General features: G+C 38.4%; 1 long non-coding RNA gene across 1 annotated transcript; it reads left to right on the forward strand.

Annotated features, from left to right (window-relative positions):
• Window positions 1-13,374: 13,374 nt before the first annotated feature.
• On the forward strand, window positions 13,375-20,008 carry LOC131578056 (uncharacterized). The gene is made up of 3 exons (XR_009277366.1): window positions 13,375-13,459; window positions 19,381-19,467; window positions 19,587-20,008. It is a non-coding gene; the product is annotated as an uncharacterized LOC131578056 (long non-coding RNA).
• Window positions 20,009-72,089: the final 52,081 nt, after the last annotated feature.

Consider the following 72,089-nt stretch of genomic DNA (forward strand, 5'->3'; position numbering starts at 1 on the left):
TAAAGAAATGTGATTTCATTTTAAGGGTCTTAGCCAGTTCATAGCAATTAGAAATACTTTGCCTTAGAGTCCACAAAGGAGAGACTTGGATTTCGTAAACTTTCATGTCTTTGTCATGTGCGAACCACAAATATATTAACTTCCAATGATTCACAAATTAAACTGATGAAAATAAAGGCAGGGAGGCTGGTAGCGTCATACTTTATAAGAGTCTGTGAAGGTTTGGGGGGTGGATTTATTATTTAAAATAATGGAAAACAGCCAAAATCAAGAAAAAATGAGGGACATGTGATATAAAAAACTACAGTTTTCTTTTAAAGGACTCTGCATAACTATTCCATCATAAAGGTTCTTTTTAATGGCTGGTGCTCCTTCTAATTGGTCAAACTACTTAAGAAAGTATTTCAGTGCAATCATTAGCATAGAAAGCCTGATTGTTTATGCCTTTTGATCACTGATGGCTATCAGGGAAGAAGCTGGATTTTAATAATCTTGAGATGGATGTGTGGAGTTCTGCCTGCCATCCACGCTTCTTGCTTGTAACACTATATTCTAAGATTCTTAAGTTCTGTAGAGATATCATCTTATTTCCGCTCATCAAATGTTTTCATAATCAATGCCCTTTTTGTACTATCTGTTACATGCTATCCAGTGAGCTCCTTGGGAATCAAATAACTTAGAAGGAAGGGAGAGAGAATATGTTCCTTTTGTAGGTTGTGGGGACTATATATGTTGCACCTTGGAGATAAATACTGGCTTTTGGATTTTTAATGATGTATCAGGCTTCCTCTGATTCAATGTGAATTGTTGTAGGGGCTAAATCATCTGCATCTGCCATCTGGATTTCATCTCTTCATATTTTACCCAGGTCAACAAGATCTACCAGAGTGGTGATAAAGGTATTTAAGCAAAGAAATATATGCTCTGGTTTTGGTTTGGCAAGTTTATTGGCATGTTCATTCGCTTTGAAAATTGAGAAGGAATCCTTTCAGGTGGCGCTTTCCTACAACATATTTACTGTTTCTAGCCTTGAGACATTGTTGCCTTACTGGGTTTTGCTTTTCTCACTTTCAAATCAGCCCAGAGGCAAGATGCACACTGTGAAGAATGACAAATTGTAAGTTTGCTGGTCTGATTACATACTTTCAGTACCCAAAATAGTCCATGGCATTTGTCATGGGCTAAACTCATTCTTAGCATCAGTGGGTGCTCTGATAGTGCATGGTCCTTAGTTACACCTGGTAATAGAAATCCAATGATAAGGAGCTGTTTACTCCCTCAAAAGCAGGGAGGCCCTACAGGAAGACATCAACAAATCAGAGGACTAACCATGTGAAGTTCAACAAGGGAAAGTTGATTCTGCACCTGGGATGGGACAACCCTGAATGTGCAGACGGGGGAATGTGATGCTGGAAAGCAGTGCCATGGAAAGGACCTTGGGATCCTGGTCGACGGCAAGTTGAACATAATCCAGCAGTGCCCTGGCAACCAGGAGGGCCATTAATGTCCTGAGGGACATCAGGCACAGCATGGCCAGCTGGGCAAGGGAGGGGATTATCCTGCTCTGCTCTACAGTGGGGTGGCCTCACCTCAAGTGCTGGGGGCAGTTCTGGGTGCCACAATATCAGAAAGATATGAAACTATTAGAGTGTGTCCAAGGGAGGGCAACCAAGAGGATGAAGGGCCTTGAGGGGAAGCCATATAAGTCTGTTCAGCCTGGAGAGGAGGAGACTGAGGGAAGATCTCATTGCAGTTACACCTTCCTTGCAAGGGGAAAAGGAGGGGCAGGCATTGATCTATTCTCTGTGGTGACCAGTGACAGGACCCCAGTGAACGGCCTGAAGTTGTGTCAGGGGAGGTTTGGATTGGATATCAGGAAAAGGTTCTTTCCTGAGAGGTGGTTGGGTGCTGGAGCAGGCTCCCCAGGGAAGTGGTCACAGCACCAGCCTGACAGAGTTCAAGTGTTCAGACAATGCACATGGTGTGACTCTTGGGCATGGTGCAGTGCATGGCCAGGAGTCAAACTCCGTGATCTTTGAGTGCACCTTTCAACTCAGCTTATGCTATGGTTCTGTGAAATTCCTTGGAAAGTGTAATTTTACTATCAGGGATCTGTAACTGTGTCTTTTCTGGACTGAAACCAGCAAGATCTTCATACTTAAGAGATCCATTATGTGTGCACACATAAAGCAGAAATTTTGATCTAGAGGGGAACTGTACTGGTTGTAGAGACTTGCTGTTGTCATGGGCAGTAGCCAACAGTAAAGCTGATTTTTAAAGTCTGTCAAATCTAGTGACAAAAATCTCTTTGTTGGGTAGGTAGATGGGGTATTTTATGCTAATCTGTTTCAGAGTAAGGCTAGAAAGCAGTTTTTAAAACCACAGTTGTTTCTGAATTCAAAGTTGTGTTTCATGAATCATAGGCTCACACTCTGCATAGGTAAGCTCCATTATTTTGAGCTGTCTTTCAAAATGTTGATGGGAGCACCCCCACAAAAGTTGAGGTGAGTGGATAATGACACAGTGAATTGTTATGATATATTTTGCTTAGGTTCGGGATCTTTTCAAGAAAATTTATTTGCAAGGGGGATTGTTTTACACTGATGAGCAGCTTCCAAGTCCTGGAAATATGAGCTGTGCTCTCTAGCTGCTCTCCTCCTATGTGTTATCACATGCTGCTCTGGCACACAGGCCAGAGGACGCAAATGAAACCTTTGGTTCTGGAAAATCACATCTGCCTCTCTCCCCCATGTCCTGCTTCCTGCTAGCATGTTTGCCAGTAAAACTCAGCCCTGTGAACATCTGCAGACACCAGTCATAAAAACAGGCCAGGCACAGGAACAGTTAAAACTTAACAAAAAATAGTAAGAGTCACAGAAAAGAGGTGGGTTTTGTTCCCCCCACACCTTCCTCTCAGCTGTCCTCTTAGGAGCATCTTGCTGGGAAGGAAAATAGTTATCATGAGTACTGTTAGACGTTGCTGAATGTTTGATTTAGGCAAAGCTTGCAGATTCCATTCCTGATTTTGGCTTATGCAGACTCAACAATGTGTTTTGGAAAACCCTTTCCAAAAGGTCTTTGAATCACTGTATCTTGCATCAAAAAGTTCAGCTGCAGTCACTCATTTCCAGTCATGGCCATTGCAACTTAGACTGTAAAGGAAAAGAAAGCTGAGGAGGGTGGTTGTTTCAGAATGAAAGGTGTGATGGCTGCCCACACAGCTATTTAGTCAGAGGTCTTGTTTAACACCATCCTGAGTTACGGGAATTCTGCATTTAGCACTCTGTTATGCTGTGTACCCCCCTTCCCCCAACATGTATTTGGAGAGCTTCTGTCAGCAATCACAGGGAGAAGAGACAATTTTATGAGGTGAGTGGGAAGTTATCCCTAATTACAGCTGTGTTATACCAGCACTTTATTTCAAACTCTTCTGCTCATCTGCATGATTCACTCAATATGGTATGTGATTATCTACCTGACTTGTGAACTTCTGTGCTGAGGAGGAAATGCCTAGCTTGGGGAAGTAGCTATGGTAACAATTCATATAATGTTCTGATGTTTATCAGAACAAAAGATAATGCTTAACTTGCTGACTGCTCAGGCCTCCAATTCTGTAATGTGAAGAAAAGTAGATATGCACACTGCTCACTTATCAGAGAGGTATTAAAGTTGAGTATCTAAAGCATTTGACAATTCTCTCTGGACTCAGATGCATCAGTTACCATTATTATAGGAAGTAAGAGGTTTTTACATATAGGTGAGAAAAAGCTACAAATCTCTGCTACACATTAAAAGCACATTTGTGGGCCTGAAAGTTTTCTTTTGAATATACCACCTGGCCTAAAAGGTTTCTTTCTCACAGTACAAACCTTGCCTCAGAAATGTCATGGGTTATCACTTATTTCCAAATTCTTCCTTCTGAGCAGATTGTATGTCTCTGTTTCAGCAGCGGAAAGCCTCAGTTTTGAGTGGGATCCATAATTAACAGCTCTGCAGCTAAGTCTCAAACAGTTTTCTGTGCTAGGGGAGACAAAGTGTTCACTCTTGATCCCTGTGTAAATTAAAGGTTGCTATTAATTTAGATCTAGACTGAACATGGTTATCTTACCTTCAGCAATAAGGTTCAAACAGTTACAGCTCTCCATTACTTTACTGGGTAACCTCATACATAAACTTCCTGCTTATCATTGCTCTGAAAATTCTATGAGGAAGAAGTGAAACAGAGTTCTCCAGAGTAAACTCTGGCCTTCTACACAGCCTGAAGCACCACAGCTCCAAATGATCAAAATGACTTGCCTTTTCTGTGGCCTTAGCTTAAAGAGCATATACCTGTCCAGTTTACTTCTAAAATTGCAGGATAGACTGCAAACAAATTATTTGAAAGAAACATGAATGTTCTGAAAATACAGAGAGTGTCCTTCCTAAGAGGAAGCAGCAGACTTGGGATCTTAAAAGGCAACATGGGAATTTGATAGGTGTATTTATTTAATTAAAGGAAATTATTTACCTAAATTGCAACTTTCTGGTGGATAGAATTGCAGGTATCACACAGGATTTTCTGCCTAACGGCTGTTTTCAGTAGGTGTTGAACTATATTGTGTTCTCATTTCAGTGTAGGAGTTTTCTATTTTTAAAAAAACTGTTAGAGAGAGGTTATATTCTATAGCTATATTTATTTCCATTATAAAACTTTGGCTTACTTTCTAGAGATTTTCTATCACTGGATTTAACAGCATCAGTGTAGCACCTGGCACTGCCCTGACTAGCGAGGATCCCTTCCAAAGCTTGGAATACCTAGCTATTTTGCTCTCACTTCTTACTGGACCATTTTTGTAACACTGGTCTTAGAAACTTTTCTGTAACCATTAGCTCCTTTTCAGATGCTTTTGGGTATTCCCGGTGATGAGCTGGCACAAACAGTCATGCTGTGTGATAGAAAATCAGTCCAGAAGGTGCATTTTACAAGCTGGTATTTAAAAAAAATTCTCCTTTCCCCCTGTCCAACTGCCTGCTCACATCTGTTTGACTGTATGCTTGTAATCTGATGAAACTGATAGAGTAGATGTTTGCAATGGATTATTCAAACCCCTCTGAATTCCCAGCTCTTTATTTGCCCCACCCATAATTTAAAGAAATGGATTTACCCCATGGTATTGTTAGCAATCCAGATACACCAATCCTGAGCAGAAAAGGTTATGTTTTAGGAGGAATGTAATTGTTGAAAATACGTAATTAATATTTTTAGTGAGCATCATTATTTCCCTTGGGATGAAGACATTAAATTTGGGTATTTTGGGTTATGTAGGAGGCTTAAAAATTAACAGGGAAAGTTTTGAGTCAGTCAGTATCAGGATCTTTTCAAACAAGTCCCAGGTAAAATTTTTATCATGTTCATTGCTCTTGTGCTATAGGTTTTCTAATGAATGTAATAAGAATACTTTCTTTGAATGCTATTCTAAGAATAGGTTGATAGTGACATTTCATTTTACACTGCATTTCCATATCTCAAAATCTGCCATTAGCTGCTTCCCCTAAAAGACATGAAGAAGAATTCCCTGCCTCCTTTTCAGTCTGTTTCCATACTCCTAGACATGCTTTATCATCAAAACCTTTCTGTTTACAGATTCAAGACATACAACATAGTGCACAAATTGCTACTCACAGAATAAATTCAGGTATGAACGTTGTATAATTAACTCCAAGACTTCCAAATTACATATTGTACTAATTACATATAACAAGGCAAATTACATGGCCAGAGTTGCCTGCTGCTGCTTGTGCAAGTTTGCACAGACCCTCCTTTATCTATACCATGATTCTGCAGCTATCAGCCTAGTGAGGTTTGATGATTCAGAAGCAACTTTTCCAAAGGTCAGTATAAGTCACTGAAGTATCCTTGGAGATTTAAGTTGCAGCTTTCTTGCATCCTGACTCAGCCAGGTTTCTGATTCTTGGTTCAGACTCATGACCTTCCCTTGTTTTTCTGAGTAGACCATGGAAGTTGCAAAATACTGCTGGGAAGTCAGAGAAGCATGTTTTCCATACAATTTTTATTCCAGACAGTGAGATTCTCAGTGCTAGGACACTTCTTTAGAAGATGGATAACAGCTTTTAAACATTCATTCATGACACTATTACAAAAGTAATGTAGTGATCTTAGGGGGAAAAGATGGAAGTATTTTCAAGAGGGTATCTTGATGAAGCTGAAAAAATAATTTATCCAACATTTCAGGTGATAGTTGTCCCTTTCATTTTCTAACTAGGGCTTAGGCAGGTTACTGTCTGGAATCTGAGAATTGCAACATTGGGAGTGATACAACAAACAACTGCAGGAATGTCTAGATCAAAGTGCAAAAGCAAAATTACATCTTTTTGCATATATCCTTGATCTTCACACCACTGAATCTAAATGTCTTGATTTTATCTAAAACTACCATTAATTCCAAAATTCTTCAAATTAATTTGGAAAATTAATTTTTCCAAAATTACCCCAAAGCTGGAAAGATTGTGGAAATGAATTGCTGAAAGCTCTTGCTTTGTGCTTTCATTCCAATCTTGTATTTTGCAGATTTTGAGCATCTCATCTCTGTTGTAGCTCATGGAGATATTGTGGTAGAGAGGGAAGATTTAAAGCAAGGAAAATGACAGGGAGTATTGTATATTTTATTCAAAAGAATTGTAGCTCTTTTGGAAGAAATAAAACACATGGAAAGAGGTAATAATTTGGAGAGCCACACATAAAGGACCAGGAGTATTGAGTTCAGCTTTGTGTTTGAGTTAACCTCCCTAGGCAATGAAAGGCATGTGTGTGATTCCTGGGGCTGTCCTATGCAGGGCTAAGAGCTGGACTGTGATGATCTTTTTGGGTCCATTCCAGCCCTTCCAGGATATTCTATGATCCTATCAATGTTTCTGTGATCCTATCAATGTTTCTGTGAGTATGGACTCACAATATAGCCCATCAAGCTATACTTGTGTATAGCACTTTTAGTGGTGACTCCCTTTTTTTGGCCACAATTTATCAGGGACCCCTTTGGAAATGAAGGACCTGGGACCTCAACCCTATGACCACTCAGGAGAAGACAGGATTACCTAAACTGAGTAAATAGAATGTGTGTGAGACCAGGGGCCTTCAATGATCCCACTCCTTTCTTGTAAGAAAAGCCAGCCTCATTGTGTTAGCAGTATAACATCCTTCTGTGATTGAAAACACTTGTAGGACGATGCCAGCATGTTCTTGTTTGCATCCAAACAATAATCAAGATCTCACACAGTGATGATTTGTTGTCAGCTGTTTTTCCTGCACTAAACAAGTCTGACACTAGCAGCCCACAAGCCAATTAACTCAAGTATCTGGCATGGGAATCTACATTATAGCTATCAGCAGAATATCCGCCGAACTGAATTAACCAGCCAGGTGGACTGATGTTCAGGGGAGATGAAGAGTGTCTCCTTGAGGTAGAAAAAAGAAAGATGAATGCTGATATACAGGATTTCCACTCTCTCACCCCATGAATTTATCTCTAAGGGTTTTTTTAAAACAAAACTTTGAAAGAAAACACTGTGCTGAATACTTTAGGCTGAATATTGGCAACTTGAACTTTATTTCCTTATTAATTTCCATCTCCCTTTTCAAACTTTCTGGTTTATCTTTGCCCTCTTCTTAACATGCAAAAATGGGTTCTGGCATCAGTTTGCTTTTAATACTTGCCCAGGTTCCTTGATGAGACAAGATTGTGGGATGCCTTGCTGTTCAACACCTTTTATTTCTTCCTTGGGGGACTGTTGGCATCAGACACTCCTGAGACAATCAGAATAGACAAACAGCAAAACCTTTAGGAATTCAACACTGTGGGTAAAGTGTTCCAGCCTAGGCTGGAAGAGCTGTGCTGTCCAAGATGAAAAGGTAACAGGAAAAAACTGAATAAACAGGACATTAGTATTTTGACACCTTGTCAAGTGGCTCATATTTCAGGATTTTTATTTTTATTTTTTTTATGTATGTCTTACAGAGCTAAAAAAACACTCATTGTTTTGCTATCACTCCCACAGTATTCAAGTAGAGCCGTGGATTCTCTGTCCTTTTAAGAGTGGGGCCTGAGTTGTTTTCTAATCAGGGAAAAAATATTCCATTAATATCCTCTTATCACTGTAACACTGAAAGTAAACTTCCTTTTTTTAAAAAATAAAAAGAGACATGATTTATGCCTCATGAGCAAGGAATATATATATATATATATATATATATATATAACTAGGTCTATACAGAAAATGTAGTTTAGTAGCTAAAGGCAGGTTGCAGGAGAGCTAATAGAGACATAGATTTATTTTTTTTTTAAATTTAAAGCAAATGAGATCCCTTTTGAGGAGACAGACAAGAGATGTAGGGTCCATATCCTTTAAGGAATTTAAGTATTTGGCTCACAGGGTTATATTTACACACTAAAATAAAGTACTTGTGAGCACTATTTAGTAGTGAGTCACCTTTCTCAGTAAGAGACTCTTGGGTACCACAGGCCGATCAAAAATATGCAGAAACAAGCATATCCCCAATTATAATTGTCTAGATCAAGAAGTCTGATTTGGGGCTGGGACCACTCCTCAGTTTTTAAGGAGAAAGTTTACACTGTCATTCAAAAGCCCCATTACATCAAACATGTGCACTTGCTTTCAGCTGATCTAACTCCAGTAACAATAATGTCACTGCAGCAGCGTTGATCTCAAGATCTGAGCAACTGTGCTGAAGTCAGTGCTGTGCTGAGCCAGGAGGGACGGGAGTTAGCAACCCTTTTGCTTACTCTTGAACTCTTAGACTGCCCTGAGTTTGCTGGTGTTGGTAGCCCACAGAAATCTGGTTCTAAACCATAGGGTTTGGGTCTGATTCATTATGGTCAGCCCAGCTAACCTTCAGTGTAAGCGCTATGTAAATGGCTATGTGAAGTTGCACCTCTTGAAAGTAGACATGAAGCTGGCTTTACCACTTACCCTCTCCAGTTTTGAAATTATTTCAGCTTCTTGGCCAATTTCAAACAATGACTAAACAAAGAAGGGAGGAAAAAAAAACAAACCCAAAACAAACCATCATAAACTTGAACTCTCTGTCTTGCCTCTGTTTAATTGGGGGTTGACATGACAACTTAGTTGTACATCTATGACAATGTTAAATTACATTTATTGAGAAACAATTTTTTGCAGCAATGCATACAGTTTCTCTTGCTCACTTTTGTATTGGCCTACAAGATTTCACTACAGCATTCCTTTCTGGGTTGCTGCTGTGTAATCTGAGTGTTAATCATCAAATAAATTTCTGCTTCTTATGGGCCTTCCACAGTACTTTCTTTTCTTTTTGTTTTTATTTCCCACATGTTGCTTTCATCCTGCCTTGGGTCATTTGCTATTATTCAGTTAATCCACTCTAGCAGAGTGGCAAATGAGAGTGGCACTGCAGGTATGCCTGCTGCTGGTTCCCAGGAGCTTTTAGTGTCATAGCTGCAGCAGAGGACATTGCTAAAATGAAGTTAATCCTTGTAACATAGTATGTCTGTTAGCTGTATGAAAAGTGACCATGAGTAAGCCTGTATCAGGTATAGGTCATAAATTTAAACTCACTTCCTTTAATTTAATCTTTTATAGGGAGTCTGCCAGCTTCATGAATCAAACCTGAATTTATTATGCTCAATAAAACCAGGCACAGTGTTATATTTTATAAATAGTTTTCTTTAGAGGAAAACTTCTGAAAACAACAACAAAAATAACTATTGTATGCAACAGTGATTTCAGAAGGTTACATTATGCCCTTGCTTGCTCTTCCTCTTGTAGGTGTTGTATCTACACATTAAAAAACTTCCTAGCTATGTTTGGCAAGTCCCTACATAGGAGAGACAAAGGCCTTTCCTATAGGTCCAAGTTTCCTAAAGCTCAGGGGCACAAACTCGTCTGAAAGAGATACCACACATTTTCAGAGTAGGTTAAGTCTACTGAAGTCTCAAAAGAGATGTTGTTAGGAGTTGCACATCCTAATTGCTGCGTGGACATACTGTGAGTCAGTCATGAGACATCCTGTGTGTGTTGCGAAACTGCACGAGGACTCAGATCAGTGTGCACAGCAGGTTGGTGAGTGCAGTCATGCCTTGGTGCATGTCTGTGCCTGGAGACATGTTGGGAAGTGTCTTCAACAAGAAGACATCACCAATATTTTTGCAGCTTCTCTAACAGGCTGCTGAATGATTTAACAAAGTTTTTTTTAAGATGATATTCTGCAAAGAGCCACGTACTTAATAGTTTAATACTAAGGAAGGCAAGATAAGGACACATCAGCAAAGATCTCACTTTGTCATGATTTTAAGTTGATTCCTGTCACAAAATGTATTTTGATCGTTTGATGAAAGCATAATTTTGTCAGATTCCACCCAGTTTCCAGGAAAATATACCCTAAGATATGCTGTTAAGTTAACCCAGAGAGGGAGAAATAAAACAAGTTAGAGCAAGGATGAAGCAGCATAACTCTCCTCTGAACTAAGGTTATCACTGTATTTATTGTGTGTCATTGAACATATATGAACACTGCATGATGGTAATACCCAAAGTTAAGAGGTCACGATATGACAAGAGCTGACATCTTTTATATCTCTGCAGTTTATCTATCTCAGTTTTCTGCAAATGCAGAACTCCAGAGAGATGATCTGAAGCAATTAATTCTTTCATAGAAAAAAACCCAGTGGAAATGCTAATTCAGGAGTTCCTATGCTCTGTGCTTACAGCACATGGGCAAATGGAAATGCCCTGTCTTGATAATGTGATTGTGTGTAATGCTTCTAAGTGTTTTAATGGCTCCTCAAAAGGAGAACACATAGTCCTCCATGCTGCCTGCTCCTTGGAGAAAATGACCATGCTGAGCAGAAGTAGCATTGGTATGACCCAAAGAGCGAGAGGTGTTGCAGTCTCAGCACCAGTTTTGCACACAGGAAAGTCAGTGGGAATGTAAGATGATTAAATATAAGAAAATCTAATTGCCGGAAATCACATAATTACTTACAGTTACTTAGAAAAGCTCTGAAATTAAAAAATAAAAATCTATCATATTAAGGCACTGATATATAACCTTGACACAAGGATGTGCTTTTGGCAGAAGTATACTGTAAACAAGAAGTAAATGGAAAGCCACTGCCTTAATGAGCTATCAGTCTTGGGCTTATGACAAGATGCAATCAGAAAAGGAAACAAACAAATGGATAGGAGCTGAAACAGAGAAGGATGTGGAAAGCACAGTGCAAGCATGCCTTTTCATGGACGTGCTGTGTGCATAATATCACAGTGAGCAAGGGGGGTCCTGGGAGTCTCCTGCTTCGTGTTGTGGCTTATTAAGGCACGACTCCCACAGACTTGGGGAAGGGTTTTGTCTTAAACAGAACCATGGAGGGGAAATTGGGGCTCGTCGCAAAATGACGCCCAGGTATGTAGAAATGAATCAATGTGCTTCCCACTATGCTGGCTTAGTGTTGCAAAAAAAAAAAAAAAAAAAAGAAAAAGAAAAAGAAAAAGAAAAAGAAAAAGAAAAAGAAAGGCAAGCAAGCTTGGAAGAAACAAAAGCACAGCTTTTTGTAATTATAGATCTTTTTGACTTAGCCTGAGCCCTCCCCTTTCCTTCCTTTACCTTCCGCTTCTCCTCCCAAAATAATAACACATTTTGCCAATAATTTTGAGGAAGTCTCAGTGGGCCAGATGGAATTCAAAGAGAGGGATCTAATAGAGTTTTGTTTCATTCTTTTTTTTTCTTGTGATTTTTTTCCCCCATGCCCTGGTTTCCTACTTGCAATTTCTTTCTTTGGCTTATTGCACGACATGGAGGTGGTGATGCAAAAATAGAAGTTAATGGTACTACCACTGTTTGTTTCTATTAACGTTTACATGCAAAATGAAGGCATTTTGGAAGAGAACCAGACTGGCCAGTAAAACCTTTCACCCTCGTAAACTGTACATTTGGTTTGATTTTTGGCTTAGATCCCAGAACTTGTCACAAGCTTTATTATAAAGCTGTAGTTCAGCTAGAGTTTTGTTAGCTTTATTGCAATAGCTCCCCTCCTCAAAAAGTAAAAGGAAAGGGAAAAAAAAAAAAAAAGGCTTTAGTCCATTCTGAATCCTTTTCAAATTCTGGAGAAAATATACTCGAAAATGTAATTAGCCAGATAACTGTTCAGCATCAATCATCAGAATATAAATGAAGTTTATCTAAAATTTATAAAAAATATACATCACCTCCTTAAAATAGTCCAAGAGTGACTAATCACATAAACAATAAGGCAGTCACCAACACTCAAGCATGTTACAACTTCTGAGAAAGCACAGGCCTAGAAATGCCAAAGAGGAGTCTACAGATTGACTGGAAATGATTTGGACATCTGGAGAGAAGATTTTTTACGTATGTACTTTCCCAAAGGGGTAATCTAGCTCTGCATGAGTTCACCCAGGGAATATATGAAAAGAAAACAAAAAACCAAAAACAAACAAACAAAAAAAACCCTCCAAAAAAAAAAAAAGGAATACAAAGAAATGCAGATTGAATGGTTATAGAGAGGATATATAGCTCTACTCTGAAAGATCAATTTGTTTGTAGCCCTTGGTTGGAATTTGAAACATGGTCTTGTAGCTGTGGGTCTAATTTGAGATGCTGAAGATCAAAGTTTCACTGTTGCTCCTGTCAGTCAATTCCCATGTGATCCTTGAGTAAGTAACTTATACTGCCTATATTTCAATTCCCTGTTGAAGAAATGGTAGCCAGAAGATTTTATTTGAGGCTTGTTTAGACTAGTCTAAAAGGCTTAGATTGGTTCTTACAGTGTAGAAATTTTTAATCTTTTAAAACCTCTTCAGTCAGGAAATGTTCATTGGCCGTGAGGCCTTAATTTTGATTGGAATTTATAGAAACCAAGTTCTTAAAGTATTTGATTCCCTTAAAATGCAAATAGGAACAACAACTCAATTTATTTCACAATATTTTGGTGCCTAATTTCAACAGGAATAAGTATAACCCACTGCATCACAATGATGGTGATTCCTTGTTTTCCCATTGGAAAATACAAAGTCACAAAATTCTGAAGTTCCTGGAGAACCTATTGAACTGAGTTCCATGCCTTCTTCCATAGTTGTAGCAGGCCCGTCTGGAAACAAAGTATCTAGGGAGCAGGATTACTTGAAAATCTTTCTTCTTATGCAAAATGTTTAGTGTTTGGATGCGAGCAGCGTTTTTTGAGGGTGGAAGTACATATGTTTTCTCATTGCCACTCTTGAAAAGCAAGCAGTTTGGCTCAGCATCATTGAGATCTGGTTCCCATGCCCAGGTTGTGGCTGGTGACAGCTGTGGGCTGCCCCTGCAATGTCTGAATCCTCCCTGCAGAGCTGTGCTGGAAGCTTCACCTGGTTGGGACCAAGTATGGGCCTGGTAGAACCACTGTCCTTACTGGTGAGTAAATCACCTCCAGAACTTGTCCTCCACTCCTTCCCAGAGAACAGCATTGTCTTGTGGTGCTTTGCTGTGAGTGATGCAATGGAAAGTTAGTAGCGCATCAGGGATGTCCATCAGCAACCTATTGAATTGATAATTTGTGTGGCAGGTGAAGATTGTGCACACATGACCATAATAATTTTGCAAGGAGGAAACCCAGTTATGTATGAAGCACAACATAGTATGTTGCCACTGAATTTAAGTTCGCAAGCAGAGAGTGTAACTCTCAAGGAGTCCTTAGTAAACATCGATTTGCAAACTTTAATTTGATAATCGCAAACTTGCAAGCTGTACTTGAAAGTTTGCTTGGATTACAAGTAAAGAAAGCAAAAGTAAAATTTTGAAGGACTTTCATCCATCAGTAAGAGGAAATCAAAGTGCATGAGGAAACTGAGAGCCCGCTGCTGCATGGCATAGCACATACTCTGTGCTGTGTTGAGAATGTTTTAACAGTCAGCAGGAGCCAGAGCCCCAGTACCTCTAAAACTCTGTCTCTCTGCTTTACATTTTTATTGCTTTCTTTGAGGGGAAGGAAGGTTTGAAGGTCACAGAATTGGGCCATTTGTGTAACCAGAACCAGATGATTAATTACTTTTTTAAGGATTTTGTTTCTCTGGAAATTTTATCCCAGAAAAGCATGAGGACACACAAAGTCTGTGGCTGAAATTAAATTATATTAAGATTACAGAAATATTGCACATCACAGTTCTATGGGAAGTGGCTTTTCATTGTTTAGCATAAGAAAAAGAAAAACTAACAAGTTAGGCTACACAGCTGGGGTTTGTGCTGTATAACTTGTTTTGTAACAAATCTTTAAATATTGTACACAAGCTGAAAGAACACATATTAGAAAGACTCAGACTGAAAAGAAATCAGCACAATTAACATTCAAACTAGATTAACTGTCATTTTAGTTTAAAAAACCCTCATGCTCAATTCTTTCATGCTACCCCCTACAAAAAATTTGGAACTCATCACTGGAAATATCACCTCAAAAATCTTTTTCTGCTTTCTGTTATTATAACCAGAGATGTATGTACTCATTGGAGCAAAATAAAAATGAATTTAATTTTTTAAATTAGAAACAGTTCCAGATGAGGATTTCAAAATTATGAGAACACTTTTTTTATTTAAATTTCTGGTATGTTCTAGGAAAACTGCTGATTATTATCAAATGTGGAAGACTAGGTTGCAAAGCCCATTAAAACCTCTGGGAAAACTGGAAACAATTTTGATGTGCTTTGAATTAGGCTTTTTCTGGAACAGTCTCTGGACATAATATACAGAATAGACTGAAAAGTATCTAGTTATGCTGCTCCAAAGGCTCTGTTTATCATGGCAAACTGGCCATTTTGAGCACTGTCAAACAATCTGTTTCCTTTGTACTTTTTTGGCCCAGTTTTGGCTTGTGTTATACAGTTTCTGCCAGTTAGCAACCAAACATTTTTTGGGTGACTGTTGTGGAACCATGGCTCTTCCCAAGAGGTAGCACTGACACTGGCAGCTGGAGCTAAGTACGAAGAGGAGGCTTAGTTATGAGTGTCCAGACCATTCTAACGCCATTCATGCTCAGAGCTGGGGAATGGCTCTGGACATATTAAAAGGCCAAAGGTCTAGCAGAAGACTCTTATCCAAAGATCACTTTTTTTTTTTTTTTTTTCAATGAAGTCCGTGTTTTCAGTTGGGTTTACTCTGGAGCTCTATTGTAGTTTCTCATTTCCCCTTTCAATTTTCCCTACCCTCATTCAGATGCGAGTTGATCCCAAATGATTGCAAATGGCAATGGACAGAGCTAAACAATACTGCAGTGGACAGAATTACATAGAGTTTATGCTGTCTTCTGCAGGTCCTCTGCTCTGTGTCTAAAATCCCACACCATGACTATGTTTCCAGGAGCTGGCCACACTAATCCAGGATGAGGAAACACAAAGGGGCTGGTGCCATACCAGGCATTTGCTTTTCAAGATCTTGGTTGGACACTGCTGGGCAGTGCACCATCCTGGCTGGGACAGGAGGGGAGCAGCAGTGCTATGTCCTCCAGGCTGAGCTGCTCCACAGCTCCTTTAGAAGAAAGCAAATCCTCAGCTACTTTTCTTCTGGACTGCTTTCTGGTGGTTTTCTCTTCCCCTCCCTCTGCACCAGCAGCAGATTGAGTCCAGTACTTTTAAAAGCCCTACTCTTCATGGATGCCACTGAATGAGCTTTTTATATATTAGAGTTTGACCTAAGACTTTTGATATTCTGAAAGGAATCCCTTTTGCAATGAGTAGCATTGCATGAAAAGGACAATTTTGTTCTCTCACTGGAGTGAGAGCAGAATTGGGGTTTCTGCAATTTTTCTACCCGCTGTAACTTTGCAACACAACTTTGTAACACAATCCCCCTGATGCTTCTGGTGGTGATAAATAAATGTATTTATATGTTGTGCGCTTACATTCTCGGTACTGAGGAAACAGAACAATAACATACTCTTGTCGATACAAGCACTGCCCTGGGAATTGACTAATTAACATAAAGCTCAGCCCTGCAGGGACATTTCCAGGTTCATTTCTTGCTGCCTCAGCAAACTACAGGGTTTGGGCTGTTAACTACTTTCAGATGCTCTTTGTCTTTCAAGAAAGAAATAAAGAACATCCACATTGCTTTAGGCAAGTTAATGATTCTAAAGAACACTTACCTTTTTTACCATATGTTTCATGGCAGATTAAAATCCTGAAGGAGCTAAGGATTACATACCATGTACAGTCCTTTGGCAGAAAAACATGCATTCTGAACTAAAAAGTGAGTGGCTGAATGTGACATTTAAATTCATTGTTTTTCCAGACCTGCATATAAAGAATGTTTGATTTTACTCAAAATAACACCAAAGAAGTGGTTTTGTAGGTGCTTTGATTTCTCAGAATCTTTTAAGGTTATGGCAAGCAGTTTAGAGTGGCTACCCAGAAAACTGGAGAAACTTGTTTAACCACTTCTGTAAAATTCAAAGGAAATCTGGCCTAATTTTCCAAGAGGAGATATACCTAAAATTTTGAGAAACTCATACTACTTGTGTCTTGTGTGCGATCATATTTGTTTATGTGAAGTATGTACTTTTCATTCACATTCTTTTATTTGGACCACAAAGCAAAGGTTTCCTGTATACAGGAAAATTATTGAGAAAAGGAAAAAATTCAAATTAAATGAAATTTGAATTTTACTGTTAAAGAAAACCTCATTGTTCTTACCAGTTTTCCCTAGATTGCTAGATTTTCTCTGCTCTGTTTACTGTTTGTTCTTCTTATTATTAATCTATTATAAATGGATGCCTTGCCTATTGCTGCTATTCATGAATGAACAAAATCCCATTCTGCAGCTCATACAAATCAACTGTGGAAAGTAACAGTAGAAAAATTTTCTGACAGAAGGTTGAAAACTACTTGATGGGTCCTCAAGGGCTGCAGCTAAAAGGACTCAGAATTTACACGTGAGTGAACACAGATACTTTCAAAGTGTTTTGCAAGAGCAGAAAAATAAGTGTATGTGCAAAGTGCGCATTGGAGAAAGCCAGCACCGGAGTGCATGCAGATACATGCAACACCCAGAGTTCTGTTTTGTACACATGTTTGCTTGTTGGTGCATGAATAGGCTGGTTTTGTGCAGGTACTTCAGGCATGACTATCAGAAGACTGGGTGTGTATATTACTGTGTGTGCCTATCAGAACAAGTCATTAAGGTTACCCAAGCACATCTGATTCTGGTGTATAGGTTTCACAAACTTTATCCGTTTGGTATGTGTGCCAGCCCTTTCATTTCTGCCACAATTTCAAACAAAATAGTGAAGTGTTTGCTGAAGATAGACAAAACCTTGAGAAAACATGCAGTGTTCCACTCTTAATTATCCTGGAAAGGTTTAATTTGGGTCACTGTGGCTTTTAAGTTTCAAAATAACAAAGTGGATTGAAGGGAACTTTAAATCAAACTAGGAGAACGTACAGGAACCAGGAAGGTAGGGGAAAGTGAAATCTGATGAGGAGCCAGTGGATATCTGGAGCTATCTGGGCAGGATGACACTTGAGAAAAGAGACCAGTGACCACAGGATGAGGAGTTAGAGGCAGAGAAAAGGAAAGATTGCTACAGCAGTATTTTGAAGACAATTGAGGCACCAAGAGAGTCATGGAGTGATCACGAAAATGGCAGCCTTGAGCCCCTCTAGCACTTGGAACTTCATAATGTGTCTGTGAAAGTCAGTGAGGACCTTTATTTCCTCTTATGCCCATTCACACAAGCACTGGCAATTGACAAACTGGTAATTTACTACTGCCACCATCTACTATTACAATTGCTGTGCTCATTGCAGCGATCTGTGCCATGGATTTCAGTATTTCCAGCACTGCTGATTTCTGGGAGCCAGCAAATGCAAAGATGCCAAAAACATGCTAATGAAACCTTAGTAGTATCCTTTAGTTTGTAATTAGATACCAGCCTCTTTATCAGTATAACTTTTGATTAGTTTAGTGTTCCTTTAGTTTGCTGAAAAGCATAAGGAAACCTAGGCAAAGCCACTTAAGTTTTATTTAACTTTTCCCTGGAGATTCTTCCCTACACACAGTGACCGTGGCTGTCACACAACAGCAGCATGCTAAAACAGAGGGAACAGTGCATTTTGCCTTTATTGTCAGGAAGTGTCAGAAGTATTAATAGCCTAAATTTTGCTAGCTAGCTACAATTCTCACACTGCAATCTTGTGCATCAGCATTTTTTTACCACAGATGGTCATTTATGTAACATGGCTGGAAACTGCGTCTGTGTTCCACAGCAACAGGAAAATGGGATACATCTGCACTGTGTGGGGAAAAATACAAACGAAGTAGAAGTATCCAAGCATTTAAATTACAGGGAAACAGGACTGTGATAAGCCCTGGACTACATGAGCAGGAAGAGAGTGTCAGCCTCACCCATGCCCTGAAAAAATGGTCACATTTGTGGGATACTCTATTGTACTGAGTGGAAGTTTGTTTATGCGGGGCCTTCCTTCCCTCAGGACTTCCTCTGAGAGGAACTGTCGTCACTGTTCAGTAGGGTTCAATTGTTATGCATTCAAAACTCAGACACAAAATAGTATAGCTGAATTCAACAAAGTGGAAAGGAATAAATAAGATTTATCCATTTACATATTTAGAAACATGTCATAGTTATTCTTGCTCACTAATGCTTTCAGAGAGCTAAGAAAATCATTCACGTCGAGTAGCTGGGATAATATCATTTTACATTTATCCCAAACACACTACTCAGTATTTGATGAATCTCACTTTTTTCAGCTCTTCTATTTGTCTGTGGCTGATGTGGGAATATGACTTAAATGGAAGAAGGTTAAAAAGACTGCAACTCAACCAAGCTGGTTCCATGTCTTGGACGAAACTGCTCTGCATCTTAGTTGCTCTGAATGAGCACTTTTCTGAGGACATATTTGCAGCTGAGGCATCCCTAGAGTTTTACTTTTTATATTGTGATAAATTAGGACTATTGTTTGAGATAAAAGGAGCTAATATTGGTCTTGTTTTGCCTTTGTCATTGTGTCATCGGTCAAACAAAATAACTCTTTGAGAGACTTATGGATGGGGAATAGGCTGAGCTCTTGGAATGACAGAACACCAGAGACTGGAAGAGTTCTCTGCAGATTACCTCATCCAACCTGGTTAAGGTAGGGTCAACTAAAGCAACTTGTCCAAGACATTGTCCACTGAGGTTTTGTCTCCAAATAGGGGAGACTCTACAACCTCTCTGGAGGACTCTACAACCTGCTCCAGTTACCTTGGTCACCTTCATGGTAAAAAAAAGTTTTTCTCTTTAGTTTAAATGGAATTTTATGTATTTTGGTTTGTGCTTTTTCATTGTTCAGGTACTTTTGTCAAGCTCATGGTAACTGTGATGTTTTGACACCAGCCATAGCAGAAGGCAGACAAAGGCACACTCACAGGTGTGGCTGGTAAGCCCTGGTCTGTTCCCTGCTCACAAGACATTGTTAGCAATCTTTCCCTCTTAGGTGAGTAGACTTTTTTCTTCAGACATATGTTGGTTTACACTCTTGTATCCATTTTGCATTAGGGATACCTGTGGGATACCTGAAAACAAAGGAACGTCGGGAACCGATGAGGATCCAGAGCAGTCTGCAGGGCACATATCTATTTGTCCAGAGAGGCACCCCAACCATGGCCAGTGCTGAAGTCTCTGGACAGCTCGTCTCTTGATGTGTCAGTGTCCATGAAGTCCCTTCCCTATTGCACAGTCCAGACTAAAAGTAAATTGCTAATCCTCTTTCACACAGACTTTCCTGAGGGTGCAGTAAAACAATCGAGGGACAAGAAAATGTCATTTAGTCTTTCCAGTGGAAAACTTAAGAATTTTCCTCTAAAGGAAATCTATAAAATAGAACATATCACATTACAAACTGGTGTCAACCTCTCTTTTAGATAAAGCACCATAATCTAGGAGCTAATTTGACCCCAGCTAGGGACCTGATGCGACATGTTTAAACCAATTCCTCCCGCCTTCCCACCTTTCTCTGCCTTTTCCTCTCCCTACCCAAGACGCGTGATGGAAACACCCAGGTTTTCAGCGCAGGAATAAGCGGAGGGCTTTCCTTTCACACATGTCCGCGTAACCTTTCCTCCCAGCCGTGCCGCCTTGCTCCGGCCGTCCCAGGCCACCAGCCCCTGCATCCCATCTGAAAGAATGTCGCCTGTGAGGCAGAAATTCCCACCATGGGAATCGCGCCGCTGTGTCGCACAACAAAGGCCACCGCATTGTGTCCCTGTTAAGCGGGTGTTAAAATGCGCATATGTTGCCAGGGCTATTGCAGGCGAGGCCCATTTAGGAAGCGGAGGTTTTTCCCGACCGCTGGCTGCTCTGAATCCCTCATATTAGCACATTAGCGCACATGCGGCCGCCTTATCAGATTAGCTACACTTGTCACAGATTAGTTCACCCTGTGAAGGAGCCGCAAAGGTACCTTTGACCATTCATTCAAAAGGGCCAGAAAAGTTTTTTTTTCTTGTCTTCAACCATCAGAGTGCAAAGCGAATTAAAAGGAAAGTCTCTCTCTCTCTCACCCCCTCATTTTGGTAACAGGATAACTAAAGGATAGGTACTACGGTGGACTGCATAGAGAGACATATTAATGGACACCTAATATTCATCTAGAAAATGTTTATTTAAGCCATTAAAAACATTGATGTGTTTTCCTTCCTCAGCAGTGTCAATAGTCCTTTGAGAAATGACCTTTCTGAAGCTCAGAGTAGATTTTTTAATGTTTTGCTTTTCTGTCTCCCCCTTCCCCTCCTTTTTCATTACGGTTAATTTGCAGCATGGTTCAGTGGTCTCTATTCTGCAGATTAGTGGTGGGGAAGAGAAAAAGACTTGCTAATGGCTCGTTACATTATTTTTTTAACCCATCTTGCTCTTAAAAGGTTTTGATAGCTGGTAAAACAAACAGTGACTCAAAATACCTTTGATATGACTTGCAGTCTACACAGGCAGTAAAGACTGAGCCTAGAGAGGACAATAACGCCTTGGAAGGGCAGTGACAACAGGGACACTCATCTCTGAATGAACTTGTGGTGAAGGGGGCCTAAAAAACTACAAAAACATACAGCTGAAATTGCTGGTTAGCATTCACACCTTTGGCACAAAAGAAAAAAAAAATTGTGGAAGGAAACTGTGGTGAGGAAGGAATGCAGCAATTCCTCACACCTCGGTGCTTTCTAGGCGAGGTGTTCCACATCGTTGTGCCAGGTGTAGCATTACTGAGCTCAGCTGGAGCATGTCCACCGCTGCAGATTAGCTGCACTGCCTGTATGTGGCAGAGGGGACAAGCCCAAGACAAACGTGCTTTTCCAGCACTGATGTCTCCTTTTTGGGCCTTTTTGGTGTTTTTTTTTTTTTTAAACTTTGATTGCAGGTAACCAAACTGCATTACTATTGGTAGAACTTATCTGCCAATACTTTTTCCAACCTCTTCCACAAATACTGAAGCACAATCAACGATATTGTTTACTAGTCTGTTTCTCCACACAGGCTGAATCCTGGCTGGTTGCATGTGCTGTTTGTAAACAGCAGAAAGTACAATAGACCGTTTGTAAGGGCACTAGCATGTTACCAGGGGCTGAAGTTTCAGTGCTTCTGAGCAAAGAGCCCAACAGTGTGCCCTGAAGTGTCTGCAATCATACTAAGAGCACAACTTTAGGGTCAGAGCACTTCTTTTTGATTCTGGGATCATTTTTTGACAGCTAAATCCTAGTGGTGACTCAATTTGTAGATCCTGTTGAAATGCAACAATATTTCTCCTATGGTAATTTTTTTATTTATTGTTTTCAAGTCATAGTGCCACACCAATAAGAGAGGGTTGTGAAGGATATGGGAAAAGCATTGATTGGAACCCTATGTCAAGGAGGTCTAAGCTATAAACAACTCCAATTTATGATCTAGAGAGTGAGGCAACAGCAGTAACAGCAAAGCAGGGAGAAATATGTGGGAGAAATCAAACAGCTGGACTCTGCTTTTGCCTCCTCTTAGTTGTTGAAAATGGTCTCCATGTTAGAAAGTTACCAGAAGAGTTCATTAGGGCATCTGTTTCTTCTCTTGTCAAGAAGGATGATAGAACCTCACATTATTAATTTCCTGTGTTGTTTTCTGATAAAAAGCATCAGTAGTTTTATTTTTATATTTCTACATGCACCTAGCTCAGTATAGTAATTTCACAATCCTATTGTGTTATATATAAAAATATATCTGGTGCTGATTTCTTCCAGTTTATATTTTTTGTTTTGAAATGGTGTGATATGAAAAGGAACATTGAAAATAGAATTCTAGTTAAAAATGATTTCCCTGTCAGTCTAGGAATTACGTCTTTGTTTCTGTGAAAAGCAGTTTTTCAGTCTTCCACTGACACCTTTCAAATGCACCTACAGTGAGTCTATCTAGTTTATGGACTGCCTTGAGTCATTAATCTGAATTTAGCAAAGCCATTTTGCGGATGACCTTTCTGGTTTTATCCCAGAGACAGAAAAACTGCAGAACTAAAGGCCTAAATTAATCTCTTCCTCAAAAAAGCATGTAAGACTCTGGGCCAGAGTATGAATCTTGTGTTTCCATTAGTTATTGTTACTGTGCCCTCCCAAGTGCCACCTATTTTTCCAGTGTGAGTAAAGGGTCCCAGTTTAAGAGATCCTGTTGAATGTGAAAGTGCCGACTTTCACACCTCCCTTAATTGAGTGTTGTCTGCAGCAGTGTGTTTTGGTGCTGATTACATAAATTTGAGCATTTTCCAGAACCTTGATTTAAATCCAAGCAGTAATCTTCCATGCCCCCAACCCAAAATTTAACCTCAATCTATTAAATATTTGATTTTCAATCTAAATGATAAAACTGTCTTTCTTGCCTTGAGCAACAGATCAAGACCTGTGGAATTTTATGTTTTGATTCATGTAGCTGGGTCCATGGCTCTTGCTTTTCTAATAACTTTGTGTTTCTCCTCTCTCACAACGTCAGGCAGTGTGGCAGCCTGGTCAGTGAGTTACCAATGCAGTCATGACATACAGCATGTGGGATCAGAAAGCAGTAGGGAGGCAATGCCATTGGGGATGGAGATGGAGACCTACTGCTGGATATCCCCCATATGTGGTAGAAAGAGACGAAAGCTTGGACAGCATGTTTTCTGGCAGGAGCTGAGCATCATTGCTCTGTTCCACAGCCCTGTCACCTACCCACTTGCTTCTGTCACCTCAAGTGGCCTGGCTCATGTGCAGAGAAAAAACCTAACATGGCACACAGCTCTGAGACTTCAGTTCCTTGACAGAGCTCCTAGAAGAAACTTGGCTTTGGTCATTTTATGACCTAGTCAAAAGCAACACAAAATTTTATCTGAACTATCCATGAACTTTTAAAAACTAACGTGTATCAAAATATCAACAACACACTATTGAATTTTATAAGTAGCCCTCACTTGTTTCAACAAGCATCTCCTTATTTTAGCACACTGGATTAAACTCAGGCTTCATCAGACATGAATAGTAAATCAATTATTTTAAAGACAGGAGAGCTGCTTTGCTTACAAGTCTTTCCCATGCTGATGAACTCCTGCAAGCTCCATGGCTGCTGACCTGGTCTGGGAATCTTGTTCTAATTGATAATGTTGCTCATTGTGAGAACAGCAGCTACGCAAATCCCGATGCTTGGTGTGCGGATTTGCATTCCAATACTCTCGGCGCTCTGTAAGGGTGCGCAGGGCTGGTGTGCTGGCTCTCGAAGCACAATGGGAATTATGGATATGTGTCTCTGGGCCAACAATTATTTCCATGTGCTTGTTAAATGAGTGCAGGGAGAGGAGACTTTCCTCTTGTTTAGTCTCTATCGCTGTCTTTGGTGCTGTATTGCATTTTAATATAAACCTCCCCCCACAACTGCCTCACCCTAGCCCTGTTAGATACTTGGCCTGGCTTTCATTAGAAAACACTAGTGCATGAATAGCTGTAAGTTTGGAGCTGGAGGGCACCTTTGCTACTTCAATCTTTGGTAAATAACTTTCTGCACTTTTGGAAATGTTAAAAGTAACTAAGCACCTAATGAAAGAGTATCTGAATAAGAGAGTTAGTCAAACTACTCCCACCAGTCTTTTTTGCTAGTAGGGGTAAATAAATAGTAAATGTTTTTTCAGCCATTATAAATTGTTGGCAGCTCAGACTTCCTATTGTGTGTAGGTTCACAGGGCTAAAGAATGTCATGCTAGTATATTGCCCTGCCTAGCTATCAAAAGCAACAGGTTTGGTAGGACGAACTAAGCTTTGCCTTCAGTCTGAACAGGCTGAGCTACAAAAAGGACAGCATCAGAGCAACAGCTGGCTTAGTCACATAATGCACTGCTATATAGCCGGCATTTCTTGTTTTCATTTCACTTTTCTTTGTTTTAGAGACAAAAAGGGAAGCCCTTGGGGGAAAAGACTTCCAAGTTTAGTGCTTGACCAAAGCTGCCTGACTCTGACCTCAGCAGCCTTTATTGGCTGAATTTTAACATTTCTTTCTCTGAATGAAACATTGACACTGGCACCTCTGTCCAGCCACAGAACCAGTACCAAACAGGCCCTAGTGCAGGGCAACGAGCTTTCTCATCTCACTGCTCTTCCAGCTGCTGAAGAGTCATCTGCCATGGACTACCCCCAGGGTTAATAGATAAATCATTCTGTACAGTGATAAACATACAGAGTCTGCCCTCAGACTGCCCAATTAGGTGTTACTCTGTGCTGTGTGGCTTCTATTTCAGGAAATGGTTTGAGGTCATTAAACTGTTCTTTACATGGAAACAAAGGCACTTGCCAGTGCCAGCTCTACTGTAATTTGAAACCTGTGGTCTGTACCAGGGACTACATTATGGATGGCCATGGGAATGGGTTGGACTCAGGCAACGGCTGCTCCTCTGTCAGGTGCCAAGTGTTTCTGCTTCCTCCACTCCTGCTCCTCTGGGCTGCGTGGCTGAGGGCAGCCCAGCTCCTAAGCCAGCTGCACCAGCCATCTCATTTCAGTGCCCTGTTCTTATGGAGAAGGACCGGTGATATCCTGATCAGGTATAATAACATAGGAAGCAAGAAGGAGCTGTATGAATAAAAAACTCCCTGCATTTACAGAGCAACTTAAAAATTATTGCTGCAAGGAACACTTTTCAGTTTAATATTACTGGCCCCAAATTAGACTGTATTGCTCTTGCTAAAAGGATCATTTCTCTTTGATTCTCTTTGACACTTAATTTGATGGAGAATACATAAAAAGATCAGAAAAAAAAAGAAGAAAGAAATGAAGAATATACTAGATATTTTATCCAAGGTACCATGGTACTGTATATTGGTGATGTATGACTAAATATTTTTAAGTCCTCATAACACTGCGCAGTTCTGCAGTCCTGAACACTGCCTTCTTTCTTTAGCTCTTTATGCTGTGCTATAAGAACAGCTGTATGGGTTCCCGAAGCAGCAAGTCAAATATTTTGCCTATAAGGTCACTTTTGTTATCACATATGGTGTCGTAAGGAAATCTCCAACTTAGTTTCAAAACAGCTTTGGCAGGACATACAATTCAAGCCAAGAAAGCCTCCTCCTCCTTTTCCCAGCTTCTGTCAACACCAAGTCAAGGGTCGGCAACTTAAATCCAGCTCATATGTAGTTGGCTAGCTCATTTTTTTATTTCTCCAGGGACAAAAACAGACTTCACCACTAAGATAATGGCCCTCCCTTCCTGCAGTGACTGAGGTCTAGAAATCCCCTTCTCAGGTGCATTGTATAACCTAGACTTTTGCTTTCTGTACTTGGGTCAGACATGCACCGTATATTTCAGTTAAAACAAACAATGCTCCCAACATGTCTGGCTTTTTCTTTTGTCACAGTTTCTTAACAGGATTTCACTTGTCAGCCAGAAAGGTCAGGGAAAAGATAAATCTTTATTGGGATAAACTGCAGTGTATTAAATACTTACAGTGTATCTCACCTTTTGTAATAACCAGTCTATGTTTTTCTTGGGCTATATCTTATGTATTTTGCCATAAATATGTTCTTAGAGGCTTTTTGTGTGTCTATGCTAAAAAGAGAAACAGGGATACACATACTGCATTCTCTGTTCTGTTTCCTGCCTTTGAAGAATCTCTGTGGACTGAAGGACAGAGTTAGGAAGAGCTAGGATAGGTACCCTTTTGGATCTGTCTAACTGCAGGTAAGTCTTCGTGCAAGATGAGGCTCTTTTCCTCCACTCATCAGGCAGCTGAATTTGGATATGAGTACTGGATCCATGAGCCTTGAAGTCTTCTTGCATCTGATCAGGCTCAAACAGCTTCCTCTGGACTTTCAAAGACTGCTTGAAGACCTACCTTTTTTTATCTCCCTAGACTTAAGTCATGCTACTGTTTCAGATGTTCTTGGAGAGACAAGCTGTCCTCTATGTGGGTTTTCTCTTTTCTTGTATTAATCAGCTGATTAATTTTACCCTGACACCTTCAATAGTGCAGCAGTTTTGTCAGATACATGAGACTGAAACCATTCATACACTGTCTACTTTTCATTCACAACTGCTCAGCTGGATCATCATAGATACAAAGCCTAGCTCTCAGAGAAAGTGAGAATCAAAGTGATCAAGAGGTGGTCTGAATTTTTTAATTTGACAAATTACTGATATTGCAGGATGAAGAACACCACCATGTTGTGTAAAAAATCAACTATAAAAACTGAAGTGCAGCAGCCAAACACTGAAAAAACCCAGCTGAAACTGTATGCAAAAGGAAGGAGGTTTAGGAAGAGAAAGGATAGAAGGTGTTGAGGAAGATAATAGGTAGTGGCAGAGTTCATTTATAAAACGCCTTCTTTTTAAAAGGAAAAAAAACAAAATCGGGGGAAAAAAAGGGATTGTAGTGGAGGGGGTTGCTATAGTGAGAGTAATCTTATGACCTAATGTGTGAGTGTTCTCAAAAGACTGGATGTTCCAGTTCAGTGAAGCAAGATGGCCCCCTGCAGTATTGTTAGCCCCCTCACAAAGAAATTTTGCTTCATTTAGGAGCATCACTGTACAAAACACTAACAGAACTGCTGTGGTTTACCATTAGTTTCACTCAAAACACAAGGTAAACATTCTTTGCATTAAAACATCAGTCAAAAGTAGAAGTCCTCAATTACCAGCTTTGCTTTCTCTGCTTCTGAATGCCTCCTGTGCGGTTCTGGTGTGAGATTGAAAAAAAAATTTGGTTTAGAGTAGTATCTCTGAACCCCTAGGAAACAAAACCCCTCTCTAAAACTCTTGTGGTAAAGATTGTGATAGGGCTAAAAAGACTGAAAAGAAAGTCTTGCTGGAGTTGTAAAACCAGGCAGGAAGTAAAGCTTCATGAATGAGAAGGTAAACTACAGAAAAATAGCACTGTTATACATGCATTTGGAGTAGGAATATTGATGTGTATTTTGTGCAGGAAAAGCTTTTTATTCCTCCCATCCTATTACATTTCTCTGACAGTGAGAATGAGATAACATGCTTTTTTGAAAATAAGTTTTTGTAATATATTGGTGTATTGGCAACACTTGGGCTCTCAGGTTTTCACATTCTCTTCACTGACACAACAAAACACCATAAATTCTGTGCTTCATGATAGCACAGAAATTCCATACTTTAGCACTTGTACATGTTGTGGAGTTATATTACTTGGTATTAATTGTGGCTGATAAAATACAGCAAAATGCAGAACTTGCTTTATTTAGCAGTTATGCAGGGATATGCAGTTAGCTTCCCTCTGAAGTACACGAGATTTCTTGGACTGCCATCTGCAACTTAAAGCATCCATCCAGGTCATACATTGCAAAAGGTAGGAAAAGGAGAGGACAACCAGATAAAAAGAGACTCAAATATTTTCTTAGCAGTCAAATACAGCAGTTCATAAGGTTCATGAAGTCAAGTAAGTTCCTCTCCTAGTCCTGTTTTCTCTCCCCACTCCCCTGGTTTGTATACCTCCACAATTTCTATCACTATTATTTGCAAGCCAGTAACACTATGCCCATTGCTTGACAGAGAATGTACCAGAAGTAGAAGTGTTAGAAGAGAAGGCTCTGTTATAATAATTCTAATTCACACTTTAGCTGCTTCCAAACAAACTCAGAAAATAAAAAATGGGCTTGGTAAGTCTGAATGATGGTAAAATTTAGTAAAAATCAATTTCTTTGCCTTTCAATGCTGAACTTAACACATCACTCACAAAAACCCACCCAAGCTCCAAAGAATCAGTGTTGTGAGGTCTGTGTGGCCTTCTACAGACTGCTTCGGTGTGAGAGCTTGGATTGTTTTTGACCCTGTGACACTGAATGGCCAAGAGCTTCCATGCAAGGACAATGGTGCTGTTAGTGCCCATTACTAAAAGCCTTCTTGTTTCTTTCAACTGCTCACAGGCCTCCTAAACAATGAAAGAAATCCATACATCATTAATAAGGAGATTTAATTTAAATTCTGCTCTGAGAGAATTCTCAGATATTCCCCTCTTTTTTTTTCTTTAAGTGAAAATTGCTGGAGTCTGATGTAAGGCAGAACCTTAATGTAGAGAAGTGCTGGGCCTCATTTAGAAATGCCTGGAAACTAGTAGGAATTGTAGTCATAGAGAAACTGGAAAGCAATACTGGCACACCAGTGAGCAGTTCCCATGGAATGAAATCTTGCTGAGCATGGGGATATGTCAGCTAGTAAAAAAAGTCTTCCTGTTAAGTAATCTCTTTTGAGCTGAGGCATTTTATTACTTTTACATTTCTAATGGTGGTAACTTAATTTTTATTGTGACTGCATGCATTCACTCACTCAATTTCTCACTCAAAATGGCCTAATTTTCATTAGAAAGGGAATTGCTAAATTTCAACAGAAGTTGATGTGAAACAAAATGAAACAGAATAGCCCACATTCACTTTTGTAATGAAAGGTTGTTCATATACACATCAATAATTTTTCTTTTAATCATGAGCACTCAACACAATTAAAAATCAGTCAGTACAAAATTATCAGGGCTGTTTGTCCTCAATAATATGAGTTGACTTTGCCTCCGCTCTATCTCTACTGTCAGTGAAACCTATCACATGAGGAATGAAACCTGATTGGGGATTTCAGAAGGTTTTATTCTGCGGTCACTTTGGATTTGGAACCATTCTTCATTTTGGTATTTTCAGGAATGTAAATAACAACACAGGATTTCAGAGAAACTTCTAAGCTGGACTGTATTGCTTGAGAGATTGGTTTATATTGCTAAATCAATCCATCTGCCAAAGCAAGGCCAGAAATTACTAAAGACGCCTTTGTTGTATATACATAATATCTTTAAATGTTTGAAACAGATTTCAGTGTGTATGTAATCCGAATGAGCCAGTATACTAATGATTGGATGAAAAACAACAGTTGTATCATGCTCATTCTTCGCAGGTTTCAATAATCATGGTCAGTTTCTCATTGGGTGTGTTTTGGTTACCTATCAGATTATTTCTCTATCTGTTCACATATGTATATATCTATGCACACACACAAAAATATATATAAATATATTTAGAGAGAGAAAACTTGGAAGAGAAATTCTTCTGCTTACGCCACTAAATTTAATTTATGTTTGTTAATGTTAATGAATGTTTTGGAATTAACTATTTTTTAGTTAAGCTATGCTACCTCAAAGCAGAATTTGTATTTTGGCAGATAGATATTTTGTTATGTAAACCAGATTCTCAGTCTAAATGCAGTCCTTGTACAACTCATGCAATGCTCTTTTTAAGCTGGACAAATCAACCTAACTCATAAAAAGGTTATAGATATAAATATAGATATAGTTATAAATAAATAAATTTATGAAGAAAATAAGAAAAAAATAAATATATTACAAATAGCTCCTCAGGTCTGTTTTCTGTGTATTATGGCTTCTAAAGAAGATAGCTGCAAAAAAAAAATTCAGAGACTTCTTTAAGGCATATTCCATGATTCTTTTATTCCAGGCCTCCTGATCTCTGTAAAATTGAGCAGGGTCTTATCAAAGATGTTATATTCACTTTTCACTTGTGTTATATTCACAAAAAAGATTCTTTTGCAGGTGCTCCTAACATGACACAACCTCGGACATTTGTGGAAACTTCTGTTTTTAGGGGATTCTGGAAGTCGTCTCTATGTTAAGTTTTCAAACTGTACCTAATAAGTACGTGATTGCTTTACAGAGCAGTGAAATGTGATTTCTTTCCCATAAATGTTTAGGCAGCAATACCGAACATTAGTTTAAAACAGGAAATTAAAGATTATTTTTTGGGGGTTTAATTTGGTTTGAAAATTTATGTTAGGAAAAAGTATATATGCTTCTGAGGATGAAATAATTCCTTGGAATTTGGGTACATTGACATAAGCATTTCTGTGTGGATCAGTACTGTGCTTTTAAGGACTCCTTTGCTTGTTGCCAGCTCCCATGAGCTGGTTCACATCAGAGGCACCACAGACTGGATTCTTTTAGGATGTCATTAAGCCAGGAGATGCAAATATAATACACTCCAAACCGCCAACTGGCAAATCAATTCACACTCGAATATTCCTTTGAATGTGTAAATAAGTTCATGTTGAGCATGTACAAATCCTTTCTATGTTTGTTTTTACAAATATTTGAACAACTGTGCCTCATTAGCTAGAACAGTACCAGAGCCTCCATCACAAACTCACTTGGATGAATATGCATGAAATCACCATTAGTTTTGCATTTAGAGTAATTATTCTGCACACATATTTTACCAGAAAGTGGACAGCAAATAAACCACTCATCTCATTTCCTTGAGCTCAAGTGAGAAAGGTATTTCAGGCCTGATTTTCTGCTGCTTTGCGTCTTCTATGTTTCTGCAAAATGAGTGTGAAACATTATCCATTCTGTTTTGAAAACATTTCACAACAATGAACAATGCTGTTTCAGTAAGTAGTTATGTTATTCATCTGTCTGTATCTAATTCTTGCTTATGCTTAGAATGTAAACTTTTGAGAACAGGGACATACCATACTGGTACCATACCATGCAGAGTGGGATCTTGTTCAGCGTCTGGAACTCCTGTGCACTCTTGCAATATTACTGTGGAGTTTTGCAATGCTCAAGATGTGAGAGATTCAGTTATCTCGCATTTTGTCTGTTGTACATTATAGAGAATCAAACTATATATTCATATAAGGGTCAAGAGAATTCTGGAAGTTGAGCAAATGTCAATCAAAGATCTTAACTCCATTAGCAGAAAGAAAGGCAAAATATACTGAATAAGACAGGGACTGGGAATTATTACCTATGCTTTTGTAAACACGTATAAGGCGATATTATGATCATGTCATACCATGACCAAAAATGGAGATTTTAGTATGGGAAACATTATTTTCTGCTCTGTCCCTTCCTCCTCTCCTTCTCCAGCCCTACTCCTTTGTTCTTTGCCATTCAATGTTTTGGTTCAAGTTAATGAAAGATTCCTGTTGCAGCCTCCTGGAGTGAAATTCTGGCAGTATGCCCAGTGCTGCCATAGTCGTGTGTAAGCAGCCCCTCCAGTGAGCTCCATAATGTCTCTAAGAAACTATACAAAGAGGAAGAAAGAAACTGAATCCAGATGGAATGGGAAATCAGATATTTCTTCCATTTGTGTTGAAATCTGTGAAGACTGCCCGATAGGTTGAAAGAGAAGACAATTCACATACTCTGCAGTCTCAGGGAAAAGCATGTTTTCTCCCCACCCCTCCACCCGCCATTGAAGAGGAATCTGTGAGAAAGCTTACAGTGAGACTGCAAACTCAGTAATGCAAAACATGTTTTCCCAACTCAGCTTTACCCTGCTAGCTATAGATAGGTGTAGGATAGACCTGTCAGGGGAATACAAAAAACAAAACAAAGGAATCAAAAGACTGTCTCAGGCAGACAAAGACTCTTCCTAATGATAGGGTTATGAGAGAATTTGATATCCAAACCAATATTTTGACACACAGTTCATAGTGAAAAGAGGACTTGAGGCATTTGAAATGCCCAACAGGAGAATAAATATGTCTAACACGCTGAGCAATAACCGCATCCTGAACTGCTTGTTGTTAAAAGGCACATTAAAAAGATTACAAAAATGTATAGTACATAGTCATTTCTTGTTTCTCACATGCACAACAAAAATCAGAAATATCCCTGGAGGAGCCCAGACATGACATATTTTGTGTTTGTGAGTCTTTGTCGACTTCAGTGCTTGGTTCTTAAAATGTACACTTGGTTGGTAGTTACTGAATTAACAAAATTAATTTACTGGATTAAAAAATTAAAAGTTACTGGATTAACAAAAGTATCCTTAGAAATCAAAAGTGTGGATATTTGCAAGTATGCTTTATACATAAATTAAAGTTTGCTTCATGGCAGATTCATGTTCACTGGGGACATTCTGGAATTTGGTGGGAGAAATCAGTAAAACTTGGATCTATCTGCAGTATTGCTTGGTTTCTCTATGCATTTTATTTTACAATCAACAATGTTAATTTGTTGCTCTCTGATGGCCTGTTTAGGTTTTCAGGGTTTCTGTTGCTCATGGGAGGGAGGTACATGAAGATTAAACCTTGCCCAGGGCCATTATGGGAAAGAAGTGTTAACAGTTGATTTCTATGTCAAAGGACTAATTTTCAATTTTAAAATATCTGGGCAGAGTGCTTGGTAGAGAGAACAACCTGTTGCAACTTAAGAGATACCCATTTGAGGTGCAGACTTTGGGCAGAGGTTATGATTCAAGGTTTTAGCTGACAGTTTAGCGCAATACTTCAGGTGAAACGAACCTGATAATTGCAGTGCAGATTTCCCCAAATAGAAGGTTGACCGAAATAGCTCTGGTACCCTGTGACTAATTGGATGTTTTGTTACCACATTTTTATTTTTTTTTTTTTCCCTTAAGAAACAAAAATGGTCCAAAACATTGTCCAGGTGAAAGGGGTAATAGATGTATGCTGATATGCGTGTTTCTTGCCCTTTCAAACCTTTGAAGCCAGGCTGAGGTCAAATTACTCAAGCAGAACAGCTCTGTTGACAAACATGTGGTCTTCAAACAACAATCCCAGTATGCGAGGTGCTGCTAATTTAAAGTAACAGAGGGGAAGGGAGAAAAAGAAGTAAAAAAAAAAAAAAAAAAAAAAAAAAAAAAAAAAAAAATAGAGGGAAAACCAGCACCAATCTACATGAAATCCAACCCAACTGCCACCTTCCCTGCTAGCCTCCCTTTGTGAGCCTGCCTTCCCCACCGCGTGAATCAGCCATGGTTGGGGTTAAACGGGTAGCTTTTGTCTCCTCACAATGGCTGAGAGTGACAGGTTGAGCTAAATGATTTACTGGTGGAGATGATTTGAAGGACAGAGCCAGGCAGCCTTGGGAACTCACGCACAAGAAAAGGACAGTAGCGAATCAGCCTCTCCTCCCCCTCCCTCTTTCATGGTTTTGACTGAAAGATCACAGAGCGAGACTCTGACAGACACAAGGACCATTGAGAAGCTATTTTTATTACTTATCCGTGGCAGCCTTGCTTTGCTGAGAACAGACCTGAGGTTAATTAACTTTTTTTTTTTTTTTTTTAATTTTTTTTGTAAGTTGTTGTTTTTCATATTAGGGATGCGAGCCCGTAAGTTGGCAGGGTCACATGCCACGGGCAAAGGGAAAGTCTCTGTGCGAGACTTGAGCACAAGAAAGCTCAACAAACTCGTCCCTAGCCAAAACAAAGCTTTCCACAGAGGCAGGCCATGCAGCGGGGCCGCGCCGGAGGCAGCTGCTCGGAGCGGAGCCGTACCAGCTGTTGTCAATTGGAATGTGCTAGAAGCACAGCTCCTCCCGCCCCGCCACGCTGCTCTGGCGGCGGCGGTACCCAGCGCTAATATGGATCCCAGATTGTTTCCTGAACCCTGTTTGATCTGGCTGTGTGGGCAGGAACGAACTTGTTTGTCGGGCCGCGGCACACACCGGAGCGCCGGCGCACTGCGCTCGCCCGCCCTCCCCGGGCGCGGGCCCGGCGCGCAGGGACACGGCGGCGGGCTGGCCCTGGGCCCTCAGCTCTGACTCGGGGCTGGCGCTGTGCTGGTGCTCCAGGAACGCGGCTGAGGCAGGGAAGGGGCGCAACACAGAGCGGCTGGGAAGCCCTGTCGGCCACCATGCTCCCCAGCAGCTCTCTGGGATGGCCGTGGATCCTGCCTGTGGCTGGCCGGCCCGGCGAGGCCGAGCGGCAGCAGCAGGGAGCTCACCCTGCTCCTTGCGCCGGCACTGCTGGCTCCGCACGGCTCCAGCAGCAGGCAGAACAGCACCTGGCCTGTACACGGCAGCAGAGGAGGCAACGCTCCAGCCTCCCAGTGCCGGTGTGGGATGCTTCCTTCAGCAGTTTGGCTCCGACAATTTGAGAGGAGAAGTGTAAATTTTTCTTAATCAGAGGAGGGACTTTTCAGATAGTTGCTGTGAATTAGTCTGAAAAGACCCAGAAGGTAGAAAAGAACCTGTGAAGGTTGGGTTTATAGATAAATCAGAACTCATAAGGGATGTATTACTTGAAAGAGGCAAGTCTCTGTTCCATATTTCATTTGATGTATGATTTGTGAGCTATTCCTCAAGTGCAGTGGAATAATGCATCCTGTTGCGGGTTATAACCTGCAATTGTCACATTTATATTCAGTTCTGAGAGACAGATTGAAACAGCAAAAATTCTACAAGTACTACTGCAAAAAATAAATAAGGGAGAAAAAAGTAATTTTACTAGTGCCTTCCCCCTAATGACATCCCAGACCCTGTGAACCACAACTTGTGAATGGGCATCACAGCTTTATTGCAATGTATTCACCTACCTTAAAAAAGAAAAAAGACACTCAGCAAAATATCTCAGATACCTTAACTAGTTAAGGAAGAGGTTTGAATGGTAAGATCCACTATGTGCAATAAGATGTAGCTTTTTTTGCTGGCTAGCTTCAACTTGTATTCTCATTTTGATAATAGTTTTAATGAAAACTTGTAGTTCTTCAAAAGAAGCAATATGAACATGTGAGCATCATGGTAAAGCAGCATTGCATATCAGCAAGCTTGTAAAGTATGACTTAGAAAAATGAAAGGATCTATAAAGTGTGAAATTTGGAGAATAGAAGTGTTTGGTATTATTTTGTCTCTTGTACTGTAGAGTTGCAGTACTGTGGAGTGCTGTCACATGGTGTATTTCTAATGACCTCTTCAATGCTCAGTTGCAAATAAACACTTCTGTTTTAAAATACAAAGAGCAAAACAAACCAAATCTAAAAATATAAGAAGGAACTATGTCTTTTTTTCTTATTATTCTGTGAAAGAGAGCAGTGTTTGCTAAAGATAAAACAACTCTAAAAAAAGCTTACAGGACAGGCTTCTAAATATGGATTTACCACTGTAGGGATTAAGAAAAATGCAAATAGAATAAAGAAACTTTATCTTCCATTTACTTCCAGCCATAATCACTATCACTGTCCTAGTGTGCATGAGGAGTGTTGGGATTGCTTCCTTCCTGAAATCCCACAGGAGTAATCCACTTTAGTATGTGCTGAGTACTACAAGGAATAGGTTTAATAAGTATTTTTCTTGACTGGCTCTGTATTGACAGATCTTTCCATTATAATTTGCATCTGTTTCTGTCATTGTTGATTTTCTGATTTTTTTCCAAGCCCTTCTCTCTTTCAATTTCTGCCTCCACACCTAAAGCCCCAGTTCTGCTGCTATGAACATCACCTTCTCCAGAGCTGTGTACACAGTACTCTTGTATATACATACAGAGGACATACCATACTTTGTATGTTGAGCCCTGCTTTAAAAAGTGCCTCCCACAAGTGGTGAAGTTTATAGAGTGCTTTAAAAAATAAAGGAAAAAACATAATTGCATAGGATGAAAGAATTGACTTGAAGCTCAAGAGTGACCCTTCTAAAACCAGGGTTGCACAATAACAGTGATGTTCGCTCAAAGTTACAAGTGTCATTTACATTTGGTTTTCACCTCACCCTTTACTATGCATGAAATTAGCATAAAATTCTTACTTTTTAAGCTTTTACTAGAGCTGATATGTCCTCTCCCTGCTTGTTCTGTGATTTTTTCCTTATCCTCACTTTTATTTGTTTCCTGCCATTCTGTCTTTCACCTGCCTTTTCTCTGACTCCTTTACTTTTCCTTGTCTCATAATCCTTGTGAGTCACTCCAGCTGTAATAGTGTTTAGAACTTAAAGGGTTTAAGATATTTGGCCTTCAGAGTAAAGAGGGGAAAACTATATAAGGGTGGGAAAGGATGTAAGGGCTCCATTTCATTCCATATTATCATACTATGTTGATAGCATCACAGTTTTGCTGCCTCTCTCCTGTTTTTCTGTGTCTGAGCATTCATGCTTTGGCTAACCCAGCCTGAGTGACTAGATATCATCTACTGGCTACAGAAAGCATGGAATAGGACAGTGTTGAGTCACCCAAAGGGGAGCAAAATGAGGTACCCATAGTCAGAGGGCAGAGGACAGTGTGAGCTGCATGGTCTCTGTACTGCAGCTACCCTCAAACAGCTGGGTGACAGAGTCCCCTCCAGCCACTTGTCACTCTTCAGTGGCATTGGGTGGCCTCTGATCCTGACATGGTATATGTGGGTTGTTCTGTTCATTCCAGCAGGGCACAACCCTGGAGCACAGCTTGGAGCCAGCGCTTAGTTCTTGGGGAATACCAGCCACTTAGTCTCTTCCCATGCTCAACAATTAATTCCTTCTAGCAGACCTTTCAAAAGCCTTTACATTACAATTCTTTCATTGCTTTGTAAGAGCTTACATCACATCACAAGACCAAAAAACAGTGTGGCTTAGTGTAACTTGACCCTGATCTGGCATTTCTTTGTGATGTGTCATGTCAGAAATGTAAAGAAAACAACATTGTCCCTTTCCTATTAGTTTGGGCAGCAGTGGCCACTACAGGTTGCCTTTGCCTTCTGCCTGGAAGATGTATGTAATTTATGAGACTAACAAGGATTCTGTACTGGAAGTAGGAGAAATTGTGTTCATGAAGCTTTAGATACACTTTGGAGAGCTTAATGTCAGCTTAACAGCAAGTGGGCTCTGAGTTAGTGCTGCTGGAGTAGTTACAGAGAAGCTGGTCAGCAAATTGCAGAGAAGCTGGCACTTGCAATTCCTGTGACATGAGAGCAAAAAGTGATGAAGGATAATAAGATAAAGTACTGTTTTGTAATGTAAATAGATATTTTTTTTTCTTTTTTAATTTCAAGTCTTTTTGAATAAGCATTTTCCAAAATGGAGTTGAGACAGCTAGAAAAGGCTGAGATTACCTTTAAGAATGGGATGAGTAAGAAATTCTAGAGCATCCTAGGCCTTGTAATAAATTTCCTCCTTGTACTGAGCCTAAGTGAGAGTGGCAGACAAGACCTGTTACAGCCTAGACCCAGGCCTGATCACATTAAAAGGAATATTATCTGAATTTTATCTGTACTGATCATGTCTATGCAGGACATTATAATCCTGACTATAATTGCAGAATATGCTGACCTGTTGCTGCTTACTGTGACTCGTCTGTCTTTTATGTCCTCAGACCTACAGCTCGTTTGCGTTGAAATATCGCACTCTCAAGAGCCTTGCTGCTCCCCGTGCAAGGACGAAGTGCTTCTTGTTTTTAGAAGAAGGCTTGTAACTTTATCACCTTGGGCATGGCGAGCATCATGCAGCCCTGATTTAAAAGGTTTATGTGACAGTAGGAATTGAGGATAGTTTGCAGATAGAGGGGGGCCTCAAGTGCTCAACTTCCAGTCCTGCTATGAACCTGTTGAGTGACTTTGAGCAACTCCCCATTGCTGCAACTCTGTTTTCCCTTTGATTTTTTGATTTGTTTAAGCCTTTCTGCAGCACCTTGTGTCCTGATCTCATTTTGCTTGTTAGATACTGGTACAGTTTGAAAGGTGTACAAAGTGGAGATTCTGAGTTTCCATACTACTCTGCAGGGATGAAATATTCTCATATATTCTAATAATATTCTCATAGGGTTAGCAGTTCTCCAGACAAAATACTTTTCCAGAAGAGATTATGCTCTCTGTCATAGAAGACAATCTTGTCTTCTCATTCATACTTTCTCAGTAAGTTCAGCTGAGTCAAAGTACCCAAGTCAGATCCCTGTTTACAATGGAATTATTAATTGAAATGTCTTCCTTCCACCGATGATTTGTTTTTCTCTGTGGTGAAAAAGGTGAGACCTTTGTGAATGCGATACATTGCAAAAGACATTTGAATGAATGGACTGTTGTAATTTTTAATCTAAATGTCTAAATAAAACCTGGTACTTCATTTTGTGGATCTTTTTTCTATAAAAGGGAAAAAAAATAACCCCAAACACCACAGAGGTCCCTGTCCCCAAAATCTGTTTTACGTATATAAAATGATAGAAAATAAAAAAATTCCAAAGGCATCTGCAAGATTTCTTGTGAGTACAGTGTATTTATAAAAGAGGTACTTTTAATTTAATTTATAGTATTTCAATTTTTCTTCATTCATTTAAGAATGTTTTCCTCAAAATTTTGCTTAAATTAATTGTGTCATTTGGTGTAAGAGCCATCTCAAACATTTGAAATGTTTTCCTCTGTAGAAAAGGTTCTGTAGGTCTGGCTTTTGACCTTGGAGAAAACAGGCACCTTGTGGGTAAACTTATTTAATACGATGTTCACTGAACTTATTAGAGATCTACTTTAGCAAGAGATGAGTGGTACCCGAGAAGTGCTATTTCTGTCGATGCATTGTGAAGGTAGAATATGTGGTTAACCCAGATTTAGACAGTACCATTGCAGATAGCTGTGTTTGATCAGCTGTATTGACCAAAATACTTATACAGGAGCTTCAGAAAATCAATGCAAGAGATGTGTACAAAGTTAAATGGAGGTTTGGTTCAAAAGCCTATTAGTGTCTAGTCACCCTCTATTATTTCTGAAAATGTCTATCCTCCTGTCAAGGTAGAAATGTAGATTTGTTAATGTTATTTTCTACCTGATTTCTTCTTGTGGGCCTTTGTCTCCCGTATGCACAGAGCCCTGTTCCTGCTTAACTCCCTTGTGAATATTTGTGTGTGGGCATGTACATATGTACATGTGTGCAGGGGCAGTACTGCCTCAAAACCTCCTCAGGACTGGGGGCAGAATTGATTTCTTATTCTCCATGCATGGGGCAGCAAGAAGGGTTAGAGGTCAGGCCAGAACAGGAGGGATCTGGTGACAAGTAGGAAGGGAAAGGGGCTCCCTTTCTGTTCTCAAGTGTAGGTAAAGGTGCAGCCTCATGGCCTGGTAAGTGCCAGCAGCAGCCCTTCAACCTCTCTCTCTGGTTCTGGAGGCAGCCTGCTGGATGTTCATGCCCATGGGCCCTGTGAGTGTGGCCATACAGGTATTTATGGCCTCTCTGTTACCCTTGGGATTAGTAAGGATATTTTACCTTTTTTTTTTTCTTTTTGTATTGAATGATTTTGATATTCTGTTTTTTTCTGAATGTTTTCAGAAGATGTAATATTAAAAATCAGGCTGTCCAGTGAGATGCCTGTGATGAGGGCTATAAACACACATCTGAATTCTGACAAGGTTAACGAGGGTGTGCAATTCTGCACTGGCTGTATATTATTCAGGATTACCTAGTCATTAGAGGCTCCTAAGTTGCCCTTTTGACTGCAGATTTCCCAGGATCTCCCAGACTGCCTGCAGTGGAATCTACTGAAAAGTAGCAACCACTTACATTATTCTGGCTTTCAGTTTTCAAGCTGTAATGAAATCTTTTCTGAGTGACTGTGCTGTAAAGCTTTATGATCTATTTTAGCCATATTACTAGAGGCAATTTTTTTAAAAACTGCTCTGCCAACTATGAAAGTCCGTCTTGAGTTACATCAAGAGTACCAATGAATATGCATCTTTCAGTTATTATCATTACTAGACAAATATATAGACAAATAGACATATATAGACAAAAAGTAAATTGCATTATTCTTAATGGGCTTAGAATATCTTTCAATTATTAAATGTAGGGCAGAAGGCTATTTGCAATTATTCAACAGTACCTTTTTAAGAAACCTGCCCCCCAGTTAGAAGTAAAATGCTTTTTCTATATTTTTTAAATGTTAAAGAATGAGGGTGACAAGACCAGGCTGAAGAACTCCAGGCTTTGGCCTTCCCTGCACAACTTGAACTCTCCCTGTATTTATCTGAAGCAGATGTTCTAGGCAGGATGCGCGTTGCAGCCAGAGGTGAGGAGGGAGGTGTACAGGACTGGAATACATTTCACTACAGCTCCCACATCCTGTTTACACATAGCTGCTGGCTTGAGAACAACATAGGGAATAAAAAAAGGAAGGTAGAGGGGGGTATGATAGGAAGGAATAGTTGATGGGAGTTGTGATACCAACACTGCTGCTGGGTGTGCATATAGAGAGCACCGGAGATTTGTGGTTCTCTTTGCATCAGCCTTTGCCAGCAACATTTTCTCCGTGACTTTGGCAGGCATTGATAGATGTGCTGTCTTCAGTCATAGGAGAGTGAAAAGGAAGAGGGAGAGCAATTAGTTGGAAAAAAAAAAAGAAAAGGGCAGCTCACCTGCAGAGAAGCTATACTTTCTCTCATATTCAGTAATGCTGCCCAGACTTTAGAAGAAACACCGCTGGAATTCACTGGACCAACTTTTCTGTCTCATTAAAATCTTGGACTGATTTTTAATAGTAGAAAGTCACTTACTGAATCACTGGTGGGCAAAGAGAAATACTAGGAAAGCTGAGGCCCATTTGAGCAGTCAGCCTGCTGAAGGATGGATTTTTTCAGGTTGGATTCTTATTGGCAATTTGATTTTTACACACACGGAGCAGAGAAGGGCGCACTTTTCTGTGCACTGGAAATTAATTTTATGTTTCCCTTTCAACTCATTGCACCTATTCCAAATCATCCACGCAAATTCCTGTGTAATGCTAGGGAGATAAGAAAGAGGTGTACATATGTACTCAGAGTTTCTTTCTTTTTTTTTTTTTCCCTTGGTTTTGTTTTAGTTTTTTAGTTTATTGGGATTTTTTGTTTGTTTTGGTTTGTTTTTAAAGTTTTACTTAAAACTAAGGGATCACTAAGGGACCAGCTTTTCATAGCTAAAGGTTCCTAAAGCTGCTAATGACAAAATTCACAGGAGGCAAAAATGGAAGAAGCAGTTTTTCTAGGTTGTTTTCCAGGAGGTTCATAATATGGTCTGGGAACGCTATGTATCTGTTAGGTGTCCCTGTAATGTCACATTCTGCAGACTGGCTACTGACTTTACATCTACGTGGTGATGCACACATACAGATGGGGTATTTTGAAGGACATGGACTTTTCTATGCTTATGGTATGAATTTAAACATTAAACATCACAGATCAACTGATGTCTTGTCAGTCAATCAACAACATATGATACAAAGCAATATAAAATAAGCTCAACATTTATAAAATATTAAATTCTATATTTTAATAGCTTATTATAATCTATATATCTCCTACCCACTAGAATGTTTAAGACTAAAATCACAGCATTAAAGTTTCTGTTCTCTCAGTCTAGAACATATTAACTTCTTTACTACTACCTTTTTTTTTTTTTTTTTTTGTGATAGAAACCATCTTTGTACTCAGGACTCCTCATTTTTATACATCATATTCCAGCAGGAGACAGAAACTTCTAAAGCATGTGCTGAGATAAGCTACATTTCCCCAGATGCCTTGCTTTTCTTTACCCTATTATATTTGGATTATTTTCTTATCCAATAAACTACCATGGTATTAGGTTTTGATTTTCTTATTTCAAATCATCTAAAAGACCAGAAATTTTGGTTAAAATTGGAAGATGGAAAGAAAATTTAAATTCTGATTATTCTCAAGCCCTTTCTCTAAGCTTCAATCTATTTAGCACTTGAAACTCAGTCTTCAGATAAGGAAAACCAGTGAATCTCTTTGTTGCATCTCATTTGTTTTTGTATAAAACAGCCTATTGAGTTCCTTTTTCCATGAAATAGCTATAACAAAAAAAGATGAATCAAGATCTTACTGTACTATTACTTGTAATCCCAGATCAAATTTACACAGCTTTGTAATTGCAATGTTTTTAAAAAGCTTTTCAAGCTGTATATGAAGAAGGTATTACATCCATGCTAAAGCATTCATCTTAGGGTCAGGCAGAGGCTGCATGAAAAGTGTTTAATTTTGTCTTGCAAAAATGGTTAGAACAGGATGAAGCACTGTAATTGGAAATACAGACAGACACTGTTTGAGGAAGGAGGCTATTTTATCTATCTCAATATTTTCCATTTCCCTATCTCTTTTAGTATTTCATTAGCGAATCTGGTCTTTTCCACCAGTTTTGTGGTGGTGTCTTCTACCTTCCAATATAAAACTTATTGTTAAAGTAAACAAAAACTAAAAAGCCATCAAGGCAAAAATTTTACTGGAGTTATGGGTAGACAAACAGCAATATGCCATTTTCTGGCTTAAGCCTTTGGCTTCCAGTCTGAGCATGTGTTTGCAGCCTTGTGGGTTCCTATTGCCACTTGGAAATATTCTCAGACGATTCCTACAACAAAGACCTTATGAACAACAACATAATATCAAAGATGTGTAGTAAGTGGAGAATGAATATTTTATTAATGGTATAGTACTAAGAGTTCATGTAATAGCACAGGTCTGAGTTTTAAACCAGACTCCATTTACTGGCATTTCCAAGCAAGGTAAAGGTCATTTAAGACAACATAATCAAAGGCATGACAGAGAGCACTCTATTAGTAAGCAAAGAAACTCAGATATTCAGCACAAATATCGGATATGGACATTTTCTAATTGTTTCCAGCAACTGAATATCCAAAGCAATACTCTTTATTTGTAATAAAATAATGAATCATAGGAAGATCAGAATATAGCATGTATGGTCTGCAAACAGAAATTATTTCTGTATAATTTGTTTATGATAAATAGAGAAGAAAATGATGGCAAGATTCCAATATTTCTTGCTTTTTTCCTGCTTCTGCATTGCATGTCCAGAGGCCCTAGTTTACGAAGTAGAAGTGGAAAGAATTTCAGAATTGGCTTCTAACAATTGCTGTTACCATTTTTATCCTTATCTATTTATACTTTAATCATGCACAGTGGTCAGGAGTGGTACCTGACTGTGCTGACAGTTTTATGATATATGAGATGACACACTTTTTGTTCCAAGAACCCTATTGTCCTGTGGTTAGAATAAGCACAAAAAAGTTTCAATAATCACTCTGTCTTTTTAATTTTGTGAAATATGTTTGATTCTCAGTAAACTCTGTTATGTTTTGAATTATAGTAAAGAACCTTAATATTCATATATATATATATATTTTTTTTATTATTATTATTATTTTTTTTTTTAATTTTTGTATTAATTATCTTGCTTCACCTGAGCATTGTCTAAGCAGTTTTCTGACCTGTTGGACTGAGTCCAGAAGAGGGTCAAGATTACCAGAGGGCTGGAGCTCCTCTCCTATGAAGACAAGCTGAGAGAGTTGGTGTTGCTCAGCCTGGAGAAGTGAAGGCTCTGGGGAGTCCTTGGAGCACCTTCTAGTCCTAAAGGGGTCCAGCTCAGTAAAGGGAGAGGGGCTTTTCACAAGGGCATCAAGTGACAGGACAAGAGGTAAAGGATTCAAACTGAAAGAGAGTAGATTGACACTAGGCTGTGAGGGTAGTGAGGCCCTGGTACAGGTTGCCCAGAGAAGCTGTGGATGCCCCTTTCCTGGAAATGTTTGAGGCCATGTTGGATGAGGCCTTGTGCACACTGCTCTTGTGGCAGTTGTCCCTGCCCATGGAAGGGGGAGTTTGAATGAAGTGATCTGCAAGGTCCCTTCCAACCCAAACCATTCTGTGATTCTGACTCCTTGCTATTGGCACGTACTTTGTGGGTAGGCTGAGGAATTATTTTGTTCTTTCTTCAGTCACAGAGATGATGAGGCTGAAGAGAGAAAGTCATCACTTTGGTGGAGGTTTAGTTACAAATTATGTAGGAAACTTTAAAAGCATTTGGCATTCATACCAGTCTGCTATAATACTGAATAATAATACTATTCATTCTCATGAAGAGGATAAATGCTTCAATAACGCTTCATGTTCAGTTTACAGTCATTATTCTGGAATGGGAATAACTCAGAAATACAATTATGAATCTACTGTGTCTGGTGACAGTTTTAATTCCATTAATAGTGAACTTGGCCACTGTGAGAATTTCTTATTCTTCTTTTTCTGCAGTCTTATCTATAGACAGTGAACTTGACTCAATTTAAGTTATGAGCAATCCATTATTCATATTGCTAACACTCTCTGCTCCAGAACTTTACTTACAGACTTAATTTCATGGTTAGTGATTTCATTGTGAGAACAGTAAGGACAGATGGAAAAAAGACAGAATGCTTTCAATTTGTTTGGATTTGAAGAGCATTGTAAAATATAAAGCAATGAAACTAAGCAAACCCAGAGCTGCAAGTAGAAGATTACAAGCTCTGTCACTGCCTGCAGAGTTTTCATGTTTCATCACCTTGTGATTTTAGTGAAGAAAAGACAGGTTATACTATCAAACTAAAGAGATGCCACTAAATTATTATTAATTTTAATGAGTGCTTGGTATTTTTGCTTCATAAAACCCATAAACTTCATAAAATAGAGGGTATGATCTCCAAAGATCATATAATACCCCATCTTCTGTCATTCAATCCCAAACCTCTGTCCCAAGTGCAACATAACTAAATTTAGCTGACCACTAACTTTTGTTAATGACACTTTTGATCTAACTGCCAGGAGCTGTCTTCTTGCCTGATAAGATAAACACAGCCTTTGAAATACTTTAAGGTAAAACTGTTATTAGAGCACACTGTACTTACTGTGCCAGGTCTTGCACACAAACCTGATGGTTACCATTAGCCAACCAAAACCAGCTACAGGTGCCTGACAAAGAAGTAAATGCATAAATTTTAAATGCACAGTTAAGTGTAAGATGTTAAGTGTAATTTGATACAGTTTAGATACAGTTATGACATGATAATGACATTTTATAAATAAATTTTAGTAGATTATTTTTTGAAAGCTACAATAATTACAATGCATCAATACATTTTTAAAAATGCTGGTCTTAGTTTAAAACATGGAAAAAATGTCATAACTAATGACACTGGATTGTGTAGCTATTTAATTAAGTAAGAAAAACCCATCAATGGCCTTTGTGGAATTTGTGTGGTAGGGAGGAGGAAATAACGAAGCAGCAACTTCAGTAGAAAACTGATATATCATGAAGAGGTCTGGTTTACATTTATGATTTAAAGGAGATTTCTCTGTGTCACATCAAACTATCTAACAGGAATTTATTTTAGGCCATGCAGAGATTAGGATTATTTAAAAATCATCTGCTAATTGAAGAAGTGTATAGAAAGTTATCAACCTCCTCTTGCATGATTTTCATTGCAGTTTTCCAGTTACTTTCCTCAGCACATTTCAGAATATATGCAATTCAGAGGGTTCTCAGCTGCATAAGCCTTTGACACGTTTTCAGAATGCGTTAATTAACCATTCTAAGGTCTAACATCCATATCTACCTATGTGTATGTGTATCTAATCTATTTTTCTTAGCTTTCCTTATCTACCATACTCAGTTTTACAGATAAGATTACCCAATAGGATGACATCAGGGTGATGTGTACAAGGCAGACCTTAGAAGTGAGGAAAAAAGGGAAAAAGAAGGCCCATCTCCAGGCTGTGTACACAAATACCCACCACCAAAGAGAAAGGCAGGAGGAACTAGAGCTCTGCTTGTGGTCACCAAACTGCATCACCCCTGGGGTTATTGTGGGGGGACAGCTCACAGGGCTGAAAGGTTGTGGAGGGATGCACAATGTCCAGAACAAAGAATTGTGTTACAGACTGTCTCCTTTGGATGAGGGAGTAGAAGAAGCCTTTTTAAAATAGCTCAGGAAGTCTCTGTACCCAGACAGTTCTTTTGGAGAACTTTCTTTTCTCTGATATCTCCTGGAAGGGCAACAACACACATAGTCAGGTATAGGTACTATACCAATGAGGCATAGCTGCATCTGCTATTCACTCAACGAGACAGTACTAGTTGGTTTGTAATACTCATTGATACCCTTGGTTATAGGCAACTAAATAGGAGTTTCAGTTTCTCCTTCCTCTCCTGAGGAAGGAGAGCAGATTTAAGGTTATTCTGGAAAATGGTAGATGGGATGCCATGAGAGGGAGCTTCAAAAAGGAAAGAAGCTCAGAATAAGTTTGCCGACAGTATCCTCCAAGTCCAGGAATGGTCCACCCCCATACACAGAAAAACAAGGACATGTAGCAGGACATTAACTTGTCCAAGCAGAAAACTCATAAAGGAGTAACAGTGCAAAAAGGAGACAAAACTCAAATGGAAACAAGAGTAGTCTTTACCATTGCATTAATAATAAAAGGCTGAACAAGGAAAATATTTATAAGATGGGTAAAAAAAGGTTTAATTAATCAGATTGTGAAGGAAGTGGACCAAAGTGCCTGTAAGCTGATGCTGACTACATCAGGTCTGCCCTGCCCTGCCCTGACCTGTTTGGCATCTTTAGCAAGGCTTTGCCAGAGGGGATGGGAGTGCGTGGTCACTGAGTTTGCAAATGATGCCAGACTGAGCGGACCAGTCAATGAAACCTTGGGCAGAGCTGCCATCCAGAAAGACTAAGACAAATGGAGAAATGAGCCAACAGGAGCCTTCTGAAATTCAGCAAGGACAAATGCCAAGTCCTGCATCTGGAAAAAAATGAATTGCTGCAGCACTACAGGCCATTGACTGACTTGCTGAGGAGCATCTCTGCAGGAGAGGACTTGAGGGGCTGGCTGGACATGAGCTGATTGTGTGCTCTGGCAGCAAAGTAGACAAATAACATTCTGGGCTGCATCACCAGGAACAGAGACAGTAGATCAAGAAAATGCTTCATCTAAATACTAAGTATTGCAGTATGGAAAAGATGAAATCTCTGTCCTTGGAAGTTTTGAATTCCTGTCTGAGTAAAGCACCAAATAACCTCAATTGATCTTAAAGCTGAGCTGAGTAGAAGCTTGGACTAGAGACCTCCTGAGGTCCTTTGCAGATTAATTATCCTCTAGTTCTATGATTAAGAGGGACAGAAAAATAAGAGTTGGAAAGAAAAAGGAGTGGGTGTAGATCAGAATAAATATAGCCTCATTTCATGATTCTGTCTCTTAACCTCCACATCCTAAAAGAAAAAGTGCAGAAGGTTTTTTCCCAGCTAGATGAGTACACAAGACAATCTCCTTGAAAAACAGCCTGAAACACCTCAGTATTGGCAAGGTCCCGGGAGCACATAGAAGTTCTGCCACAATCCCCACACTACCAGAAGGGAAAGGGGTAGATTTCTGCCCAAGGAAAGTGGGTCATTTGGAAAGTATTTCTTTCCTCAGAAATTTGCATACTAACACCTTGATGACACTAAATCTGTCTTTCCTATAAAGAAAATTTGAAAAATTCCAAAATGCAATTTATTTTTAACACATTGTTTTATTTTGATCTTAAGGCTATTCCAGTTTTCTCTTAATTTGTCTCTCAATTTTGCTGAATAACTAACTTGAACCCAGAGGCATCTGGCATAATACTACCAAATATAGCCTACTGATGGGGTAGGAGAAAGAGATGCAGCCTGTTATTATATCTCAGACATTCAGGAGACAAATTTTCATCTTTATTTAGCCCTTGAAAGTAAACAGTGAGAGGAATGAATAAGTAGCATCTCAAAATTTTACAGAGGTAAATTTTTCCTAGGATTAGCAGCTCTGCTGTTACCTCAGCCGTATTCATCAGAGGATGAACTACTCCTTGTTTAAAAATGTATTTTCTAGATTCTAGATTCAGGGGCATGAAACAAAATCGAAAAAGAACGGAATAGAAAGAATAGAAAAGAAAAAGAAGGTACTGTACATTTGATGTTATAAGCAATATAGTTGCTTGTAAGTCAGCTGGGCATTTATAGAAATTTCCCCAGTGAGAAGGGCTATCGATAAATGCTACTATTAAAACCTTAAAATTATTGTAATAATATCTTTCATTTTTAATATTGTCTTTGATCCTAAAGGAGCAGCTTGTTTGCTACCTGTTTTCCAATTAAGAAGGGCATTCAAGTTTTATGGCCTTCATCCTATTCATCCTGGTTACTGGAGAAGGAATTAATCTGTAGCTCTGGAAAACCTTAAACTCTTTTCCATTTCTATATTCCCTCTTCATTGCAGGGTCTCTGCAGGCTCTCCACACAAACTGCTGTAGGCTGACTGTTTATCTGCTGTCATTGATATGATATGACATGGTATTATGTCTCCTAATGTTTGCATTATATTAGATCCTTTTATATTAAGATCTCCAGACAAGTAATCATATTCCATTGTACTTTATGCTGAGTAGAGATTTATCAGAAAAGGCAGTCTGTGGCTCAGAGAGTCTGCAGTCTAAGCCAGAGAGGGCAAAAGAAAATAGACATTTGATCCAGTGAGGGCCTCAAACATGGGAGTAGACTGTAAACAATTTACCGAATTTATTTGGGAAGACTGTGGAAGAATAAGGAACGAACAATTTCTGGGTTTAATTCTCCTTTCACACAGAATTAATGTGGAAAACTTCAGTTCTGTACTTGGGTCATAAACAACAGAAAGTAAAGCACTGGGCTAGACTCCTCAAATGTCAGGATCATCTGTTTATCAAGTTTATAAATATTTAGCTTTAGGGAGGATTATTATAGACTATAGCAATCAATTTAGTAAAATAATTTTGGTAATCCAAAATTCTGCTTTGAGCTGAACCTTCTCTCTAGATAGTACTTGATTTCCAGACCGAAGTCTATCTAGAAAATATAAGATTTTTCAGAGAATAGCTCTTCAAATTAAATGGTATTTTTTACCTTTTTTAGATTGTTCAATAGGATTTTTGAGAAGTATGAACAAGGACTTGCACAGCCTTCTGAAGACCATGTTGCATGTCAAGCTTTATTGCATCCCTCACACAGAGAAGCTCCTGCTGGAAATGTCTCAGCTTCTCCTCCTGCAGTACCAGGGTGGTGTGGTAGGCTACAGAGGGGAGGAAACAGGGCCACCCCTTTAGACTTCAGTGAGCTCCAAGAAAAGCCCCAAAGTTTTTTCTTGAAATCAGCCTTATGACCTTCAAAGCCTGAAAAAAGGCAAAAATATTTCTACCATAGGCTGGGATCAGATCCCTATATAGATTGTATGTCCAGCAGCTTGACTGCCAGATATAGCCCACAGTGCATCAGCTTCTCCTTAGAAATCATTTAGACAAACTTGGACTTTCTGCAGCATTCTGGTGTTGGACTGGAAGAGGAATATGAAAAAGGAGGAGACTTAAACTGAAATGAACAGCTTTTTAAATAAATTTCAAATTTTAATGAGTTTCTGATACTGAATTTCGACACAGCTATCACTATTAATTCAAAACTCTTCCCAGCAGTGCATGTCAAGGTGAGACACATCACAGTTGTGTCCAGAAAGAAAAAAAGTTTATGATGGCCAGTTTTTGTTCTGTTATCTTGGCCTTTCAGATACCAAGTTATACCATCTCAAATGTTCATGAGAAATATGTGCGTGTCTATATGTATGTAGTGGACTTTCTTTTAATACTTGCCCCATCCAAATGAAAACAACCTTAAGCCTTAAGAATTCTTTAATTCTTTGAAAGTGGAGAGATTTATAAATCCACTGTTGGAACAAGGATTGCAAACCTTAAAAGACAGATCATGTTTCCAAAACATGAGGACAAGTATGACCTTCATGTAAAACTATGTGTTTTAGCCTATGGGTGAAAGTGGTACACGAGGGGATTGGTTATGTTTAGGTGTGTAAATAAATAGTGAGCCTTTGGACACCCTACTTAAATTTCCAGCAGAGCCTGCCAGCAGTCTTTTATTTCTGTTATGGTTTCAGGATGTTAAGACCACGGCAACATAGTTAAATTAGATGCTGAAAATGCACAAGTGTCTGTAGCACCTCTCACCTTCACATCTAAGAGGTCTGATTTGAAAATGTGTTTGACTTAAATATAATGATAATTCCATGACACTCTAGTTTGTTCTTCCAGACCAGACCACTGCTCTAGATAAAGGTAGCAGAACTGGGTCCTTGCCATTTTATCTATCTGATCATAAGACAACTTTAATCCTGTACTGATGATGACAAAAGATTGGAAATAATTTTAGGGAAACTGACTGCATTTGTACAAATATTTTTCTTTGTTTTATTTGGCTACAGAAGGAGTAGAATTGTGTTGGTTGTACAATGATATATTCAGTAGATTTTTGTAGAGGTAAAATACTTCTGAAATAATTGAAGGTGAGATGTAAAGAAAATAAATAATCCAAAAGCCATGTTCTTTAAACATTTTATTTGTCCAAAGCCCTTCACTTTCTGAAGTATTGGTCCATTACTTCAAAAATAGAATAACAGAAAAAGTCACAGGTTATTAAGTCTTCTGAAGTAACCATAACCAATCATAGGCTATCATTATTTTAGTATCTTCTATGATTAATATTCTTTTATATGTGGAATAAATAAACCTAGTCTGATATATATATATATATATATATATATATATAAAAAATCTTTATGCTTTGCCTGGAAGCTGCCTGAATGATTTAAAGAGCTGTTCTTTTGGCAGGAGCTTCAATACTGTACTATATCCTGCACAATATTCTCTCGTAGTTCGAGTTTAGGCAGAGTGCCATAAAAATTCCACCTTTTTTTTCTATGCAGCTATATGTGATAACATAAAAGCACTCATATGCTTTGGTATCCATCCTTTTGTATAATACTCCACTAATTCATCTAGCAATTAGGAGTTTTGTGCTTTCTTCAAACAAGGAATACTCGAACGCGTATCTGTCACATTAGTGAGGTGCTCAGGCCATGAGGTATTCTGGTTAACTTGTTCTCCACCCTTTCTCTTGAAGTGTATCCAAAAACTCTACCTTTAAGGGCCAGAAGGAGTAGAGCCAAGAGGAAACCTGACTCTAGCTTCAGGATCAGACATTTGGTTAGAAAAGGAAGAAAACCAGGGATGCCAGCCACTCCTCCCTAATATATATGCATATTATATAACCCTTAAAAGAGCCTTAGGAGCAGAGTAAAGAAACATGATGTCTATTATTATTAAACAGCCTCCTGAGAAGATAGCTAAATATGTATTGTCTTTTTCTGCTTGTAGTAGCCCTGAGAAATACAGATTCAACGAATCTCCATCTGTGTTTTCTCAAGTCTATGGGTAAAACCATTGCAGCGTTCATTGCTGTCCTCTTTCTTTTTTAATTAGCTCTTCATTCCAGTTTAAGGGCTTTGGAACATGTTTCCATGCACTTCATTGCAAGGCAGATCATCACTTTGCAGATATTGCATATTTCTACAGCAGTTATCTTGGGCTTTTTGTTAAGGAAATGCAAGAACACGTTTTATTCTGCCAACAGCAAATATGATGGAATACCAAAGGTTAAAATGAGAGAAGAAACAATTGCATAAGAATTTTCTAGTTATCAGAGTGCTGTCAGGTATTCACTGGGATAGAAGTGTTGCATACTGTTCAAACAAGAAATTAAATATAATCTTTATGCTGAAAGAAAGACATCCTAAATAAACAAGAAAGATTAAAAATCAGTTATGAAATCAAGGTACAGAAGATGACCTGCCTCAGATAAAAAATCCCCGAAACAACAGAAATAGAGTCAGCAAGATACTCACATAATTCTGGCACCCAGATCAGTGCTCAGCATGACATGTATATCATATTTCTGCACCTGGATATATCTTCTATATGAGATACTAAAATTCCTGAAAGCTCTGCTTAGACAAAGTCTATCCTTTCATGCATTACACAGGCTATAATGTTGTGCCTTGAGAACAGTGCTTCATAGCTCTCCTGGTCCCATTAATGTGTCTTTTCCAATGAGAAACACAAGCATTATTTAACCTAAAAAGAAGTTTGAGAGTTTAAGTGTAAAAATTAATGACAATTTCTGTTCATGAGAGAATTTTGAGTGGCTGGGGGTGAACAAAATAACTGGTGGTTTCAATTTCTGACATCTTTAGATCTTTAGGATGGACCTTCATAGGGATTATACATATATTTTTAGAATATAGACTATATATGTACATATATATGTAGATGTGTGTATATATTATATGGATGTATTTACACGTTGACACATTCTGTTCTTCATAACTGAACAATGTTCCCAATGGATAGCTTAGAATTTGGCTCTCAGAATAACTTTCTGTATGGAAGAAGTTAAATCCTGTCTGAAGTACAAAATATCTTGGACCTCCTTCAGCTTTACTGTATAAGCAATTAATAATTCAAGATTCAGAAAATAGAAACAAAGAAGAGGAAGCTCACCAAATATGGCTTTTCTTGAGAAACACAGAGGAAAAATCTCCCTAATGTATTCCTAACATTGAAAGATGATGTAAATTATTGACCTTTCAGTGGTCAGGATTGTGGTTGACTATATTGTACATGATATGATCTCTTAGTGGGACATCTTTTTAAGGGTCAGCTGCTCAAAGGAAAGGTTAATGTTTGCTGCCAAGTTCAAAAGAGCTCTGCAAAACTTCAGCCAACTGGAAACCATTGTCACTTGGAAGTTTAATTAGATTAATTTGGCTTAATTATGCATTGTTCTTAATAACAGTTAAGCAGAGGCTAACTAATACACTTTAAATCCATATTCTCAAAATTATTCTCAGCCAAAAGTATTCTATACTATATGTATATTTGAGTATTCTTAGTTTCCATGGAATATATTAATATTACTACAGTTTCTGTAGAATGTATTAATATTACTACATTATGCCAAAATTTGTATCCTTTAGCATGTATGATATGATGTGTCAACAGTTTATTTCAGGTTTTGAATCAAAATGAATAGTTGCTATAGCAGTTACATCACAGCTCATTTGACATGCTCTGATTCAGAACAATTATGGATGAGGTTTAAAACAATTTTGTCACCTGTGTAGTAAGAGGAGGGGAGGACATATTTGAAAACTTGAAAACTAGAGCCTTTCTGCTGACACATAGTTTGGAACTGAATTCTGGAATGATAAGATTTTTTTGTAGTAGTCTCAAATTGCGCTGAGAAAAAAAATCAGACATAAAGAAAGATTCAAAGGCATTTAAAGCATATAATTAACTTTTCTAAGCTGTTCATTACAGCTATGTGAGAATACAGTTCTTCTCAATTCCACAGTACATGTAGGAGCTCTTCCTAGAAGATTGCTATGTATAGATGCACGACTTTGAAGCAACTGAGTGCAAACAAATGTACTGCAACCTTTTGACATGGTCTTTATCTTGCTCTGCACCTTTGAATGGTGTCAGTTTTCTCTCTAGATGAGGCTTAGGTAGAACTTACTGGAAAAATTTCTGCATTTTGCCAAAAGGTACTTTAGGACCAGAATCTTCACTAACACATAAATAAGCTAACTAGCTTTATCAAACTTGTTGAGGCAATCTGTACCATAACATAAAATACAGTGCTGTACTCCTGACAGAAGCTTTTGCACTTGTTGTCTTAACTTTTCCTATGATTCTTAAATCTAAGTTTTATTGGTAGAAACCTGGCATTAACAACTTTAAATTTACCCAGGGAACTATTCATAAAAGGAGCTCTGCTACCTGTGTGGAAACAGGCAAGGCTTGATAGAGTTTTCTGTCGAGCATTTCCAAGGATTTTCGCACAAATGGAGGCTAGTGAGGGAGATGAGGCTTTAACTTGTACTTCTAAGATGTATTTAAAGCCATCAAAGAGTTGAGGGACACTGTAGGACAAAACAAGACTTTGGGTTTTCACACTGTTCATGGGTATTTGTTCAATCCAAGCACCGTAAAAAATTCATATCCTCAAATATTTTTATTTCTATAATATATTCAATTGACTAAATTAAAGTGAGAAGGCTTTCTCCATTTTCTTTTACATCCATTTAAAATTAAATTGAAATTTACTTGTTCTCTGGAAAAATGCATGATAATATAAATAAAATGCAGCGGAATAGACTGCAAGAAGTGAAAGTTTCAAGCTCTCACAAATAGATGAAAATCCCAGTTTTCTAGTTCTTGTTTGGTTGATTCATTCCTGTTCCTTGAAAAAATTTCTTACAACATGACTATAAAACACATCAATGTATCCAGGTCACAGGAAATAACAGAAAGAAAAAGACTGAATGTGATTTCCTGACTGAAAGAGTGATTTCTATTCAACCCCTCCCTAGATATCTTGCCTTCAGCCCATCCTAATTAAATTAGGAATAGTACTAGAAATGTCTCGAGTTACTGCAATTGCTGCAGCAAAAGGGGAGGAAGATGATAAAAAAGTACATTTGCCTGACCTGTGTGGGACTGCTCCAAAATAACTCAATTACATGTTATAAAAATAGCTGTTGCCTATACTACTCCATAGTGGTGATAGCTACATGGGAATAGATGCCATAATTTATAAAGTACTTTTGACCTATTCACCTGGACCCAGATAGTAATCCTTCTGGCCTGGGACAATTTCTAACACTCCCAATCTGTCAACAGTTCCAAACAGCTGCCATTTCCAAAATAAAGCCAGCCTTTCAGACAAATGTCATCTCCTTTCCCTCATGATACAGGATTATTCTTCTCTTTGCTCCTCCTCTCATAAATTTCACTGATGTGACAGGGGATCAGTAACTGGTCCTTGAAAAGGTGACTGAAGAAGTGGCAGATCCAGTAGCTGATAAACCATCTTAGCCTGAAATGATAAAAGATTATTCACACTCATGCTCTGGGACTTGTGATTCTAAAGAAATATGGGCTTCATTTATGCCTGAAAAAAAATAGAGTGAAACATTATACTAAAAAGGGCAAAAAGGGTACATAAAATCTACTTTTGACTTTTTTTACTGGATATTTTTTGTTTTAATGTTTATAAAAATTCTGTGGGATGACATTCTATCTTTATTATAACACTGCAGTCCGTGGAAATTAAATTAAATTAATATGTGAGGAGAAGTGATGACAGGGGCCTGTTTGAATAAGGAAGGGACAAGACACTCCATTGGTCCCATTTGCACTAAATTCCTACTCACAGAATTTCCATAATTTTTAACACAGCCAGCAGTCTTTGGGAGTCACCTGTTTGTAAACCAAGCTCATCCATAGGTGTGGTGTAAAAGGAGGCTGTGTGAAGGTGAACTTCCTTCACAGAGCAGATTTATATGTATGAAACACTGCTTCCATCTGGCTGAGTTCCTCCAGTACATTTGCCTTGAAGTGGGAGAGAGCTCTTGCAGCTTTTAAAATGTTATAATTAGCTTTAGTACAGCTCTCTGCTGTCACTGCCAAACTGTTTTTCCATGTGGAACCAGGGAGTTCAAATCTATGTGTCACAGTCCCCTGTGAAGCTCAGATGTGCATCACAATGTCCACCACCATACTGGATATCTTATGTTTCTGTATCTGCCTATAACATGCAGTTACAGAGGATAAATATATCTACATTCAGTAGAGGAGCTTAAACTCCTAAGAAGACTCAATAGCAAAAATAAAAATTAGATTTTTTTTCACTAAGCAGATTGTCTGGAATTTTCAACTTGAGGTACACTTGTTAATCAGCTGCAGAGAGACAAAGTAGCACTACTAAGAAAAGTGTTTAAGATATGATAAAAAGTATTAAAATTATTTTCTCTGCATTCATGAGAAACATTGTGATAGCAACTAACTGATGATTGGAAGTGTGGTTTTACTTGTATTTATTTTTCTGTTACTTGAATCATAATGAGTTCCCAATGAATGCCAGTGATATTTTTATGTAACACAAGAAACAGCCAGTTATAAAGGCAAATGTAGCAATAACAAATTAACTACCATGAACTTAATCAGGTGTATTTACATGCTGGGTTTTGCATCTGTGCCTCACAAGGCATCCTACATGGAACTCTTGGTGGAGCCAGTTCTACCAACTTCTCCAATTAATTCAGAAGAATCTTCAAGTACTCAGCACTACTGGGCCTGTTTAATAAGAGCATAAGCCTACAGCCCTTGGAAGTGAAAAAAAAAAATCTTTAAAAAGGGAATTATATAGAACTGGCCATTTATGATGCAGACCAATGACACTGATGATATAGACCCTGTATCACTCAATGGAAAGTACTAATGTTTTGAACAATCCAATTTAACAGATGTGTTTGGTGGATCACATGCAGGAACCTTTGAAAATAAACTATGCATTTTATACAACTATACATTTTATATCAAGTCCCCAAATATTTTATACTACTTTGACAGGAACAGTATTAGGTTTTAGTATAAATACAACAGTTTTATTAATTTTATCAGATGTTTTCATGCCCAGGAGATACTATCTAGTATCTTTTTTTAATAAACATTCCACTGAAGCAAACAGACTTCAAGACTTTGTGGGAAACGATCTTCACTCTTAAAGAGAAATTGGTGATATCATTTATTCCCCATCAAGTCCTTTCCTAAGTTGTGAAGTTTTTAAATAGACATGTTTAGAAAACCCACTCCATACAATGCAGTTTCTTGTAAGTATGCACTTTATCTCATTGTATTCATCTAAATAGCTGTGGATAAGAAAACATGGGGGTGTTTTGTCATTTCTCTAAGCACTAGTGAATGGAGTTTTTCCATTACAAATCCTATTTTACTGTATTAAAAAGATGAATTCATTATCAGTCAGGTACTTTAGTCCTGAGATGTCCCAGTTTCAGAACATTTTATTTATCCTTAAAGCTTTGGCAACTGCATAATCTGTCACTGAGTGGGAAATACATTAATTTGTATGGAAGAGTGAAACCAGGAATAGCGAAAATTTGTTACTGATTCTTTATACAACTGCTATGACAAAATAAAAACTTTTGATAGGATCCTGTGTTGTTAAATTTGATACTGTACCAGCTGCAGGAGAAATAGGCAAATTCTTTTTGGCTAAAGTATCCCAGGGCTTGAAAAATATGGGAACTAAAATTGTTACTCATTTGATTAGATGAACTGGGTAGGGGTTGTACTTTTCAAGCAACTGCACTGAAACTTCAGGAGCAGTGATGGTTGATCAAAAGGTGAAAAGATATTTATGTCCAAGTGTTCAATGAAACATACCAATATGGGACTGAATTTTGAGAATTCAATGGCACTAAAGAATCCTTGCAATACTTTATTCTACTTTTAATTATAGAGCTGAGACTATGGGGGTCTATGAACAGGCCACTGGAATTTCTAATGTGTAATGATCCTGCATTCCCCCCCATCCCCAAAAAAGGAAGGGTGTTAAATGAGTACAGAGTAAAGTATGGCAGCAGTAGCCCAAATGGTCTGCAAGAAGGATTAGGGTCAAAATCAAAATGACTTCACCTTGGAAGCTTCTTAGGTGACAAGAATTAAGAGCTGAAAAAAACCTGTAATCCGACAGACACAATTTTTACACCTCTCTAAAAATATAAGCATAGTCACTGCGGATTCATGGTGAAAACTTCATAATACCACAAAACCAAGACCGCCTACCTGGCCACCCATTTTAACCTCTGGGTAGAACTGATGTATGATTGATAGACACTAACTATGGAAATATTTCACAGGGGGCAGAAAAGTAAGGTTTTCCATGGGGCTTATTGTTTTCACAAAGTATATTGGCTCTGTAAATAGTTCTGGTTAAAGTAAATGCAGAGGATGCTCTGCAGCTATTTATCCCTGTGCTGTAACCTGGGAGGCTTCTGGCTGGGCTCACAGTGCTCCCATGTATGCCACACACAAAAAATCTCAAGGTGCTCAGTACCTCAGATACACAGTACCCATGTAAGAAAAAGCTTCCGAGGGGAAAGGCAGCTCACTGAGCTCCCCACTCACACTTCAGCCTCTGGAATTGAGATTGTAGCTTGGAACTCAATTTGGACAAAGGCAGTTTGGGTTTTGGTGATGGTGCCCATAGGCAGGTTAAGGGGATGCCAGCACCTTGGAAATGAGCAAGCCCAAATCCTCAGACAGAGACATTATCTGGAAGATTTTGACAAGGGGCCCCGTTTACTTGAAACATGGACAGGATTATGAAGAGGACATGTTAATATTTGCTAACCACAACAGAACTGACCTGTTTGACATCACGCAAAATGATGATAGTGTAAAAATTCTTTGGGGTCTTTATGGAAAATAGGCCTTTCCTTTAATTCTGTTCTATGATTTGTTACTGCTTCATACTTTTTTTTTAATTTTATTTTGTTTTTGTTTTTGTTTTTGTTTTTACATCCTCAGGGGACACCCACTCACAATTCTGTGCAGTTTATAAACTAGAGTTTATTTTCTGTTAGCACAGCATTACCTCAATGCTGTCTGAGAACTCAAGGCTTTATGCATTAGTGGTGCAAACAGAAAGCCTATTTAGAATTTACCACGGCTCACATTGTCTTAATCTTTTTTTCCCTAGCGTTAGATCTACCGAAACATCTGTAAGTCTGCCCTGCTAAATAAAAGCGCCTGACTTTTAGAATGAAAGCAGCTCTTGTAGATTCTGTGTTTGCAACATGTCATATGGTACAGCTTGGTCAGGACATTTTTGAAGTTAAATAGTGTTTAGAGAAGTTCCAAAACAAAAATCAATCCAAGAAAAAAATTCCAAATAGAAGATTTCTGGTTTGCAAAATGTTGAAATGTTGTCAAGCCTGCTTGTTTTTGAGTAAGGCTGATCGATAAAAAATGTCTTTGTGTGTACAGCTCTAACAAAGGGGATTGATTTAATTTTGTTTTTCAGATGAAATAATTACTTTTGTACAGATGTGGAGGTATGTAAAGAGCAAACAGTCTAATTTGGGAAGAGTAAATGTGTGGTAACTTGTAGGTGTACAAGGGCTCACACTCCAATCCCCTTGTCCATGGAGGAAAATTCCCTGGGCACTGGATTACACACTGAGATACCTCTAGTTCCAAGCAGGCTACTTGAACATGTAACTACAGCCTTGTTTCAGGTGTACTACATGTCAGTACAGGCTTTAGAAAAGCAAAAATCTTTATAGAGAGTACTTTGATCTTTCTACTCCTCAAGTACAACACCAAGCTAAACTAAAAGCAAACATCCTAGTTTAGCATGTTTAATCTGCTCGGGAATGTGGTATTCCCTGAGACCAGATGTATGGTTTTTGTCTTCTGTCCTTCTCTCATAATTTTACTGTTTCTTTTTTTTTAAACTGAATGTTATATGATTTAGTTTTTTAAGCTACAGGCTCCCAAACAGGCTTCTGATTAACCTCTTGTATAAGTATAGGACAAACTATTTGTGTCCAAATTCCCCAGTCAGACCACAACTCACACAGACTTCTCATCTTTCCTCTAGTGGAGATCTTGGGAGTTTCCATTTGTCTGAGAGAGGTTGTTTATCATGCCTGTGACTCTGGTTCTCCTTTACCTGAGTCTCATGACTGTTTTTGGGCTGTAATGATCAAGATCTCATTTTTCCTTAAAATGGGAAAGCAGATTCCATGATTGTAAAAAAAATTTGAAAGTGTGGAATGTTTCCCTAAAATGCAGAATCCAGAAGTCAAATAAAATATTTTCCTCCTCTTTATGTTTCAGGTTCTTACCGTTTTTAGACAGTTTCTTCCTTTGGTATTGTCTTCTGCAGAGAAGGAGGAGGCACAGGAATTAAGTCACACACGGGAATTAACTCACACTTTTAGTAGTCTATTTTTTGCTCTTTGAGGCTGACATTGAGCTTTTGCTCGCTTTCTGACTGTAAAGGATTATGCTGATCTCATTATAACTGAATTGGCAACTGGTCTCCAAACAGCACCAGCTACCAACTCCTTCACAAAAGCAATTTAAGATCTGTATGACAGGATCTATCTGAACCAAAGACAGATCCTAGGGAACTTTTTCCTTGTAGTGCTTATGGCAGTCCTAAAAAAAGGTTGGGATAAGACCCTAAGAGGACACACAGCCCGACAGTCTGGGTAATATTCAGGGGATCAGAGGAATTTACAGTGTATGTGTCAAACCAACTACTTGCCTTTCAGTATTCTGAGAGGGATGCAGGAGGTTTCCTTTTTCCCTCTTATAAGTGTCCTGCAGCCTGGAGGTAAGGGTTCAATGCTGGACAACCAAGACTTTTCTTGTTTAATTGTTAGTTCCTTGCTGGTATAATTTTAGATGTGAGTAATTGTTTTTTCCCCCCTCTTTTATTTTTTTTTTCTTTCTTGCATCAGTGGAAACAAAATATCAGAAGTATGGGAATATTAGAGCAAGTGGAAATTGTGAAAACAACTGTTTTCCTGGAATATAATAATATGCCATGGGGGTCAGAAACAGATGAAGCTAAACAATGACAGAAGAGAGTGCCTTTTAACATTTTTTTTTTGTTCCATTTTGAGCCATAAAATATTCAAAGCTACTAATTTTACCATAAAAATAATTATTTTTCTTCTAGAAAAAAAGACAACTAGATTAAGATTTAAGCTACTGGTGAATATCTGTTTTCTTTTTATACTTTCAATTTCTTTTTTTAATTTTTGTTCTGTCAGTATATTCAGTGCCCATTTTAGTATGGCTTATGTTGCTCAAGAGTGATTGCAACAGACTTTGTGTTTTGTACACCCAAGAAACGACTGCTTGTAGCTATCAGGAACAACGTGAAGAACTGAGACAGGAACTTGCTGGTCTGTATTTAACCATACTATTTTGAAAAACAAGTTTCAAGAAAGAATTATTTACACAGTTTACTAAGAACAAGAAATTCTACAATTAAAAAGCCCTCAAATAAAAGAAGTCCTTCTCAGAGAACCCACTGGAAATTTTCATTTAAGTTCATCCAAGAAAAATCGCTTTATTGAAAATGCCAGATTCTTGAATTCCAAGTTCAAGATATTTCTTTAGCAAAAGGCTTTTGTTTTTTTTTAAACAATGTTCAATTTTTTAAGTCACAGATTTGTTTACTGAAGAGAAGAATTCTGTATAAGTATCACAAAGAAGACACATTTTTTGAATGGAGGGAAAAGGCATGAATATGTCTGAAATGCAGATCCACTAGTTTAGTTTTTTTATGAAGTGTTAGCTTTAAGAATTACTTCTGATTAATTGCAAGGACTAATAAAATAAATAGGCCTTCTCACATGTTTCAAGTTAAATATATGATCAAGTGTTCTGCTGGATCTGACAGACTGTACTCTTCAGTAGATATGGAAAAGTTTTTTTAACTTTTATTTTTTTTCCTGAGAATAATTGTAAAACATTGTGAACTGAAGCATTTCACAAATCCATTTATGTTTTATCTTACTGTTAATGCAAAATTCCTGAATATTGACCAGATAAAAGGTTGTGTGCGTTTTTTGGTTGTTTTTTGAGTTGTTTTCATTTTTATCTTTTTGTAGTGAGGAGGATAGAGGAAACAGTTTTTTATTTAGAAATCATTATTTGTAATTCTCACATATAAAAATACAGTACTTGAAGATTTAGCACTTTGGACAACAGGAACTTTTTGTTCAGACATGAAATGAAATTTTCCAGTCTATTTGATTTCTATAATTGTTTAGGCAACTCAAAATGGCTTTCATGCTTCAATTTTACAGGAAATTTCTTGTTTTCCTTTGTCCAGCATTCCTCTGTATCTGGAAAGTCTGCTTTTGAATATTAGGAACTTGATGCTATTTAATAGTGTTAATAATTTAACATTCTTGGATCCTTTTCAGGTAGTTCAAACCTTGAGAACACACAGTTTTTCAGTCTTACAAATAAGCTTCAGTTGACTCACTTTCTCCAACTACAGTATGTAGTTGAAATAAGCATTACACAAAAACATTGCATTTTATGTGTGCTACCCCTCTACAAATACAGTAAAGGAGACAATTGGTGCTGCTCCAAACTGCAGAGTGGTAACCAAATTTAACAATAACAACTTTTTTCCCTCAAAACATGAGCCCATGAGCAACAGTAATGAATTTACATTATGTGTTTTACAGATAATGTTTTTCCCTTTCAGGCTGTTTGCACCTGGCAAGTTACCCCAGTCGCCAGCCCATGAAAGTCACAGTCATGATATGACAGAGCAGGTGTTTTATTTTGGCTGAGAAGAGCAAATCTCCAGCTGGACAACAGCCTGTAGCCTATTACATATACTGGAAGATGTCACATAACAATGTAGAAAAAAAAAAAAAAAAAAAAAAAGAAGTTACCAAAACTTTGTCTTGGTACCCACAAATTACAGCAGCTTCTTTTGTTGGCTGTAGTACTCTATGGACTGAGACAAGAATCATGAAACTCCTCTCATTTTTTTGAGATCTGAATAAGAAATCACCCGGGATGAAAATGATTCATGCCAAACTACTGTCACATGTGCTGTCACACAGGAGCATCTTTGCTGATCATCCTGTGTGTAACAATAAAGGCACCATCAGACCATCTAAACTGAAATCCAGTGACCTTTATGTTCTCCATTATACAAATCAGCCACTCTAGGAATGCCTTTCCTTTCAACTTCTGCATTAGATTTGTGTCTTTTATTTTATATAGAGCTTGGTACAACATGCTGAAATCTACAATACTGCTTTATCTCTTTTCAGTCTCCTGTGGTTTATGAGACCTCTTAAGCCCTTTCCATCTTTTCCACACACTTTGCAACATTTACTTTGTGTAAGCTTCTAACCTCATATTTTTTTACATTTAAAAAGCTGACAATTCTCAGTCATTCTCCTTTCCATAAACCCACAGCTGCTGTTCCTTACTGTTCTCAAGAGAGCATCCTTCTCCCAAAAATTCTTTTTTTTTTTTACCCCCAAAAATAGAACTAAAACCAACAGAGATTCTTTGAGAGCTTCCCTTTCCTCTCTACTTGGTGGTGAGGCTCCGGCATACTTCTCCACTGCACTAAGGGGTACTGACTGTGTACTTCTCCTTCCAGCCTTTCCCTCTTCCTGGTGCATTGGGTGCCTGCTCTAATGTCAGGAGATAAGTGGTAGTAAGGTTAGACAGTGGTTAGCAATGTGATGTAATTGTTGTGATGTTATAGGCCATATGGAGATCACAGCTAAGGTCCATTTGTCTTCAATATGCTTCTTCAGTGCCCAATTAAATAAAAAATGCCCTGTCTCCTACTGCCATGCAGATGCCATGCTTTTCCATCCACGCTTCCTCAAAATACACTTCTTTTTGGTGACACTCCCATCAAACCACAGAACACCTGGAAAGGGCCAGAAAGAAGGAGCCTTCCCCAGTCCCCATGAGGCCCTGACAAAATCCAGAACCTGGAGAGAGAAATCAGAGGAATGAACACACTGATTGCCAACTCCAAACCCTCAGTTCACCTGCTTGCCACTTGTCGCTTGTAGCAGTGGTTCTTCCATCTGTAGCCTAGATGCAATTTAACTCAATAGCAGGTTCTTTGGTGCAGGAACCTCATTTACAGCTGGCATTTGAAAACCAGTAATTCTGTAAAACCACTTTCTTGCTGAGAGGGACCTAAAACAAAGCCTGTGATTTTTCTAGAAGTCTGAATATGTATCTTCTGGAAATCAGACTCTAAGAATCCATATTTTTTAGTTTCCCTGTCACTCAGGCCAGCCTCTGGACAGGTTGTGGACTGTTTTTCAGGAGAAATTTTAAAAATACAGTTGAAGCAAAGACTTGCTAGGAATGTTCTGGATATAAACAATTCCACTGGTAGTTTTCACAGCAACGTTTCTGTCTTTTTCTGTAAAAGTATTGCAAGAACTCCCTCACAAATACTTTCCTCAATTTCTTTACTATTTTTCACATTTTACAAAATATCTCCAAACCATAAAAATTTGGTGAGTAACAATTCAAAAACTAGACAACATCATTACAGGAGACTGAAAGGAATTCTGGAAATTATGATGTCACTCACAAATCTGATGCTAATCATGTGCAGTAACAAATTAAGATCTGAGAAGAAAACAAAGTGATGGTTGAGAGTCTAATAACAGATACAAACAAAAATGGTTTAACAGTAACAGCAAACAAACAAAAAAACCCCAACCCCTCCTGTCCCCATGAAAAAAGAGGAAGCAGAGCTAAAACAATCTCAATTCAAAATTCTGTTCCACAACAAGTGTCAGTGGAGCCTTTGGGACTGTGGTCCCTGTATTTCAATGAGCTATGTGTTACATGAAAAATTTAGATCTGAAAATTCATGGAGTTCTTGAGTGATTTTAGCACACTGGCTTTTGTTCTTGAATTTGTGCTTTTGCCCAGCACCTCAGTAGCTGGATCATCCCTTTGGGACTTGAAAAACCTGGGTTTTTTTCCTCCCTTTGTCCAACAGAATTCTGTTTTAAAGATCCTTCTCCAAAAGTTTCTGGAGGGTGCCTTGGGGAAATCTGGGATCAGAGGAGCCTCTGAATATTTCTGTAGAAACTGTTCCATTTTGAATGAAATAATTAAATACTTGCTAAGCTGTTGGCCTTGAGGTTAGAGAACTTGCTTGGAAGGGAAGAAATGAATATTTCAGACTGCTCTGATTCATAGTTTAGTACTTTATGTTAAACCAAGCAGGGAAAAGACCTCTAGCATTTTCCTTCCAAGTAAGCTTAAAGTCCTATTCACACATTTCTTTACTTGTATTTTTATGTACCACCCAAACTTAGGAGAGGGTTATGAATGCAATATAACTCTAGGGAAAGCTGCAATTTTGTGTTCAGCTTTTTCTGTTGCCTGGCTTTGGTGCCTCTCTATGTTGGAGTCTAAAATACAGACTGTGTGCCCTTGTTTTTAGTGTTTAGTTCTGTGATTCAAGAAAACACTGAATTTCATATAATATGAAATTCATGAGCATGTTTTCATAGTGATACATGAAAACAAATGCTAAAGTTAAATAAGAAAGGTAGGTGTGTAGATTAAAAAGGTTCTTAAATCACTGGGTGAAAAAGTAGTTTAGAAAAGAAGAGACAAGATGGAGGATTTAGGGTGTTGTCCCTTGTCTTTCTTCTTCCTTCTTCATGTTCTTCTCCTAAAAGTTTTTGAGTAATAGTTAGTGATTAGATAGAAAATGCCGCAGTGCATCACTGAGGTGATGGGTCATTGAGTCATTAAGAAAAATAATATACGTGTCTATTGTTAATTAGATAAAAATAAGTATAAAGATAAAAGAACTGCGTAGTTCAGAGCCATTTTGTGTATCAGACATGAAGTGTGCCACAAGGCCTTGTTTGTACCATCAGAAGAAAGAAATGTACCAAATTGCAAAGATTAACCTTGTAACCAGCCTGAAGAAACCTGTTAACTTTTGTGAGGATCCTTCAATAAACACGAGAAACAAGATTCTAACGAGCTCCAGAGTTTACTTCAAATAATGAGAACTGAGATAAGTGGAACTCCCCACGAGGGAAGATCCCAGAAGAATTCAGCCCAGAGAAGGCTGGGGAACTATAAAAAACTGTATTCACAAAGAATTCAGCCCAGAGGAGGCTGAGAGACTATAGAGAGCTGTATCTACAAAGAATTCAGCCCAGAGGAGGCTGAAGAACTATAGAAAGCTGTATTCACAGAGAATTGAACCCAGAGAAGGCTGAGAGACTAAAGAAAAGATATATCCACAGAGAACAGAGCCCAAAGGAGGCAAAGAAAAGAGAGACAGAAGTAACACTCTAGGTACTATGTCAGACTTTGCAAAGCTTATTCTTATGTGCCCAACTCCTCCCCACACAGCCTTGGCACCTAATTAGGGTCTAGTGAATTGTGATATTTGGAAATCCCTTTTGCACATTTAATTTCTAATTATTTTCTTATTCTTTATCAAATTCCTATTAAATTACAAATAAATTACATTCTGCTAATTGTAGCAAGATGTGGAAAGCATTTTGCTGTAACACTGTATATCTGCATATTGGAGCTGGTGTGATACCTTCTGCAGGACCCTTAGTTGCATATAATTCTTTCCCCTGTCAATGTTTGTCAGTCACACTGTTTGAGATGATTCAGATTCAGGATGTAGAAAATCCATTTACCTTTTTTTCCTGGCATTTCCTGATTACTGAAATAATCTCCATACTACCACCTTCTGCAAGAATTTTTCCAGAGGCAAAGAATTTGGGTGAACTTCTTCTAGTAAAACTACTATTGAGGTTTTCTTCTTTTTTTCCCCCAGGGGCAGGGAACCATTTATACTCTCAATGGGTTCACGGTAAAAAGCCACTGAAGATTGTTTTCATGGTTGTTTTTTTTATTCACAAAGGTCTATAAAATGATGGGTTAATCTTTGATATTAGAAAAAAATGAAATATTATATTGCAGTGGATTGCACTGCTAATATTAACACTGTTGCTTTAGGTGCAGGTGTCATAATATTCAAAATCATTCAGCACTAGATATCTTAAATATCCAAAAGATATGTTGGCTGCAAGAAGCCTCTACAAGTCTCTTCCTTTAAAAATTATTATTGTGGGCAGGCAAAAGGACCATAGGTATTTGCAAAATGTTAAATTTGTACCCATCTGACTCTGAAATGTCTCTGTAGAGTTATTTTAAACTTACTGCAAAAAACCAAAGAGGATACAAGTATGAATTAACACGTTACTTCATTTAGCACCTCATGGGAATCTTATACTGAAGAACATTAGTTTTCTAGGCTGAAAAAAATAATCTTTTTCATGCAATACCGCTTAGTTTAGAAACTGCTTCCAGGTTGAAATGTTGCATTTAATTACAATTCAATAGGAAATAATCTGTCATACAATAATTTTAATTGTCTTTCCCTGAATCTGCTCTTCCTTGCAGCTGTGTAGAGACAGGGTTTGGGCAATTTGACCCTTGCCCTTGGATATCTGGAAAGTTTCTGCTTACCAAGAGTTTTGGTTCCCCCTCAAAGAGGGGTGATAAATTTCTTGGGTGAAAACAACAATTAATATATTATCGGTGTGGTTCCCATGGGGGGTACATCTAGAATGCTACTAAGTTGAAAAATAAAGAACTTTGACTGAGAATGAAAGTGGTGACTCACAACATACTCTGTCCTGTTGCCTGTGTTACCCTGCATTACCCTGCTTACAAAATATTTTTCAAAATTTCCAAAACTAAACTAAATGTTTAAGTGGTGCTCATACTGTGAAAACCAGCGAGCCCAATTACTTTCCATCTTGAGAGCAGGTAAGCAAAGAAAAATCTGAAAGAGCAGGTCTAAGGACTAATATTCAAACCCTGTTTTTTCTTCTTGTTTCTCCAGTGATTCTTCCAGTCACTGCTAACACGTGTTTTGCAGAGCTTTGGTCTTAGAACTGTGCATTGCTAGCACTTAAAGGCTGATTTCCAAAGAAAGGGCTGGTCTTCATTTCACCTGGGAAAGAATGCAAAACAGCTAGGATTTTAAAAACTCTTCTGGCTCAATAATAACTGTGATTCTGCTATGAGCTTCTAATTACATGAGAAATTTGCAATGAAGAAGAAGGGGGTGGTCGATGAGGATGATGGATGCAAGACACAGAAGAGGGTTACTCTGTATGTACTTCCTAACAAGCTAAAGCCAGCTATATCTTAACCTATGTTCAGTGGCATTATAAAATTATCCTTTCTGTATGGGAAAAGTTAGCTATAGACAAAAAACAAGAAAAACACAATTTCTTATTAGGTTAAAGTATCTTTAAATTTCTAGCTGCTGCGGAAGAAGTCGCATAGCAGGTTTGGAAGTGCAAGTTCAGTGCATTGAACTAAACAGTCACAGAACAAACCACTGTCCAAAACCAGAAAAAAAAGCCGAAGCATGTGACAAGAATATTCAATCACATCAGTTTTTTTCACATCATGTGTAAGTAAACATTGAATCTTGGCACAAACCCAGCCAGCTGAGGGGGAAGGCACTCACAGCTCCATTGTAACCACCAATCTGTTTCTTTTTTTTTTTGTAAGTTTGGGACAGTTCTGTCTGCAAGCTGACCCATTCCTTAAGCATATATACATGTCACTTGAGGATTTATGAGTTAGAGACATTGAGAGACTGTCCAGATCCCTCTTTTACAGTCCAAGAGACACAGGAGGCTGAAATACAACTGGGATTTGAAACTGTGTGTGCAAAAAGTTTCTATTTCTTCAGCTAGTTGAAGTGCTTTGTTTCTATAATTTCATATGCGTTAAAAATAAAAGTGTAGCAAGCAATATTTTAAACTAACTTTCTGTTACACTCTTGCCATCATCTCCAAAACAGTCGTATGTCTTAATGACATTCCATTTATTTAACTACTTTTCTCATTAAAAACACTGTCCTGGTGGTACTGATTGCTCAAAGTTTGACTCTAGATTATACAGATATGCATGAAGAGATAAAAACCTGGAGCAGAGCAGCAACCCCAAAGAAGGGAACTGCCCTGTTATAAGTTTAACAGGTTGAGGAAAAACATGCATTGCTTGATGCACTTATTATCCAGGAAATTACTTTTCACTGTTAGTGATTATCACTGAAAATACCAAAATAATCCAAGAAACTGGGTCTTTCAACTAACTAAGTGGGTCCAGTGCTATTAAAATGGTGATGCATGATTCTGCAAGTTGAAGCATCTTTAAAATTCAATTAAATTAAAGACAAAAACTGATGAAGTATTTTTCATCTATTTTTGCTTGATTTATCAGGAAAGTAGATTTATTCAATGCATAGAATGGGCTTGTCATAACACAGTACAGATCTATACACTTTGAGATCCTAAGTCCTTGGGTTTTTTTCTCTTCACAAAGCTGGCTTGACCAAGGCTTTGTACTCTGAGGGCAGGCTCTTGAGCTAAGAAAGGGTGGAAAAAAAAGTGTTATAGGGATTTCTTATACACCCAGCATGAGAAAGTCATTCATGTTTTAAGCTCTCCCCTGGTTAAAATTTGGGGTTTGCCCTTGCAATGAAGATCTTGTGAAGCAATCAAAGTCAGTAGCCTGGACTGTTAAAAAGCCTTTAAGGAACTCTTCCCCACTTGTGCCAAAGGGTGGTGAGAATGTGAAGGCCATTGGTACTCAGGAGCTCTCTGAAAGCCTGCAGTGATAGCACTGATGAAGAGCTCCAAGCTGCACTGCTCTCAGAAAGAGAGCCTCCAGGAGTGATTTTGGAGCACAATATAGACCCAGCCAAAATGGTCCAAGGATGACTGCCAGTTGGAAGGGCCCCTCCAGGATGTGTATGCAAGGTTTATACCTGTGAAAACTCACATGTGATCTTAATTTCCAATCAGTACATGGTGGCACTGAGGCTCAGTGGGAGAAGAGGTGCTGCCAGGCTCCCAGAGCATTCTGAGAATGTCAAAATGACACCTCCTCTCTCTGCTGCATTTTGCAGGGTGCACATCCCAAGGGTGGTATAAGCACTCTCAGCAGAGCATTTTATCACACACAACTGTGTGTCCTGTTTCTTGGTTTTGTGCCTCAGGAGGCTCTGCTGTGTTGCACAAGATGAACTGTTAGATGACACAAAGTCATGACTTCATGTATGCCCTGTGAAATCAATTGATACTAATAAAAGGAAATGCAAGGAATTGCTCAAGAAATGGAGATTACAGGTTATTGCTTCATTTTCTGACTATGCTGTTGATGGACCACTCTGTGCAAACATCAGAGTTAAAATATGGTTCAACAGGTTGTCATTTGGTCTCAGTGACCAACAGACCACGGAAGACATGAGTAATACACTGAGATTGGAGCTGTTTAATAATACAAACACTCCAGTGATGTACCAAGTGCTGCCTGAAGGCACCAGATTTCAGATGAGACCCTTAGTTCTTTATCTGAGCTCTAGCATTTTGTAGATAAATGATCATCCTGCACTTTTGGGAAGAGCACAGGAACAACCCCAGGTTTCTAGCTAACATTCACTTTCTTAACACATCATATAACATGCAGGGCTGTTACTGACTGAAGCTTGGCTGTTAATGTTTGCCTACACAGTCACTGTACTCACAAGCACCTAATTCATCTGAAAGTGGTCTTTAGTATTTCGAGAGAGATATTAAATAAAACTAAATTACATTTTTCCATTTTGTCTCACATATAAATCTCTAGAAACTTAAACCAATCCTGTGTGTGCAATTTGAGCACAAGCTTTGCTTCTCATTTGCTTAAATGAGAGTTTTTCACATCCTGAGAAGCAGTGCTTTGAATGTTAATAACATATTCAAGGGGACTGAAAGTTTTGCAAAAATCAGCAGCTCAAGTCACAGGTGCACTTCCCTTGCAGCACTTTCCTGAAGGAGTGTGTCTGTGAGTAAAGCAAAGGCAATGTCAAGCCAGTATTTCCACCTCTATTTGTTATCACCAGATGCAAAAGTTAATTGTGCAAGCAGCAGTTAACTAGCAGTGGTTTAATTTTTCTGAGGCCTGTAGGCTGTTTTCTACAGAATGCAATCTCATATTGAAATGCAATTATTTTAGGAGTTTAGAGAAATAAAAATCCTTGCTAGCAAGTTAAGCATGAGCTCTGGGAACTGTTCAAGTCGCTTTCCTCTGCTGAATGATTATGGATTTGTCAAAAATCAGATTTAGTTTTTACGTATTATGTGCATTACCCTTGTTATAGCAGACAGAATCTTTTAATGCAAAGGTAAATGAAGAAGTTCCTGTACTAAGTTCGTGATTTGCTGGGAAAATTAATATACATTATTAAGGCCACCAAATGCTGTACAAAACTGCAGTGATGTACAGCAAGGAATAAGAGATGTGGGAATTTGAGAAAAGAAGATGTGTTTTCCATTTACCTAACCATTTATCACAGGGAGGAATTAATGTTGTTATGCTGTGTTCCCTAACCCAGCCTTTCATTCTCCAGAAAAAAAGTGTAAGTAAGTCATGTACATCACACATATAATGTACAGAATAGATATTAATTGCAAATCTAACTTGTTAAAAATTTTGTGTAAAGATGAACTTTAACATTATTTTAATGTTGCATAAATTTTTTTTCCTAATAGAAATAACCCCCCAAAACCCCAATGAAGTTAGTTACACTCAGTGTTCAGATGGAACATCAGACTCTCAGTTTTCCAGTGTGAAAATATATTGGTATGAGAGTGTCACTACTCACTCATTACTTGCTTAAAAGTTTGCAGGTGGCACAGCTGGTCAGATAATAATGACAGCTATCCCTGTAGTCTGTCTCTGGTTATTTTTGGGAGTCACATAAAATTTTGGAGTCTAAAAAAAATATAAACAAGAACAAAAACTTGTAGCAAATTTATTGATATTCCTGGAAAAGAGGATATACATGTATGCTATAAAATAAAAAAGTGTGTACAAAATCTGTGTACAAATAGCTAGAAATCCTGAGAAGTTACTTCTAAGTGTTGCAAAGTTTTCAGCATAATGAATTGTTTTGTGAGAAATGTTCAAAGTAACAAAATTCTTTAAGAGATCAGAAAAGAACAAAGAGATTCTGTAGAAACAATGGACCAAATATATCTCAAGGATAACCCCACTGAGATCAGTGGAATTGCACTAGGGATATACTTGGCCCAGTGACTCCAGAAATGATGTTAATGAGAAACCTTAACACTACTGCTAGAGAAATCTCTATTTAAACCATGCTGTGGCAGTTCATGTGAAAAAGTAAATGGGACCTTCACACGAACTGCACAGCATGTGAGTGTGAATCAACAGGCTATAATAAATTGGTTTGGTTTCCTTCTCCCAGACTTAAGCAAATGTATTATATTGTAAAATTTGAGAAGTTATAGTGAAGGTTATGTATTATTCCATTACATTCCAGAAAGCCTGATTGGATTCAAAAAGGGCCTCATGTTGAAAAATATATCATAATTCCTACAAAAAAGAGAAACTGTATCTCAGATTTAATGAGTTATAAATCCCTATTAAAAATTCCCTTTTTATCTAAAACTTGATCTGGTAGATATCAGTAAGCTCTGAATGAAGAAATGTTTTTTAAGATAAAAACCTGATATTTTTCAAAGGAAAGGAAACCTGAATGGGTTTCTAATGAAGTTTTACTTTCTCATAGGAAAAAGCAATGATTTAAAAAGTGCAGAAGAATGTAGCATCTGACATCCTATGACATGATAAAT

The sequence above is a fragment of the Poecile atricapillus genome, chromosome 3, assembly GCF_030490865.1.
Source record: "Poecile atricapillus isolate bPoeAtr1 chromosome 3, bPoeAtr1.hap1, whole genome shotgun sequence".
Lineage (NCBI taxonomy): Eukaryota > Metazoa > Chordata > Aves > Passeriformes > Paridae > Poecile > Poecile atricapillus.